The 59,893-nt window shown below is 39.0% G+C and overlaps 1 protein-coding gene across 1 annotated transcript; it reads right to left on the bottom strand.

The window, feature by feature from the left end:
* Nucleotides 1–11,082: 11,082 nt before the first annotated feature.
* On the bottom strand, nucleotides 11,083–42,661 carry LOC121319099 (cytosolic carboxypeptidase 3-like). Its single transcript, XM_041256291.1, has 12 exons — nucleotides 42,646–42,661; nucleotides 42,037–42,189; nucleotides 37,972–38,157; nucleotides 35,323–35,433; nucleotides 34,447–34,597; nucleotides 33,421–34,203; nucleotides 23,945–24,098; nucleotides 21,127–21,253; nucleotides 13,035–13,135; nucleotides 12,005–12,120; nucleotides 11,435–11,501; nucleotides 11,083–11,103 (listed from the first exon to the last, which is right to left on the bottom strand). The coding sequence occupies exons 1-12, from the start codon at nucleotides 42,659–42,661 to the stop codon at nucleotides 11,083–11,085; spliced, it is 1,986 nt and encodes a 661-aa protein (XP_041112225.1).
* Between the last annotated feature and the right edge of the window lie 17,232 nt (nucleotides 42,662–59,893).

Raw genomic sequence — 59,893 nt, 5'->3', positions numbered from 1 at the left:
GCAAACATACTGTGGCTTCAAGTTTATTCAATGTGTAAAAGTATACTATTGCAAAATCATGTCTCATGTCTCATATTTTCTACATGAAAAACACACACATTATGGTAGAGAAGAATTACATTTTTTAATTTTAATTTGAAGCTGTTGATGAAGAATATTTACTGAATATTCTTCATTAACAGTGCTTCAATGCTACTGGTCAATTTTGTAAGGTTGCCTGAAGGAATTGAGTCGACATTGAATATTTTTTTTTTGTCTGGATAAACATATATTTAGAAACTCTGCTCAGGAAGAGTCAGTGTTAAAAAAAACAAAACATTCTGAATTGTTTTGCCTACAAGGACTTAAACTGTTGGATGTCTTCCTTCCGCAGGAAAAACTACATGGAAAGGAGTGGAACAGACATTCGCAGCTTTATCATTTACAAATGCAGTGAAAATACCATTAAAAACCAAATAAATATTTTATATAATCTTTCATATAAGACAATGTGAGATCTATAAAGTCACGGTAACACAAACTGGATAAGATTTACTGGAATTATTTGTTAGCTAATTGTATTTTAAGTACTTAGGAGGCTGTGTGTTCCAGTGGTTAAATAAAAAGCCTTGTAACCAGGAGGTCCCCAGTTCAAATCCCAGCTCAGTCACTAACTCACTGTGTGACCCTGTGCAAGTCACTTAACCTCCTTGTGCTCTGTCTTTCGGGCGAGACGTTGTTGTAAGTGACTCTGCAGCTGATGCATAGTTAACACACCCTAGTCTCTGTAAGTCACCTTGGATAAAAGTAATAATAATAATAATAATAATAATAATAATCCATAAATATAAGCACTACTATTGGCTTTTTGTATGAATTTGGTGGGTCATTAGCACCACTAAAAAAATAAAAACTTATTAACTTAAATGGGTGTTAAGAAAGTGAAAACACATCACAGGGTACAAAAATATGGTCCAATATCTGCATGCTTGGGGTGTTTGACATGAGACGAATCCAAGTTTTGGACCACATTCGAACCGCCTGGAGTATGTTATTACACTTATAAAATAAGCACCCTCCAGCTTCCCTCACCCCTCCCAACGTAAATTTGTTGTCAAGAAATCAGGCAGAATGATCCTAAAAGTTCCAAGCTCTGCTCTGAGTATGTGGGCAGTAAAAATTTTTTAAAAAAATAGAAAAACCACAAAGCAAGTGATTTCTATTTCTTCTATATAAAACAAAAAGTAAAGATTCAACTTTACAATAAAACAAGCAAATTATTTTAAATTTGTCTCTCTAACCAATCACACTCCAGCTCTCGCCCCCTCGTTGGCATGACAACAAACATCAACAGGTACTGTATTTCATTAATACAGATCTCGGTCTAATGAAAATGAGTGATTTAAAACGGTAGATATTGACGAAATGAAAAGTGTCCTTGAAGATAATGGAAACAATCAGAGCTGCAGTAAAGAAAACAAGAAAACTTTCAAGGATTTTTAACACAAAATGAGACCCAACGTTTAAAAAACCCCTCCAAAAAAAAAAAAAAAACAGGCTAGAAATATGAGTAGCAGGACTTTGTCTCTTCTCAGTCTTGCATGGTGTGTTACTTTGCGGAAAGACAGAAAATGTTTATGTTGTTTAAATATTAAAATAAAATTCACAAGTCTAATTATCTTTGTCTAAATTCGTCTAACTTTAAATTAATGTTTATGAATACTCGTATTTGTTCAACGTCATTATTTTCAGTTTTAATCTGCCTTTATTTTGCACCGTCTGCCGAGGCTGCTTCTCTTCAGCAATGCTTAAAACATATGCTCAGTAATTATTTTTTTTTTTTGTTAATTTATCGACCACTACTACCTGTTTGGGGTAATCGGTTATTAAATATACTATACAGTAAATTTGTATTATTTTAATATTATTTATATCATATTTTATATTATTATTTTTTAAATCTTGTTGATAGCCACGTCAGGCTTTTTTGTCTAGGCGTTTTTAAATTGCAATTTTTTTTTTTTTACTGTTTGTTTCTAGCTGATTAGTCTTTTATTAGGTCTACATATCTTCTGGTTCCTGAAAATAAAATAAAAAAATCTACTTCATTGTTAATTAGTGGGTTTTTTTCGGCCTTGTGACTTCCATTTAAGGTCTTTTTTTTTTTTTTTTTTTACTATTCTTGGGCTTTGATTTAGATTCAGGGACAACTTAAATTTAGATAAATGCACATTTAAAATTTCCAAGTACATTCGGTGTGTTTAATATATATTTGTCTTATTTCAACATCTCACTTTTTATATTTTTTTTTAATGTATTTACATGATGGCTGACATTTCTGACTTTAATAATAAAGTAATCGAAAAATTTGCCACGATAAGCGATCACAGAGCAAACTTTTTGTATCCGCTTCCAACAAGAAAAACAGATCCACTGGACAGTGCTTCTACCCTGAGGTTTTGGCCACCAGCTGCCACAGGTTGCATATACACCTGCCTTTTAATCCTCATATATCCTGGACTGTCTGAGAACGTACAAGAACATTGTAACATTGGAACTTGAGTCGCTATTGAAAATTAAACAAACTTTTGCTGGAAACAAGAGTTTAAAATGGTCTGTGTTGGCTGCAAAAAAAAAGGAACAAGCAGACAAAATAGATTTTTTAAAAACAAACCTTCAATGACTTTAGCAACGTTTTCAAGTTTTGTAAACCTTTAAAACATATGTTGACACATTAATTACAATGACTGTAATCCCATCGACTATTTTGCTGAAATACAAAACTTGTTCTTGTTTACAAAAACAAAGCTTTTGTGTTTCTTTACAAAAACAGAATTTATTTTTTATGAAGTTAAAACCACAGATACCGTCAAATTAGTAATAAATTATATAAAGGCATATATGCAACTGGAGCCTATCAACCTAAAATAATTAAAAAAGCATTGTATATGACTAAGCATAGACGTAAACAGCTAGTGTTTCTCCCTCTGTTACACTGTCTATTACAAAGGCAGACACACAATTGAAATCAATGCCACAAGCGTTTTAATGATATCCTGACCTACTACTGTTGTGTGGTTAGAGTCAAGATGCAGTGTATCTACTAAGTAAACAGTAAGTTCCTCAGAATCAGTAGTTGTAAATCTGATGAAAATAATACACAAAACACAGTTGCCTTGATCAGTGTCCTCATTGTGTACAACTCAAATTTTCCCATTCAAATATTCTTCGTGTGCTGCATACTCCTTAGGAGAGATACACTAGTCTGAGTGTGTCACTGTTAGGCACGGCCCTACAATCTGGTATTTTTTTCATAAAAAAAAAAAAAAAAAGCTTTTTAATATTTCATTGACCAGCCATTGTATCATTATGTTCGCTTCAAATTCCACTAATTTCTCCACTTTCTGTGCTCTTTTTAAACAGTCCTGTGATTGTGACCTGCTTGTTCTGTAATTGTTTAGCCTGAACTGCAAGGTTGATTTTCTTGTTTTTGTGTACTGCGCTTTCAAGATGCTTGTCAATAGTTCTTTGATAATTCCAAAACACATTACAAGCTGAGCAAAACAGAATCCCACCATCTGCATGCAACGTGTCTTTTCTTAGCTCTGAACGCGATCTGTTGAAATTTAGCTTTTTTTTATTTGTCAGCTGTCTGCTTCTATTTGATAAAACTATTAAATGAACAGGGGAGGTGAAGACTAATGTAAAATACTGTAAGGAAAATAAAATGCATATTTTTCACGGTAGGCAATCAAATACACAAATTCTGTGAAATGCATGATATCAAATTTTCCGGGGCCATACATATAAGGCTAGTATGATCTGTGCTCAATCTGTATCTAGTTATTACCTTGTCCTAGTAACATCTGCCTGGTCCCAAACACCCTCTCCCTGACTCTTCTTCTCACTCTCATGTGCAGCTCTTCTGCTGGTTCTGTGACACCGCCTGGTTTCAATAAGCGGTACCTCTCTTGCTGTATTTTGTGATGCAATTTGCATATATTTCCAGCCATTAACATTATTCATTACATTTAAATGACTCTAACACGGTACTTTTTCCACACGCTGTTTTCTACACCCTAGGTTGCCTGCCACTGGTTAATGAATACAGCAGGTGTACAAAGCATGCAGTAAAGGAGATAACTGCATGCTAAACACGTCGTTACTGCTGTTTAGTGAATAAGGCCCCTTGTGTCTTAAAGTCTGTTTGGAGAACTTTGTTGCTGCTAATTTGAGGTTTCAAATTTAACAACAAGAAAGCACTTCTGATGTATTTAAACTTAGCATATTTTTATACAAGAGTTGTAAACCACATTTTGTGAACTTCAATTATAAGCCGTGTGCTTATTTGCTGTATTTCACTGTCATTCTTCAAAAGGCAGAATTGGTAGTCTCCCCCGGTGTGATTTTCACTACTAGTACAACGAAATAAGACAGGGAAAATATTCTTACCTTTTTTGTTTCCTCTGCATCATTGGATATTTTCTGGGTTCCCAACCGGTAAAGGCATGAATTATTTCTTTCCTTCTTTGACTTGAGATGTCTTTTACTGGGCTTTAATTTCATTATAATTAAAAGAAAGGAGAAAAATACTTATGGCTCATTACACAGAATGGGGCAACATTGGTTAGATAATGGTAACTTGTATTGACATATAATTGTAAAACATACTTATGCTATATGCCTATATGTAAATGCCCCAGCTATGGCAAAATGAGGCACTGTTTCTCTTGCTACAAAAAGTTGGAAATTGTTTGTGCTCTTGAACAAAACCTGAATCAAAGACGCAAGTCGCCAAACTATTTGGTGTTTCCCATTCTGGTGAATTGCTTCACCATTCTGTTAAATACGGTGCATGTCTTGTATACTGCTGCTGCACTTTATAATGTGTGTAGTGGTGCTGTGTTAATTTAGTTTGATAGTTTATTAACATTAGTTTATTAACATACACTTGCCTATTGCTTTTCTATTACTTCAGGTCATTTCACATGTTCATGCACGTGCGTCATCACAAGAAATACATATTTATTTATTTATTTATTGACTGATTGATTCATATTGGGTGTCTGATGGCTAACTCTGTCTTAGAGAACACTTTGGCTATAAGAACTCTTTGCTTGCTTCCCGAGTGGTGTTCTCTTAGCCGGACTACTGTACTGCATTACTATGCAATGACATTTAAAGCTTCAACGGATTTTATTGTAGTTCATTACTACGTTTTCAAAAACTGGACAGGATCTGTTTTTGGAAAATGATCTACCCAATATTTTCAATTCCATGGACAGAACCCTTTGTACGGCTTATGTCCATAGAGAAACTGACATGCAACTTCTCAAATCTATGCTTCCTGAAGACACAGGGACAGCCAGGATTTAAACCCAGAATCTCCTATTAGATTAAAGGGGAAGGGAAACAGTGGGACTTTGTGCGTTAATTATTCATCAAGAGATAACATCCCATCCCACTCATAAACCCTTGTATTTATAATATAACACAATAAAAAATACTTTTAAAACTATGGAAACTGGCACATAGATTGTGATGTGTTCCGCCATATTGACGGTTTTCCTGCGACGTCACTGGCAAATGCCTAAGGAGCACTGGAACTAAGTGACTTTGAAGAGCTAGAATCTATTGGTAAAAACTTTGCAGTGCCGTATGAATTAGAGCCAATAATAGAGCACTAAATAGGCCCTATTGAAACAAAGAAAGGATTCAAATTCCTGGGAATCTGATCCAGATAGTGAGAGAGATCTGGATCCTGACAGAACAGCTCACACTTTCTGGTGCAGCTGCTGTAACTGCACAGTAATGCTGAACTGTGAGCAATGTGTTTGTTGTTTTGAAATTCCTTGCATACAGCACAAAATTCCTGAAAAATTGTGAGGCCAGGTTCCACCCTGCATCACGCAAAATGCCAGTTTTAAAAGTGTGTGCCTGGATAGAGAGGTCCTGGATACTGCATTGCTGCTGTTACAGACATCCAAGCTGACTCTGTAGGGCCTACCACCAGCAGGTCGGCTGAGTTTGTTTCATAATTCTCGCACGCATTACATTGTTATTACTATTGTCATAATAATAATAATCCCCGTTCATAGGTATTAAAAATACATAAGAGATTTAGTGTTTTCAATTAAAAGATAAGTTGTTAACGTATTATTATTATTATTATTATTATTATTATTATTATTATTAGGCTTTATTAGGCCAAAGGCTGAGAATTCTATTGTTATTGTTAATGTTTTTTGGGTTTTTTTTCCCCAAAACTTTAAACTGCTGCTGCTTCGAAGCTGTGTGACTGATCAGGTTCTAACTTGACAGGTAACAAGCTGGATACATTGGCTGTCAGATGCTGAAAAAGTTTTGCTGCTGTGTCCTTGCAATTGGCGCCATGACGCATTTTTCGATAAAACCTTTCAAAATCTTCTTCTTGGGAACCGGTGAAGTGATTGATCTGAAACTTGGCATATATCATCAGCATCCAAACTTGCATCAAGTTCGCGCCCCTAACAACAAACTGCTGCTGTTTGAAAACTGTTTGTCCAACAAACTCCAAACTTGGTAGTTATTGTCCCAGTAACAATGGGATACAAATATGTGAAAATGGTGATGTTTTATAAAACAAGATGGCCGCCACTTATATGTTTACATTTGAAATTTAAACCTGCGTCAGTTGACAAACGATTTACTTGACTAACTCCAAACTTCACAAGCATCTTCCCTGATACTGTATCAATAAAACTGACTTTTAAAAAATTGTATTGACCGTAAACAAAAATGGCTATTTGACGCATTTTTTTTTAGAAACCTATCAAAATCTTCTTCCTGGGAATCAGTGAAGCCATTGATCTGACACTTGGCATATATCACCAGCATACAAACCCACATCAAGTTTGCAAAGCAGAAGTTTCTGCGATAAATTTTAATGTCGAATTGGCTGCCACAACTTTAACAAAACGTGCCCTTAACAGCAAACTGCTGCTATTTGAACACCGTATGACCAACAAACTCCAAACTTGGTAGTTATTGTCCCAGTAACAATGGAAAACAAATATGTCAAAATGGTTATGTTTTATAAAACAAGATGGCCGCCAGGTGTATGTTTACGTCTGAAATTTAAAACTGCCTCAGTTGACAAACTGTTTACTTGACTAACTCGATGGAACTGTTGAAGTTGCTGATTTTAAACTTGGCACATTGAGAACTAAACACACTTAGATGGGTACTGATACTGGGGCTTGGGAGCCGTAAAACTGCCTGGCAGTTCTAGCTATTATAATTTTTAAAGTTTTATCATTATTTCCCTGTTGATATAGTTTCTTTCTCATGAAATGGCACTGCTAAAGCCACCTCTTGTCCACCTTTGAATTTTTACTGTCACTCTGTATGTGGAAGCCTAAAGCACTGTATATATGTATGCATACTCATTCTCTCTAGTTACCACAAGTGCTGTTCAAAGATCTGATAAAAAAAAATACACTTTGTACACAAACACCTTTTTATAATCTGGCTTAAAATCCAATCCTGTTTTTTGATCCCATTACAGTACAACTGGCCCCAGGTCACTGATGCCAAGTGCATTTACTTTACTACTACAGTACTATGGACATTTGGAAACTGGACAACTCACGTAAATGTACATCATATATAAATTACTTTGTTACAATGATATTGTTCAAAATCATCATCAGTAAGTCACAATTACAAATCTTTGGATCTCATGTTAAAATGTGACATTTTCCAAACAATTTGCATGAGAGAAATCACTTCACCACCTCTCTCCAACCAGTGACGTCACAGGAGTGATTTCCAGTAATGGCGGATTAGTTTGATAGACCACAGAATTTAAAACAGCTTGTTTGAAATATACCGATCAAAAACAAATCAAAACAAACCCGAGATTACAATGCTTTCCCCATCTACTTTATCATTTGCAAACAAAATGAAAAGTGTTTCTTATCCCCTTTAAAGAGTAAGTAGCGGGGTTCCAAAAAATATAGCATTACACATCCCCAGGTGTTGCTACAACTGTTTAAATAATGTACCTGTAATTTTTCTTTTCATTGTTAACATCCTGACGACATTTTACACTTATAACTTTAGTGTGTTTCAAAGCTGGCCGCTTGTGCACTGATAGTGTAAGGATTTTTGCCCACATTGTCAAACAGGTAACACAGCAATAACGATCCGTGATGTGGTATGGAACAGAGCTTGTTACTTTTTATATTTTTAAAAAAACAAACAAACAAAAAAATGCAAATTGCTATTCCTGCAGTGATTTAGAGGGCAGATCTCAAACCCCAGTGCACTAAAGTTACAAGTGTAAAAAGTTGTCACGATATTAACAATGAAAAGAGAATGACAGGTATGTTATTTAAACAGTTGTAGCAACACGTGGGGACATGTAACATGCTATATTTTTTGGAACCCAGCTACTTATTCGTTAACCCTAGAAAACTGTCTTACCCTGCTAGCAAGGGCATGTAGGTGGGCAGGGAGCCCATTTGAGTCTGAGCTGTCTGATCCACTGGAGCTGAAACAGACAGGATGCATTTACGAATTCAGCCTTTCTAGATAATCATTTAGCAATAATTCGAACTTGAACACAAAAGAATAGAGCTTAAACAGTGATACCAGTTCTTGTTTTAGTGAGTTTCAGGCAGTACAGACAACAACTGTTAATTGCATGGCTATGGTCATCTCGATTAATATTCTGTTGTACAATAGAATAGAACAAAAGCAGGTTACTGGCTAAGAGCATATCAGTCAATAGGGGAAGCAGCTGAATGGTTTTTGGCAGGAGAGAAATCAGTGAAGGAGTGGGGACAATTTCCCCCTCCAGGTGAGATTACCCACAAGTGCAAGACAATCCAAGATTTAGTTAACCTAAAGTGGTAATCTAAACACAGTAATCTGGTGTGATACAAATCACATTTACACAAATATACATATTGTAGGTTTCAACCCCTAGAGACAGATAAATAGACAGACAGGTGGCTAGTAGAGTATTGCAGTAGAAAGTTAATCCTTTCCTACCTGGCCTCATGGTCACTGGGGGAAGCACCTGATCCTGCTTCACTTGCCACTGCCTTGTCCATCAAGGAGACATCCTGCTTGGTCATTATCTCAAGCTCGTTCAGGCAAAACATGTACTGCAAGAGGAGATAGAGTCAACATCTCTTACCCGATACATAACCACCCTCATCACAATAGTCAAACAATACCTTTTTATGATGTTGACAAGGCACATTTTTTCCCCAAAACTTTAAACTGCTGCTGCTTCGAAGCTGTGTGACTGATCAGGTTCTAACTTGACAGGTAACAAGCTGGATACATTGGCTGTCAGATGCTGAAAAAGTTTTGCTGCTGTGTCCTTGCAATTGGCGCCATGACGCATTTTTCGATAAAACCTTTCAAAATCTTCTTCTTGGGAACCGGTGAAGTGATTGATCTGAAACTTGGCATATATCATCAGCATCCAAACTTGCATCAAGTTCGCGCCCCTAACAACAAACTGCTGCTGTTTGAAAACTGTTTGTCCAACAAACACCAAACTTGGTAGTTATTGTCCCAGTAACAATGGGATACAAATATGTGAAAATGGTGATGTTTTATAAAATAAGATGGCCGCCACTTGTATGTTTACATTTGAAATTTAAACCTGCGTCAGTTGGCAAACGATTTACTTTACTAACTCCAAAACTCAAATGCATGTTCCCAGAAACTGTATCAATAAAACTGACTTTTAAAAAATTGTATTGACCGTAAACAAAAATGGCTATTTGACGCATTTTTTTTTAGAAACCTATCAAAATCTTCTTCCTGGGAATCAGTGAAGCCATTGATCTGACACTTGGCATATATCACCAGCATACAAACCCACATCAAGTTTGCAAAGCAGAAGTTTCTGCGATAAATTTTAATGTCGAATTGGCTGCCACAACTTTAACAAAACGTGCCCTTAACAGCAAACTGCTGCTATTTGAACACCGTATGACCAACAAACTCCAAACTTGGTAGTTATTGTCCCAGTAACAATGGAAAACAAATATGTCAAAATGGTTATGTTTTATAAAACAAGATGGCCGCCAGGTGTATGTTTACGTCTGAAATTTAAAACTGCCTCAGTTGACAAACTGTTTACTTGACTAACTCGATGGAACTGTTGAAGTTGCTGATTTTAAACTTGGCACATTGAGAACTAAAAACACATAGATGGGTACTGATACTGGGGCTTGAGAGCCGTAAAACTGCCTGGCAGTTCTAGCTATTATAATTTTTAAAGTTTTATCATTATTTCCCTGTTGATATAGTTTCTTTCTCATGAAATGGCACTGCTAAAGCCACCTCTTGTCCACCTTTGAATTTTTACTGTCACTCTGTATGTGGAAGCCTAAAGCACTGTATATATGTATGCATACTCATTCTCTCTAGTTACCACAAGTGCTGTTCAAAGATCTGATAAAAAAAAATACACTTTGTACACAAACACCTTTTTATAATCTGGCTTAAAATCCAATCCTGTTTTTTGATCCCATTACAGTACAACTGGCCCCAGGTCACTGATGCCAAGTGCATTTACTTTACTACTACAGTACTATGGACATTTGGAAACTGGACAACTCACGTAAATGTACATCATATATAAATTACTTTGTTACAATGATATTGTTCAAAATCATCATCAGTAAGTCACAATTACAAATCTTTGGATCTCATGTTAAAATGTGACATTTTCCAAACAATTTGCATGAGAGAAATCACTTCACCACCTCTCTCCAACCAGTGACGTCACAGGAGTGATTTCCAGTAATGGCGGATTAGTTTGATAGACCACAGAATTTAAAACAGCTTGTTTGAAATATACCGATCAAAAACAAATCAAAACAAACCCGAGATTACAATGCTTTCCCCATCTACTTTATCATTTGCAAACAAAATGAAAAGTGTTTCTTATCCCCTTTAAAGAGTAAGTAGCGGGGTTCCAAAAAATAGTATTTCACATTTCCAGGTGTTGCCACAACTGTTTAAATAATGTATCTTTAATTTTCTTTTCATTGTTAACATCCTGACGACATTTTACACTTATAACTTTAGTGTGTTTCAAAGCTGGCCGCTTGTGCACTGATAGTGTAAGGATTTTTGTCCACATTGTCAAACAGGTAACACAGCAATAACGATCCGTGATGTGGTATGGAACTGGAGCTTGTTATGTTTATTTTAAAAAAACAAACAAACAAAAAAATGCAAATTGCTATTCCTGCAGTGATTTAGAGGGCAGATCTCAAACCCCAGTGCACTAAAGTTACAAGTGTAAAAAGTTGTCACGATATTAACAATGAAAAGAGAATGACAGGGATGTTATTTAAACAGTTGTAGCAACACGTGGGGACGTATAATGCTAGATTTTTTGGAACCCAGCTACTTATTCGTTAACCCTAGAAAACTGTCTTACCCTGCTAGCAAGGGCATGTAGGTGGGCAGGGAGCCCATTTGAGTCTGAGCTGTCTGATCCACTGGAGCTGAAACAGACAGGATGCATTTACGAATTCAGCCTTTCTAGATAATCATTTAGCAATAATTCGAACTTGAACACAAAAGAATAGAGCTTAAACAGTGATACCAGTTCTTGTTTTAGTGAGTTTCAGGCAGTACAGACAACAACTGTTAATTGCATGGCTATGGTCATCTCGATTAATATTCTGTTGTACAATAGAATAGAACAAAAGCAGGTTACTGGCTAAGAGCATATCAGTCAATAGGGGAAGCAGCTGAATGGTTTTTGGCAGGAGAGAAATCAGTGAAGGAGTGGGGACAATTTCCCCCTCCAGGTGAGATTACCCACAAGTGCAAGACAATCCAAGATTTAGTTAACCTAAAGTGGTAATCTAAACACAGTAATCTGGTGTGATACAAATCACATTTACACAAATATACATATTGTAGGTTTCAACCCCTAGAGACAGATAAATAGACAGACAGGTGGCTAGTAGAGTATTGCAGTAGAAAGTTAATCCTTTCCTACCTGGCCTCATGGTCACTGGGGGAAGCACCTGATCCTGCTTCACTTGCCACTGCCTTGTCCATCAAGGAGACATCCTGCTTGGTCATTATCTCAAGCTCGTTCAGGCAAAACATGTACTGCAAGAGGAGATAGAGTCAACATCTCTTACCCGATACATAACCACCCTCATCACAATAGTCAAACAATACCTTTTTATGATGTTGACAAGGCACATTAATTCACTAAATAGGTCTCAAAAGTGCAGTTTTGGCAGAAACACATGTTTTAGAAAATATACTTTTCATTTGAAAGTATAATATCTGGTACTACACAAGATAAAAAAATAAAAATCTGTGTGCAAGCGTTGCACTTCATTGTCCATTTCACCTGGAGTGTGAAATGATCCTCACCTCTTCAGGAATGTTCACTGAGTAAGAGTGCCCTCTGGAAATTACTTACTTATTCCCAGCTTCAGCAAGTTCTTCCTCCATTCTTTCCTCCATTTTACTTTAGTAGAATACCCATACCACAATTCACTTGCATTATAGTTATCTTATCAAGTAGCTTTTGTCATCTAAAATAAATATTAATTAGGTGGGTGGAGACTTCTTGTGTGATACAGTAAGACAGTTGAAAGGTAACAAAAGCAACTTACTTAAAAATAATATTAATGTACTAGTTTTGAAAATAGACATGCAACTGCGTAACAGATTATTTTATGTATGGTAAGCCCCTTAAACAAGTGAATACCACAGTGAATGAAAGTGCATGACCAGTAAGATTTATAAAAATTATGTGACAATAAGCTGTGAAAGACTTGTTTCATGTGACAAAAATCAAACTTGTATGTAAACACTTGGTTAGATATATCCAATTGAATGGATAATACTTTTTAATTAAATCAATAAAAACATAAAATTGAATGCGGAAGATTGACAGTTACTATCTACCAGGTTGTTAAACAAAGATATAAGAGAACTCTTGTAAGTAGCTAACTCTTAGTAGAGGGTAACTCTAGCTACAGAGATACAAGTGTTTAGTATTAGTGTACCTTGCTCCTGTCAGGATCACAGTAATCTAGCAGAGTATCACAGAAATGAAATCCGACTGACTGCAGGTCACTTGTAGAGAAGTGGGTTCCCTTTCTTCGCCCTGGAATTTATACAAAACAACCCACCTGAAGTATACAGAGCTAACAGAATAATTACAGTAAATTGTAATTTGCATGCATTTCCACTATTTCATAGGTTTCACATTGTTCATATATAAAATATGCACAAATTATGGTAAACATGTATGAAAGAAAGAGATGAGGCTATTTGGCCCATCTAAGCTCCACTTCCTAGTGGCCAACAGATCTCAAAACGTGGATCTAAAGGATCTAAGTGATTCTGCCTCAACAACATGACTAGGTAGCCCATTCCATACCCTCACTTGTGGCGGCCCATGCATAGAGGGCATTGGGGCACCACCCCACCAAAGCACTAAGCACACATATACAGTTGCAGTCAAAAGACTACATACCCAAATGGAAATTTATAATTTCTAGAAACTTAAATTTTTTAGAAAATTGGAAAAATCTTTTGTAGCAAAAGTTTTGCTTTTGTGGATGAGGAAAAAAAAATTACAAGAAATATGTCTACAATTATTTATTTCAGCAATTTCAAAAGTATTCATACCCTTTGATGCTATGATAGTATTGTCTACAAGGTGCTAGACATTTCAATATGATAATGCAGAACCTAATTCTAGAAAATGCTGAATTGTAGATGAACATTCTTAGAGAGTACAAAAAGGTTAGGTATATGATGATTGCTGTCATTATTGGTAAGTCAATATGGCTGGAGCCTTAATAAGGTAATGGTTAATTAAGGCTCCAACAACAATATAAAAGACCCACTCCAAGCTCATTAGGGGAGAGGGTTCAGAGTGGAGAATGAGTGAAGAGGTGGGAGGTAAAACTAAAGTCGAGAGGTAAACAATTGCTAAACGTGTTGGTTAAAACCAGAACGATACTTGTTTAGTTACTATTATTGTTTATTTGTTTGGCCAACATGCTTTTTTGTTTTGTGTCTTTTATGTTTGCTTAAATATGTTTTATTATTTAATAACATATACTGCGCGTCCCACAGCTCAGTTTTCATCCACCATTATGGGTTTTGGTTTCTGTGTTCTTCCTGGTCTGACGTTATCACTAGTCATCCTGATCACAGTCCCTCATAGTTACTCTGTTTTAGAAGCTGTGTTAGCCCATTCATTCCATCATTTTTTACCACTTCTTACACTTACATGTAGCAGATTTCTGAGAACTGCCTGCTGTAGAGTGGTGTCTTTTTTTGCATATACGGTATATGGCTGGTCATTGTGATCACTTCAACTTCCTCTACTGATACATGCAAGATCAAAGAAGTGTTTTTTTAATAACATAATGAGGTTTAAAACACATTTGGAAGCAGACTTTCCCTTCATTGTGGACGCTGACATCTTCAGTGTCATAAATGATACGAAACCTGACGCAAAATATATGCAAATTAGCAAAACAGTAATAATTTGTCAGGCACACGTGACCTTTCCTTAGCCCTACCTTAAAGTATGAACACACAATGCATGCTTCGTACAGCAAAAGCTGCACAGATTTTATAGCTGTGTGTCTCTGACTTGTCAAATTCATCTATGACAGAAATATAAAACAAGCTTCAGAGTTTTCCATGATTCTAAAACAGCATGTTGTAAAGAAGACAAACATTAACTGTAATATGGTTTCTTCATAGGATGATGAACTCCCCACAGTAAACTCCTGGTCTCCATGTTGCTTGGTCAGGAGAAAACAAACTGATCTCATCCAGGGATCACTGATGTAATCATTTTCGGCACCAAAGCCCATGTCAATTCCTCAATAAAAGGTGGGGTGTGTAGAGTTCATCATCCTACAAAGATCTTACCTCATTTGATGAACCTCATATAGAGCGAGCAACACCAAAGCATTTAAGACAAGAGGACAGTTGGTAGAAGTTAGTAGAGGAAGAGATCAGAAAACAAGACATATTCAAGTTGTAATGCTAATAAAGGTCTCAGAGGAGGCCCAAGTAGCAGCATGGCAGAAGTCCTGTATTGGGCAAATTTTAGTTTTACCCCTATATTAACCATACCTTACCCTATGGGTTTTGATGGATCCTGAAGATGGTTTCCTTCCAAGGCTGTAACAGAACTTGATGCAGGATGAGATGTAGATTAAATTTGGTTTTGAGACAGATGTGCCCTGATTTTGTGATCCCTCTACTGAGATCATAGTCACTAGAAATGCAGCAGACATTTTTCTTACCTGTAGCCAGGGTTCAAACTGTGGTAACCTAAATTGTTGAATACAGGCTAAGGCTCCCCAGAGGGATGATGTGTTTCCTTGGGGGGTAGCCCCACCAAATACTCTAGCTACCCTAGGATAAATGTAGATGAAAAACTCCAAGTCATGCACCGATCTTGGATTGCACCCAAGGAGAACTTCTTTCCATTCATCTTTTTTTTTTTTTTTGACCAATTAAGGCTTGTACTTGTTCAGATGTTGTTCTGGACCGCAGATCGCTGCTCCACTGTAGGTGTAGGGCACCACTTCCACTATTTCCAGGAAATCCAAAACCTTCTGGCCCAGTGAGGAGCTAAGAACAAGACTGTCTCCCTCTCCATTTACTATCCAAATATTGCTGGACTATTTTCAGGGACAAGTATGCTTTCATATGCCAGCCGACAAAGAAATGGATTGGATTGTGTGCATTGGTTGCTCCCTGCTGAAAACAACTGAACAACTGGTGTTCTTCTGTTGCACGAAAACTAGGCTACTCTTGTAAACTAGTACAGTAGTCCGTTGCGGTGGGATACAAGTAAGGGTGGATATGTAAAAAGTGCGATAAATTAATCTTGTTTTAAATACCATTATACACAGCTGTAAAAATTACTATATTCATACAATTATTGTTTTGAGATTCAGCTTTTGTTAGGGAACTCCATTAAATCCCTTGCTTAGAAATATACAGGATATTAATGCTTGTCAATAATTTTCCACCATAGCCCCCCTCTCCAGTCCAGATTTTTATATAGAGGTAGGTAGTGGACAAAACAAATGGAAACACCTGGGTAAATGAGGGACACCAAGTATATTGAAAGCAAGGGCTTCCATAGAGGTGTGGCTCATGCGTTAATTAAGCAGATAACATCCCAGCATGCTTAGGGTCATGTATAAAAATGCTGGACAGGCCTGTAATTATGATTAGCATGGCTGCAAGAGGAAACCTCAGTGATTTTGAAAGAGAAACAATTGTTGGGGCACTGTGGCAAAGTGGTAATTATTACGATTGCCACAGCTGCTACCTTGTTTACCTTCTGGGTCAATATATTCCTGCAACAGAGTTTCATCTTCTTCCAGGCTGACCGACTTCCCAACCCAGGAAATGAACTGTCAAGCAAGCCCATCCAAAGACTTTCCCTTTCTCTATTTAGTGCCCTAACAGGTTTTGGGGGACATTTCCAACCAGAACTCATATTTCCGTCACAGGCGTTTGGCAGGAGCTTCAGTGACCAAGACAGCTCAACTTGCTGATGTTTCACGAGCAACGGGGTCCAAGGCGATGTCGGCATGGAACTCCATGGGAAAGGGCAACAGTGAGCAGAAGCGAATACTCCAGGATCGTGATATCCGTACATTAATTCAAAGTGCAAGGCAAAACAGGTGAGCAACTGCAGATCAATTGACTGCAAATTTCAACCTGGGGCATGAGCAGCCAGTTTCATCAAAAACGGTCCGCCGAGAACTCCACAGAGCTGGATACCATAGTCGGGTTGCAGTGCACAAACCGCTCGTCACACCTGGCAATGCACGTTTGCGAGTCCAGTGGTGCAAAGAACACAGGCAATGGACTACCAAGCAGTGGAGAAATGTGATATGGTCAGATGAATCATCCTTCATCATGTTCACGACAAATGAATGAGTGCACGTGTGGCGCCAACCTAAAGAACTCTGGGTGCACTCATTCCCTTAGAATGCAAGGTCAATCGTAATCGTTACTTAATGGTACTGAGTGATCATCTTCATCCCATATTGCAGCATTTCTTTCCTGCCAGGTGGGTGGGGACGGGGGGCGGGTGTCTTCCAGGATGACAATGCCCCCATCCACAGAGCACGTTTGGCCACCCAGTGGTTTGATGAGCATGACACTGATGTTATCCATATGTCATGGCCTTCTCAGTCACCAGATCTGAACCCAATCGAGCACTTATGGGATATTCTGGAATAATGCCTGAGACAGTGTTTTCCCCCTCCATCAACCAGGCGTGAGCTGATTGACTTTCTTGTGGAAGAATGGTGCTGCATCCCTCCTGAAGAATGACAGAGGCTGGTAGACTCTGCCAAGGTGCATACAGCCCATACTGGCCGCATGTGGTGGCCCAACGCCCTATAAAGTGACTTTACATTGTTTCCAATGTGTATGTGCGTGTATATATATATATATATATATATATATATATATATATATATATATATATATATATATATATATATATATATATATATAAAAAGTATTCTATTTTGAAGTGTGGTAGCCATCTGTCAGTATGAAATGTGACACCGGTAGACAGATGTGCGGGTTGAAGAAAAAGGACTCTTTATTAATGATTTGATTATGGGTTAATCACCACACTATTGTAAAAATAATAAAACAAACAAAACACCTTCCCTCTAATCTCACTTCTTCAACCCTCTCTATTCTCTTGCCCGAGCTGACCTAGTGGCAAGTACAGTATATATTTCTTTAAGCAATGTCACGTGCAGTTTGCGGTTCCTCCAGCAACTGCTGACAAAGTGTAGAGCTGGCGTTGGCTCTACATAATCCACCAGGGGGCCATTTCACCAGATAACACTGGAACTTGAGGTTTCAAGATCATTTTCACGATTGCCCGCAGCTGAGTTCGATGTTTCCCATAACACCTTGTGAAACTGCCTCTTAAAAATTACCTTAAAGTGCATCGTAGAAGTTGCAGTCACAGCAATGATGGGGAGTCAATCACAACAATCGATTTTAATAAGAATAGGTCTACATAAACTCGTTTGGAGTGGAATCGTGACTTCATGCACTCCACTCACTTTATTTTTTCATTGCAGATTCACAATCATGATCCACTATCTCCACACTCATCCCACATGACGCAAGCCAATGATTGCCATTTATTTGTTACCGAGGTCTTTATTTTTTATGTTTGACAAAAATTATTTGATTGACACAAGTTAAAAATTGTACCTTTTTATTTGTTATATACAGGAATTAAATAAGTACATTAAGTACTGATTAGAGGAGAAACAAATTATTTTAGCCTGTCTGCATATGACATGCCTTTTAAACCCAGAATAATTCTGGATGCTACTTTACCTGGATGATCTGTGAGTGGAATCTCGATAGGGAAACTGCTATTTGATTAAAGCACAGAACGTTATCTTGCTATAAAGTAAAAAAAAAGTGAGTCTCTTTTTAATAAAACAAATCTTCTTTCACAAACACAAATGAGTCTCGGTCTTCACTAAAATCCTCCAGACTGCTTTAATACTTCATGGTCACACAGACCGAAAAATAAAAAATATTGTGTTTTTGTAATCCCATTTGTGCAACCAGCCTGAATTAAACTAAAACACAGTCAATTAAATTAGGAGGTTGCATAAAACAAACCACAAGAAAAAAAAAAAAAACAGTCCATTCAGAACAGGCATTTATGCTTTCAGTGTGTGCACACACTACACGTTGATATAAACCTGCCTGTTTAGCCAGTTTGGCATATTATTAATAACGCTGTACCACACCGGGAACGCTGCACACTGCAGCTAAATAACCAATGACACAACACAGTCACGGTATTATTTTGGCTTTTTAGTATTTTAAAACAGGTATAACACAGGCTGGTGTCTTCCTTTCACAACCAAGCCCAATAGCAAACGTTGTTAGTATAAGGTCTGGGTTACTCGCGGTCGGGATCTTTTAGCTCGAGTGCACCAGCTCAACTTCGTTCCAGACTGTATACGGAAGACCAAATAAAATCCCTACTCGCCTTGTATTTGTTTCTGTTTTTCCACACAGGTAACGTTGGTTCTGGAACGCTGAAGTTTGTTCTTGTTACTAATACTCTCCAACTCGATCCCTTGACCCCGTATTTCTCTCCTCAGAAACATAGCTCCGTTTAACTGGGTTCCGTTGTCCAATATGCCACTTATTTATTTGAACATCGAAAACACCACTCAATAGTTCAAACTTGCTGTTTCGTTACCAAGAATTTACACAGCCGGACTCACCACCGTCTAACTACAAACTCTTCTCTCTCCCTATTCACTTGTACTGTCCAATGTACAATTCCCGCAGACAGATCACCTGACTCCACCTCATGATTATGGGGATTGGAGTTTCTCGCTCCTCCCGTTTTACAGTATATGCTGTTGTTCTCCAGAAACAAACGTCTTTCTAGTTTAGAGGACAGGGGCTAGATATCAAAATCACCCAACTCCGTATACCTTCTCTGTGTGCTCAAACAGACTTCTAAGGGTAAAATAAGTTACAATAAATGTCAGCAAAAACTAAAGAAAAAAAACAAATATGTTGATTGCATAAGTACTCATACCCGTCAACTCAATATTTGGTGGAAGCACCTTCAGCAGCAATTACAGCCGCAAGTATTTTTGAGTAAATCTCAACAAACTTTGCACAACGGCTTGGTGCAATTTGTGCCCATTATTCTTGGCAGATTTGCTCAAGCTCTCTCGTTGCTTGCTCGGTTATGGACAGCAGTTTTCAAGTCTTTCCACAGATTCTCAACAGGATTCAAGTCAGGACTTTCACTGGGCCACTCAAGGACATTCATGTTCTTATTCTTAAGCCACTCCAGTGTAGCTTTGGTCATGGGCTTTGGATCATTGTCCTGCTGAAAGGTGAATTTTCGCCCCAGTTATAAGTCTTTAGCAGACTGAAACAGGTTTTCCTCTAGTATTTGTCTGTACTTTGCTCCATCCATTTTTCATTCAATCCTAACATGCTTGGCAGTCCCTCCCCATAGCATGATGCTGCCACCACCACGCTTGAATGTAGGGATGGTGTTGACAGAGATATGCTGTGTTGGGTCTTCGCCAAACGTAACACTTGGCATTTAGACCAAGAAGTTCCAATTTGGACTTGTCTGACCACAACACCTTTTGCCACATTTTTGCAGGATCACTCAGGTGCTTTGTTACAAACTCCATGTGGGCTTTGAGATGGCTTATTTTTGGTAACGGCTTCCTTCTTGCCACCCTGCCATACAAACTACTTTAGTGAAGTGTTCTGGATCTTGTTGACTGATGCACATTTTCTCCCATCTTAGCCATTGAACTCTGTAGCTCTTTCAAAGCTGTTGTTGGCCTCGCAGTGGCATCCCTTACCGTTTCCTCCTTGCCCGGCTGCTCAGTTTGGAGAGACGGCCTGATCTAGGCAGTGTCTGGGTGGTACAATACACCTTCCATTTCTTGATGATTGAGTAGACTGTGCTCACAGGGATATTCAGAGACTTTGATATTTTTTGTACCCTTGCTTTGAAAGCTCCTTGGTCTTCATGGTTGAGTCTTTGCTTGAAATTCAATACATGACCAAGGAACCTCTGAGGCAGGTGTTTTTATTCTGAAATCATGAGATCCACTAATATTGCACACAGAGGCAATTCAACTTATTGCGTGGCTCGATAAGGTCATTTTGTGCACCTGAATTAATTTAGGTTTGCCACAACAAAGGGTTTGAATACTTATGCAATTATGACTTTTCCTTTTTTATTTCATATTAATTATCTATTCTTTCTTTTTGTTTTGAATGAGTGGAATAGGTTGTGTATATAACACATTAATTCCTACTTCAAAGTGTCATGACTGCAAGATTTAAAGAAACAAAATGTGAAAACTGTGAGAGGGTCTGAATACTTTTGCAAGGCACTGTTTATAAAAAAAAATAAGATATGGTTCCAATCAGCTTGTTTCTCATTTATTAGAGTTGCAGTTCTTTTCGAATGAATAATCACAAGCTTGTTTGTTTTGTATTGGCACTGGTGTGTGTGTGAATTCTAATACACCTTAATTTTGCCCTGTCCCTTACCTAGATCTGACCCACAGAATGAGGTCTCCAAGGTGAAGCTGTTTGTAACGCCCATCCTCCACAGAGCCACGCGGCCTGTCCCCTCCTTACTGCGCTGTACCTTGAACTTGCAACTCTGAAATGAGAACTAGAGAAGAAACAGAGGAGGTCAAAAACCACCTAAGCACAATGCTAAACCGTACTGTATTTGTGATTGACTGGAACCTTGTACACAAATACACATAAACAAGATATATCTTGAAGTAATTGTTCTTATAAATGGTAGAACGGATTAAATGGTCACTGTGACAGGGGAAGACCTGCCCCTGGCTTCTTGGCGCTTACGTGCCAGTGCAGGATATGCTCAGCAGCTCTACAGAAGACGCGTTCACAGGCAACCGATTGTTAGGAAGCTGCTGTTAGAGACCGGGGGTGTGGGGGGGGGGGGCGTCTCCTGAAGAGTGTCTGACCATAAAAGGACGCTACAATTCAAAAACACTTCTGCATTTGGCCTGCTGTTGCTGGACAGATGTAGACAAACCAAGAATGCAGCATGGACACTTCATGTCTGGGTAGAGCAGCTCAACAAAACAAAGTAAACCTATTTCACCCTGATAGGTTCGGAGTTTACAAACGGCCTTGTATTGCACACACACAAATAAAAAGGGTTCCATACTACCTTTATAAAACCACACAGGTTTTCGTCACTATGACAACCTCTCTCCTTACACAGACTGGAGACTGCCCTGATCAAACATTTGCCCTATTTAAATATCTGTTAAATTGCAGGCAGGTGACACTAATTAAAACTACAACAAATGAACAGTTAGTCAATTAAATAAACTAATTACACACACATTTTTGCGTTTCCTTCTCCAATGTTTTAAAAACATTTAAACAAAACATTCTCAATGTTTGCATTTACTCTCTTTAAAAGAAACAAACTCCCAGAAGTACCAATATTGTGTGAGTGTAAATCATACTGGCTTATTTTTAACAGTTAGATGAGTATTCTAAGGAATTATGTTGTCTGCAAATTAATCCAGGTAACTCACTCAGTCTGCACAACACGGGGAGACTGACTAGTTTTTCCAGCAATTAATCATGGCAATTTACTCTGAGCCTAGCTCAAAGAGGAGACAGTCACGTTCACGTCATGCAGGCTTGAGAGTCTGTGCAGGCTCTATGTCAAATGACACGGGTCTGCGCGCATACCCTGTCCAAGTTCAGCAAACTGCGTGACCTCAGCCAGATCTGACAACAGAGGTCATGCATCAAATAAGGGAAAAGTCTGTGCATCCGGCAAAGACCCTAAAAGGGACTGCACTGGAGCAGACCTCTCTTCAAAACAACAGAAGAGTGCTACCAAGTGCAAGAGGAGTGTAGAGAATGACATGCAGCTATTAGGGAATGTGTACTGCCACCAATGATGGGGGTGTGAATAACACAGAAAAGGAGCTTGTATAAGTTACAACTATTGTATTGTAAATGACAAAGACATATATTAAACAGTCTTGAAGTTACTGAACTAACTCTGCATAATTTATTTTCCATTCTAATGATTATGGAGTTGTATGGTATTAGAGAATAAAACTAGATATTTATTTCCAAAACAACTAGCAGGTGTAAGCAGGGTACATTGCTATAGAGACATTTTTTATATTACATATATATATATTTTTTGTGGTAAGCTATGCAGGATTCTCCATTGTAATTGCATGCAACTTACAGTTTTTAAGCTAAGCGACTATAAGAGAATCTCTTACAGTGAAATCTATATAAGTTGCTTTGACCAATTACTCTAATGTTATTATTGTTATTTCATTGATATATTGTTGTTTAATGTCTTGTTTGTCGTATCATTGTGTGGCAGGGCAAATCCTTGCCTGAAATAAACGTGTTGGTGGTTGGCAGGTATAGGGTTAATTTCTGTCCCTGACAGTTACATGTGGGTGTGTGGCTGTGTTTGCACAGCCACAGGAGTAATTATTGTAGTTAATTTAATTGATGTCAAGAGCCTGTAATTATCAGGCAGGTATATAACAGGAACCAAAGTTTTGTACATGGCAGTCTGTGTGAAAGCAAGAAGCTGTCAGGGTATGAAAATCGGTGTAGAAGCAAATGCTGTGTGTAACGCCTGGAAAAAAAAGGTACTGTGTGTGATGCCTGGGGAAAAAGTGTGTGACGCCTGGGGAAAAAGTACTGTGTGCGACGCCTGGGGAAAAAGTACTGTATGCGATGCCTGAGGGGGGAAAAAAAAAAAAAAAAAAAGTACTGTGTGTGACGCCTGGGGACTGTGTGAAACCTTTTTGTATGTGTAACAGAAGTGTTTTTTTGGTTTTTTTAAATTGGTAAATGGCTTAGCTGTCCGATCTAGTTAGAATATATATATATATAAGTATAAGTTTAGTAGTTTAGTGGGAGTTAGTTTTTGTTTTGATGTATCTTTTATTTTTCTTAAATAACAAAGAAGCACAATAATGCTTTAAAATTTCAATTTCTGTTTCTGCGTCTGCTTAAAGGGGGAAAACAAACCTGAGAATAAGTGACATTCTTCAGTTTTTTAATGTAACATAAACTGTGCAGTTGTTTTAATATATTGCTTGCTTAATTGTTGATGTTGACATTCGGCATTGGATTAGACTTAATGCATGCTTAATAAATTCCCTTGTTTTTAAATAGAGAAAAAAAAAAAAAAGAATAAAATTAAAGGCTGACCCAGCACAGTAAAAACACATTCCCAATCTCCCTCTTCTGCCGATAAATGTCACACACTTTTGTGCACCACTACAGTGATGGTTTCATCTGAGTCAATTCCAGTAGCTGCAATAAGAATTACCAAGTCTGGGCAATTCTTGCTCAGCATCAGTGGGAAGACTCTCTTGCAGAGTTCTGATTGGTCATCACTCTCACACCCGTATATGAAAACGTTGGCCTTGCGGCTGTGACCATGTAGATCGCAGTACAGCAGCAGCTCCCGTTCTTCACACAACCTAGCAAAGCACAGAGTGGGGAGAGAAGGGGTGAGCCACACACTCCACAATGAAGCACACAGACACCAGAGCACAATGGTATAACTCCTCCAGCCATCTGACTGACAAAACAAAAGAAGCACAATATGGTACTTTTTTTAAAGCTGCTTTTTTTTTCATTGATGATCTTTGTATAACTCTAAAGTGTGTCTTGCATTGGGTGCAAACTGCTAAAGCACCCACCGCCAAATCCTAAAACATACAATGTATCACTCTCCAAAGCTAAAATGTAAATCCTATACCTTATAGCAATGAATCAATATAAATTAGACATAAATTCAAAATTGTTATTACCTTCCACTATATGGAAGCGTAGTTTGTAAAATACAACATAAAAACAAGAGATGTCTTTAAAGGCAGACTTCTTAATGAGATCAAATAGTAACCAGCTTTTTCAGAGATCCTCAGAGCATGGACCATGCAACTTATAAGATCAAGTTGAGTAACATTTGACTGGGGTTTTACCTCGGCATTTATAGTTTTTTTCTCCATTTACTACATCAGAAGACCCAATTAAATATAATTATTTACTCTGTTTTGACAGCTCTCGTCTTTGTGTGAATAATATATTTCAAAAAGAACCAGTGACCCCCTTTTCAAAATTAATTAAATGTGAGCTCATGGTTCACTAACTTCCACCCCTCCTTTCCCTAAAAATTAGGTAAACTGGGTCACAGGATCCTTGCTACCAAGTATATTACAGGTATACGATATATATATGTTTTTAATATGTAATACCAGCGCTATTTGATTATATTAACCTGGGTCAAAAATATATGTCCCTCTTAGCAGCATATTATGTTACCTTTTCAGTGTGTTGTCAATGGGCCAGTTTAACGTCATATTCAAATGTGTGTTAACAAAATATTGGACAAAGACTGTAGGGGTTTATCATAAGCCTTTGATAAAACCACTAAGCATACAGTAGCCAGTCCAGTTATTTTCATTTAAATTCAAGCTATAATGAACATGTTATAAAACAATTGTTTGTTCAAATATTCTGTTTCTATTTAATTCAAACATATTTCTCTTCAGAGAGTTTATTTCATTCTGTTCCTTATTAGATCAAAATACTTTAAAACGTCTGTGCTTAGTTGCAATAAAATCAAATAGGTATAACTTTTTTTTTTAGTTTTAAATATTGTTCTGTCTATAAGCGGTTCCTTTTTTCTTTTAATTATAATCTTCAAGTTAATTAAATGAGATGCCTGCTTCTGCCAAGGTTGACACAGGCTTCCGCGTGCAACAGTGCTTATTAACTTAAAGATAGGGGAAGACCCTATTTAAGTCTGACCAACTTCCAAGAGTGTATGAGACATGTATTTTTTATATCATTAACATCTGTTCAGTTTTCTAATTTAAATTGCTATACTGCTCATAATTTACTACAATAGTTTCTACTGGTTGTATATTCTTTAAAACCCAGTACAATTATTACAATATTCTGACTGTAACACACATCTGGCACGTCCCTTTTGTGCTATAATTCATTAGATTCTTTTGCATGGAAGGCCTCGGTTGCAAGTGTTGCAGTTCTTTCATGGACCCAGATTCAGTTAAAATGTGTTTGCCCACTGACGATGGGAATGAGAATGTTGAGATGGGAGCTCAGCTAACAAGAATTTAAGTTTTTGTAGGTATCAGGCTTTTAAGTACTGTCATCCACACCTGTGAGCAGAAACTGACTCACTGAGAGCAAAAACTGACCCATGACTGTCACAGCTACTGGAAGCAGGCTGATCTTTGGGATATAAATTGAATATTTGTGAAACTGCAACAAATATTGTAATGACTGTAATGTTTTAGAACATATTTTTAGCAGATCTGCACAGGCTTGTCATGGTGTTCGCAGAACCAGTCCATGCTGAGCCTGGCACAGAGTTCAAATCCTGTTGGGAACGTGTTATTAGACATGAACTGGATGATTTAAACTAACCTCTATAGATTGAAATCTATAGAGATTATAATAATATTATAATAATGTTTTATGGAAAGTACCCAGTTTCTTTCGTTACTTTCATTACTTTCGGATAACAGAAAATGAATTATTAGAAAATGCTTAAGGTAGTGTCTCATACTAATCCACACCAAAAAAACCGGCAAAAGGCTAGGATGTCTTAAAACCTGCTTCAACTAGATTTTGTATGAACAGAGAAAGGGGAAAAAATATTACCATTTCTAGGAGCAACTGTTATATTGAAGCAACTGAATTAGAAATACGTGTTATAAATCATTTAAAGTGAAACTGTTACACACATAACATTGTGACAGAGATCGAATGACGCTTGATGTTAGATCTCCCTCCCGATCTGAGAGAGTGCTACATAAAGGGAACAGAATACCCTGGACTAAAAGGCATGGCACTATATTTCCGTGGGTAGGTGGAAGTCGGCCGGATAGAAAAGAGACTGAGCTACGGTACCCAAACTCAATGACCCATACTGGAAACAGCGTGGCATCTACGGAGGAGTGGATGCACTCCTCATTAACCAAGGCGTCATGAACAAGGGTATAAAATAGGGGCGTAGCAAAGTAATCTGTTCCTTTTAAATGGCTGGATTTGACCTTGAAGGAATACCGTGCTGTACTAGATACAAGGAGTGTTTGTTTTGTGTTAAGTGTCGGCTGTAGCAGTTTGTCTTTGTAGACTACTAGTAACACGATCAGGAGCTGTAGCGCAAGCCAGCATTAACCCAGACATCACTTTTCACCCCAGCATTTCACTGTGTACTGTAATCACACCAATAGCACCTAATTTCACTCACTGTCTTGTTTGTGTTTTGTGTTTAGTGTTGGAGTGTGTAAAACCTGGACTTTTGGTTGCAGGTCAAACCCAGGGATTAGAAATACGAGTGATAAATGCCACTGCATCATTCCAACATGTATTATTTAATAGTGTTTGCCTTCATGCGCTGTACATTGTCATTTATCAATAAAACACCCTTGCACCTGAAAGCAATTGTCTGTGTGATTATTCCACACTGCACTCACCTGTATCCACTCACCACTTTGTCACACATTATTATTGTTGAAAGAATATATTACAGTTAAAAAACGAAAGAAGTTACTTTTTCTGGTTTAGGACAGAATACCAAACAGTTATTCTTAACTTTTAATTAACCAGACTGTAATTTCAGGGGGCAAGAGGGGCAGAGGTATTTGTAACTAATGAAACACACATAAAATAGTTAATAGACTGCATTTTTGTAAGGCTCAATAAATGTAGTGGATTTTAACAAGGTAACTGGTTTCTGATTAGGACAGGCTGTACATGTGCGTTCCATTAAGCATCTAGCCTGGTGTAGTTCATGCACTAGGTATTCACTGTCAGCATATGGCCGGACTGCATCAACTTGGAGAAAGACCCTACTCCCGGGATCTAATGCTTATATGCCAGTCATAATGGCAGTTTTCTTTTGAAAACCTATGTCTATGTCTGTGATGATTGCATCAAGGATGGTGTAATCGACATGAATGTCTATTAGGTTTCCTGTAGTTTTGGTGCACTGTTACGCCATTTGTGACCACAGAAGTCTCACATGCAAGATCTTTTTTTCAATTGGGTCTTGTTTCGTCAGACCTATTGCATTTCGCCAGATGACTGCATAGATATATTGCAGCGTGTGGCAAGAACAGTATCTTTTTACCACATCTGGCTGAATTCGTTATTGTCATCACTTATGGACTGCATTATTTGTAGCTCATCCTTCAAATTTTGAATGATTTCCGATGTTTATTTTAAGTGTAAGTTTAATAAATCACAACAACAAACAGGGGACATGATGCAGGTGTTTTTGCTAGTTATGCCACTGATCAAAATATAGTATTTGGGAATCTTTTTGAAAACACACATTCGCTTTCTGTTATTATAAATAACCCCAAATAGCTTGCACTTTAAATGTTTATTACATTACCATTTACTTCCCACCTCAGCAGAATTGTATACCATTTAAAATGCTGCAATTATTTTGTGTTTCCTTGTTCATGTTTTCTTTTGAAAGTGAGAAATGTATCAATTTTTGACAAAAAAAAACAATACCCAAGATAATCAAACAATTCAAACAGCAGTTATGGCTATTATTAAAATGCAGTTGCACCTGATCAGCGTGGAAACCCGCTCAACTGAAATCATGCATGCATACAGACTTGCGCACTAACCTTTGAGCTGATAAACAAAAATGTAATATTTATGCACAGTGGTTTAGAGATAATATACAATGCTGTTAAAAAAAAAAAAATATTCAAGATCATTATTTTCTTTTAGTTTCATTTTTATGTTCTATCACCCTTAGAAGTACCCCCTGGTTAAAGGTATCTCTCAACACTACTCAGAACAGACTGTATTGTGCCAAGTTCATACTCACTACTGTCTTTTTTCATTATGCAGAAAATGTAATTTGGCAGGTTTGTCTCTAGCTCGGGCACAGGCATTTCTTCTGGAGTTCTGTGCTCTCAGATCTCTTTTAAATATTTACCAGAGCCAAGTTTAGTTTTCTTGGATGTGTTTACATTTTCTTTTTGACTAATAAATGTTTTTCAAGCATCGGTGTTGGCTGGGTATTGAAAACAGGACAACATGTTGCGTTTGCGCGACAAGTTTTTTGCTCAAGCTAATCTAGATTGGCAGAGCTGTTGAAGTCACAAAGGTACAATACAAATTATTTTTAGCATGGGCCCTGGTGTAAATATAGCAGCTACTTTATTAAAAAATATTACGATTATTTTCAGGTATTATCATTCAGTCAGGGCAGCACGGTGGTGTGGTGATTAGTCCTGGGTTCGATTCTGGCCTAGGGGTCTGTCGGTGTGGAGTTTACATGATCTCCCCGTGCCTGCGTGGGTTTCCTCCCACAGTCCAAAGACATGCTGTTCAGGTTGATTGGTCATTCTAAATTTCCCTCTGTGTGTGTGGTGCCCTGCGATGGACAGGCGTCCCGTTCAGGGTGTAGTTCTGCCTTGTGCCCTGTGTCTGCCGAGTTAGGCTCTGGCTCACCGCTACTCTGTAAAGGATTAAGCAGTTAAATGATGGATGGATCATTCAGTCAATTTTCTGTCTTATTACCATATTGTAAGGCAATATATAGTTTATAACAGCCTTCTATAGGGAGGGAAAAATGAGAATGAAAAAGCATTTAATATGTCCTCGGACCAGATTTTTGAAACCCTAAAAGGTGGGTTCCATCAATAACTAACAAAGTGGGATGCTAGTAAATGAGCATTAGTGTTGTACCCATAGGCATTACCGGTGCTTGTTAAAGTATATTGCTTTTATTGGGATATCGTAAAAATATGTACCCAGGTGCTTGTCAGACATATTGTGGTTTCATGTATAGAGGCTGTATGGAGTTTATGGAGTTTGGAGTTTATTTTATATATTAAAAAGTCAGTAAAAATATGTTTTTAATTAAACCATCGGTAAAACTTGGGGGAAACAAATCTCAGTATATAAACTTTACATGTGGAATATGAAGTGTAGCAGTTCTGGTTTCTGATAAAACTTAATGTCCCTGGGATGTATGTTGAAGCAGAATCTGTGCAAATCAAGGACATTTTTCCCAAGTTAGCTGATACTTTGCTAACAATTGGGCAATCTGCAAAAGGTATGAACCTGACATCAGCATAAAACAAGCCAGGTTTATTAATCTCGAAATCATAAAACAAATAATAAAAAAAAAACACTGACAGAACTGGACGGTCCAAGGCATCGGGAGATGTATCACTAATCACACTGGACATTTCCATCAATACTTTATATAAGTTTACCAAGTACCAACTAAAGCATCATCATTTTCTGTCAAATATTTACAATTAAGATTGTCGGCATTAGGCAGTGTTTAGCTGATGGACAATACTGTCTCACAAAGCATACCCCTCTGCAATAAACAGTGGCTGTCCAGCAAAGCACATAGCTCTGACAAACTCATTAACACAGTCATTCTGCACTCTCTTCTCTTTTATTTTTATTAAAGTGTGTGTAAAAGCCACAGAAATGGATTGCTTGTTTCTCAATTCACTTTCTTGTTTTAGTTTAATGTGTTGCTTACTTTCAGTATGTTATTTTATTCTGTCAGCATGAACATGTACCTCAATGAAGATTTGCAGCACTGTGCATCCTCTGCCTCATCTTGCCCACTTCTGCTATTTGGATTTTTGTATACCTCGTTTTCTTTTGAATATTTATAAACTGATTTTTCTCCCCATTCTCCTCATCGACACAAAATATTATATTTTCATGTAAGTATTTCAGTTTAGTTTTGATCAAGCTAGTTATTACAGCCAGTAAATCGAACTTGATTGGCCATTGGCCAACAAAATCAGGTGATATGTTTGTGAAGCAACACAGAACCAATCACGTGCTATATTTGAACGCTATTTGATCCCTGGTCTAAACCTATGTGCTGTAGTCTAGAATACAGTGTAGAGCTTCTTATTACAATGTCAGAGTCAAAATAAAACAACATTTTGATCAATATTGTGTATTTCCAAAACAATAGTACAAGAAAAATACTCACTAGTAGACAAAGAAAATCGGGTGTAAATCAGTAAAAACCGAGGTCCAGTTAAAAAAAGAAAACCTGAAATTTTTTGGTAAAATTTGATATAAACCAGAAATGGAGAACACTATGTATATTATTAACACTGAATACTATGGGAGCAACAATTAAATCGATGCATCGATTAATGATCATCGGTCACAGGGGACGAACATTCTGTCCCCATGGCCCTGTCAAGCCTTTTGCGAAGCACCCAGGGCTGAAAATGTCACAGAAAGTCTTGTCCCCTAGGGCTGAAGTGGCGTGCTGGACACCCAAGCACCGCGCAAACAATGTTATTGTTATTTTTTAGTACAAATAAGTTTAAATTGCAGCGTGCTCATTCTGCTATTTTCGATAAAATACACTTTGTCAGACAATACAAACAGATCACTACTAGTCTAGTACATGCTTAAACTATCCAAAATCACAACAGAATGCACCATTTTAATCACTTTTTTCCCCAAAGTGGGGGAGGGGGCACTCTTCCCCCATCGGCCCTATGCACCACGATGAGATTGCTACCCCTACTACCTTGTAAGTACCACATATCTTACAACTAATTGAAAACCCTGTGTATTTCCTCACCACCATCCACGATGAAGCTACTCCAGGACACACACACAAACAAGGCCAAGTGTGTCCTGGAGTACAATTAATATATGGGAGGCGTGGATAGGTCAGACCAATGCTGGAGCTGTACAATGCTGCAAGGAAGACCGTGGCATGGTATGAGAAGCTTGGCATGTACATGGTCCAAATTTATTTGTACAAAGCCTACGTAGTGCACCTAAGTACGACACCAGAGAATCGGCTCACATTTCTGGACTTTCAGACCTTCGTGATCTACAGCCTTGTGTTTGATACACCAGAAATACCAGAGACTGACACTGAAAACAGTGGTAAGGCTTAGTGAACATAATTTTATTTGAATGCTGCCACAGTGTAGGAGAAAAGCCAAGCCACAAAAAAAGTGCTGTGTATGTTCCCGCAAGTGTATGCGGAGACCACTACCACATACACGGTACCACTGTCCACGCTGTCCCTCTCAGCCAGGCCTTTGTTTGGAGGAGTATTTTGAAAGGTACTACACTGTAAAAGAGTACTGGAAGGACTAAATAAACCCCAGAACAAACCACAATCATGGGGTTTCCATGTGGGTCAATTTACACGTGAAACGGCAATGCACGTGCACGTTTGGTAGAATTATTTCTGTAAATCAGGTTTGTGGCTGAAAAAAACGTCCAAAAGAGAGGGATAGGGAAATCTCATTTACTCATGTAAATGATAAAACACACGGGAAAATTCATGCCCAGTTTTGCATGGAAACCCGTATTTCACGTGTAAAGGTTAATGAGCGTGTTTATCCTTAACTAATGCGGGCGGCTTTTTTTATTATAGCTTTTTGCTGTGTCTGAACTGTCATGTTGTATATCTCTTGTGGGTTTACAGTTCTGTATGAAACCACTTACCACGAACTGCGTTATTCCTTTGTTATAGTATTAAAGCAGCTGTTTGAGAATACCCTTGCTGTAAAAACTACGCTAAAGCTAAACATGAAGAGCAAGTGAGCTGTTTAAAATGTCTAACTGAATTCCTGTTTTTTTTTTATTCCAGCTATGTCCAAAGACAACATATGTCTGCCCTCCACGTTAATAAATATAGCTGAACTGGATGTCATAAGCCAGCTCGAAAGCCCAAAACAGCACAACAACATCCAAGTTGTTGATGTCCTCTCAGAACTGACCAAATAAAATTGCAAATGAACATATTGATTGTGTTTATTTGTTTGCATCATTAATATTTAACACAACAGCAAATCTAACACAACTTACAAGAAATTAGAGACTCTCTAACAGCATGACCCTCAGATCGCTGTTGTCCAATTGAAGCTGGCAGCTGAGGTAACCTTCCCAGTTGTCAAGTACGCTTATAATAAGTGGGATTGGACTTGTTTTTAAGAGTCACAGGTTGGATTTTGCATAAGCACCCCTACTCTAACATGGGTTGCGCTTGTTTTGGGCTCGTTTAGAAAGGCAGAGTGGCTTTTTTTTCCCTCGCGAGACTTGGCAACACTGGTAACCTTTCACGTGTGTCTCACTGGCAGCCTGATTCCTGAACATCTCATTTTGTTGTTGACAAAAGTTTGTGCAGGATACAGCAGGCAGTGGCAATTTTGTTTCTGCTGGTTTTCAGCCATGGTGATCTGCAATACCTGTTGGTCAGTTCATTTTTAATTAATAATTAATAAACTGAGTGAACGGACTAGCGAAAAGCATTTTACACAAGATATTTTTCTTGTATAAATGTCTCGAGTTAAACAAAACTGGAAACCCCATGAACGACACATGCTGTACCAGTACCTGACGTGACGTAACCAAAGGTAGTAAGTTCACTTGTTTTTATGTCATGCGCACAACATTACCTGAGAATGCAAAATGATTATGGGTAACAAACTATTGAAGGTCGATGTTATTTTGCCCATTTCTAAAATCTTTATTTTGTGCCGCTTCAGAAACCAGCCGACTCCCAAAATCACAAAATTCCTGTAGCACAGTGTCACAAGGGCCTCAGCAACCTTCCAGCGTAAAACATTTTGAAAGATATTATGCAGCTAATCTGAACACCTATAAATAATATATTGATTTAGAATCGGCAGAAAAATAAAGTCTGGTGTCAAGCATCAAACCAGTTTACATCCCAGGACCCAACCACTAAACCCAGCTCAGGCCTTCCAACTGACCACTTACCGCCGAATGAAGCCCCGAGTGGCCCACACTGTGGGGAAGGACTCTCTTAGAATTGATTTGTAATTGCGGTTCAGGTCTCGGCCGGTCAGGGAGCACCGGTAGTTTCCAACTATGACTCCATCAGGATTCAGCATTGGCACCAGTTTGAAGATAAAGGAATCCCTCAGGAGTGCAGCATCAGCAGAGGGCCCCAGCAGGAAATCCAGGATCCCCTTCATCACCCAGGAGCTGTTGGTCTCTCCAGGATGAATGCGGGCAGTGAACACCACGGCCGGTTTCCTTTCTCCCTTCTGATTCCCAAGAGAAGGACTGGTCACGGTCAGAATGGGCACCAGATTCCCAGCTAGAGACAGGCACAGTGTCCTGATCTTACAGAAGCTGGAGCAGACAGGATCCTGGGAAATCCTTGACAGGTATTCCCTCAGGTTGGAGTAAGTGTATGGGTAGCAGTGCGCAAAGTAACAGGTATCCTTGTCATGGGGGAAGGTGCAGGTCCAAGTCAGTGAGTAGCAAGACTGGCCAGACTGCTGCCTCCCATTGCGGTAATAGCGCACTTCTTCCCCCACACGGTGCCAGCCCACCCCCTGACTCTCTGCCTCTTTCTGGGAGTACAGAAGGGGGCGCTGCCCCTCTGCATACAAACTGGTCATCTTCAGCAGGTTGGTGATGGTGAAGCGGTAACGCATGTTGGCTCGTGTGTTTATGACACGGAAATAGTACCACTGTGTGTGTCTGTCCGTGTAGAGATCAGTCCGCAAGGTCAGTTCATAATTGTATTCACCCCTGGAATTGAGAATAAAAATATTTAATAGGAAAAATCTTACAGAAAACATCTGTGCAGAAGACAGTGATAAAATACTGTTGAATATGTTAATGTTGGATTGTCAAACTTGATATGTTTTTCTATATATTTTAATTTTGAAGGGGCCAATAAAGCAATTTCTGTTGTTATTCTATTGGGGTACTACCATAATTACAAAAAAGTATAGTAAAACATTGACTGTCCAAAACGGAGTGCTAACTTACACTTTGAGTGCTGTGTGCAGGTTCCCACTCTCAAATCTGGCCTCAAACTGGAGAGTGGAGTCTCCAGGACCTACGATCGGGACTGCTGCTGGCTTCAGGGGTCCCCGGCTTCCCCCAGCACGTGAGCAGATGAAAAAAGGCTCCATATCAGCTGAGGAGAGTGTGAGGCATAGAAATTTAATCTGAGACACATAGGGTATTACTAGAAAATACGGATAGTTTTTTGGCAGCAATGAGCCAAAGGCTTCATAATAAATAGCAATAAGTTATTGCTATTATGCCAATAGCAAGGATCAGTAAAAATAGCAAGTTCTTTCTTAAAAAATAAAAAATAAAAAAATACATAGGAAAAGTTGATCCCAGAACAATGTCCAGATTATTAAAGGACACCAATGAAATCAGCAGAAACATGGCTTGGCAATCCATTCTGTAAACCCACTGCTCACTGTGTGAAATGGTCGCTGGGGTTGACTTTGTTCATCCATTTAGGATTTTAATCTCCCTTAATCCTTCCATTTTCGCTGCTAAATAAATTCAGTTGCCTCAAACTGTCTTTATATCACGTACATTTTAGACCCAAGATTAGTCTAGTTTCTCTTCTCTGAACTCTTGGAGCTGTAGATATAATCTCCCTTGATTTATACTGCACTTTTTACTATACCTGTATAACCAAGTATATTTATTTGCCTTCCAACATTGCCTAAAAGGTGTTTTTCCCGGTTGACCTTTTCTAGTTTAGTAGAATAAACTGGATTCTGTTCAACTGGATGTTTAGTTCAGTTTAGTTTTTTTCCTGAGAATTCTATGGTACATTTACTGTGGAATGATTAAAGAGCATAAAGAAAAAGGGACAAGTATATTTAAAAAGGTCCTTACCTCCATCTGCCATGTACACCAGAGTGGCCTCCCTTGGCACGGTCTCTTGCAGGGGCACTTTCTTCAGACTGCAGGGGTAATATATGGGCTCTGGGCTGCATGGTGCCCACTCTAAGAGTTAGATAATATTTGGTGTATATATGTTACAGTAAAAGTCTGAACATTGGCAAATCTCAAGATTTACTGGTAAATGTTGACATTTACCAAGTTAAGCTGTAAATGTCCAAAACAAACATGATGACACTTTACTTCAGACATTTACCTGTAAATGTCAAGAATAACCAAGTGCCTTTCCCAATAAGCTTTCGGTAAATGTCCGAAAAGCAATGTATTTCTTCATAATTCAAACATTTACCACCTTACTTGACAGTTACCAGTAAAACTTAAAACAATTTAACAGATTCTGACTTTCTGTAACATATATACTATATTATTTCATTTTAAAAGTAAAGTAGCGTCAAATTATATTTTCAAAGTTTTTTTTTTTTTTATTTTCATTTTACCTTTCATAATTTTTCATCTCATTATGAATGGCTGAACTGCAATTTTTAATAATAACATGCTTAATATCAGAATAAACTATTCTGTTCTAGATCAGCTTGTCTCTTTATAGAAGTGCCAGTGCCACATATACTGTATGTACACTACATATTTAGAATATTGGTGCTGTAGGATGCAAGTTGATATCCACTCCAAGAACGGTCAGAGTGTCTTTGACACAGTGGTCTTATATGCCTCTCCGAGTGTAAATCAGCTTGTATAATGCACAGCACCCTTTACAATACAATACAACTTGCATTCATATAGCGCTCTTCATCCAAAGCATTCCAGGGGGCCTTACGAAATACCCCAAAAAATTAAATAAAACCAATGGCCAAGCAATCCAGCTCAAAAACAAGCTAACTCAAACATTTAAAATTGATTCAAAAGTGTCAACTGTTCCAGCATTTCTGATATGATTTGGGATAGAGTTGCAAAGCCAGGAAGCATAATTACTAAAGGCCCTTGCCCCGCCTGAGTTCAGCTGACTTCTAGGAGCAACCAGAAGGTCAGCATTTGCTGATCTCAGGGTACGGCTAGGGGCATACAGTATCAGCAGTTACTGCAAATATGAAGGCCCTAAGCCATGAAGGGCCTTATAAGTAGTAAGAAGAATTTTAAATTCAAATCAATCCTGAACTTAACAGGGAGCCAAGGCAGTGATTTAAGAATAAGAGTGATATGTTGTGAATGGTGAGAAGCGAGTTAACACTCTGGCTGCAGCATTTTGAACCAGTTGGAGCTGAAACAGTTTAGAATTAGGAAAGAAGGAATCATTACAATAATCTAGCCAAAAAAAAAACAAAAGGCAAGAACCAACATCTCAGCATCTTTATCGGATAGAATGCATCTCAATTTGGCAATTTTCCTTAAATATAACTGAGTTAATGTGTCCGAACACAGTTCTGGATTCATTAGTGATTCCAAAATTATTCACAGTATTAGATGAAGTCAAAAGATTCCCATCAAAGGATATTTCAGAACGAGGTGATTAGCTAAATTGTGCCTAGCACCTCTGTCTTATTATGATTTATTTTTAGACAATTTTCAGCACAGAAACCACCATCTCCAATTTAGAAGGAAAATAACAATTTGAGTATCATCTGTATAACAATGAAATCCAAGGTGTATTTGTTAATACATAGAGACACTGAAGAGCAGGGGACCAAGCATTGAGCCCTATGGAGCTCCACACTTCACGTCACCGGTCTCAGAAGAGTACTGACCCAGAGAGACAAACTGGCGTTGATGTAATACATAGGAGCGAAACCACTCCAAAGCAATACCTGTTTTTCCAATATAAATCTATCCAATAAGATCACATGATCCACAGTGTCAAAAGCAACAGAAAGATCAAGCAATACTAGAACAGAGGAGGTCATTACAGATCTTCAATAAGGCTGTTTCAGTGCTTTGTCCTGAGCAAAAACAAGACTGAAACTTTTCCAATAGCCCATTTCTACAAAAATGATCTTGAAGTGGAGTAGCCACAACTTTAAGCACCTTAGCTAGACTTAGAAATAGGCCTGTTATTTCCAAGATCATGTGGGGAAAAGTTATGTTTGTTCAGAAGTGGGTTTACCTCTGCCAGTGTTAAAGTAAGGGGGACCCCTTCCAGATATCAGAGAGGAATTAACAATATGAGTTACAATAGGACCCAAAACAGAGAGACATTCTTTCATAAGCCAGGTAGGCCACAAATTTAAACTACAGGTCTTAAGTTTAATTATCACAGCCTTAACCTCTGCCTCAGTTATTACTCAATTCCTTGAAACTAGCAGTAGTATTATGGAAACAATCTGGAGATGGATGAACGGCAGCAATAGCAGCAGAGGGCAATTGGGCTCTAAACACTTCAATTCGTAAATATCACAAATAACTGTCTGATAATTAAACACTATAGCTAATTTTAACATAATGTTCATCAGACACCTGCCCTCTGAATCACAAACTATCTGATACAAAGATATTTCATTTTGGCGTATCACATCAATATCAGGGTTCATAACATAAATAGATATCTGACCTACTGAAATGTATTCTGTTTCCCAAAGATTTACACAGGATCATCCCTCCCCCTCTTATGTTTTCCTTATAAAATAAACTCACCAATGTGATGGATTTTATCTGGGATGACCTCACACTCGTGGGGCCAGCGTGGTATGTTTTGAGGTCCCCATCCTGTCATTCCATAAAGATTCCGGGGTTCCCTTAGTCGAGGGACTGCCTTTCCTGACTGGATATCAAACACCACCTGTGTAGTTCTGGGCAGCGATGATAGGGCAATGTGCCAATCTGTGAGACATAGGACAGCAGTGATACAATAGAAGGTATTATTTACTTAATTTACTGATTCAACAGATTTGTCTTTGTGCTTTTAAACCAGAAATAAAAACCAAAAGAATGTTAGTTCTGGTTGCGTTTTGTGATGTTTTCATTTCTAAGTAGTTTTACGACTTTGATTGCTAGGTTGTTATTTATTTTTAGTTTTTTTAACAGAAGCATCTCCAAGAGCATAATGTAAATGGAGTGAAGTAAATTGAAATGTGACAAAGATCATTAATAGCGCAAGAAGTTAAATCAATGTAGCAGAAAGTCACATGACCTCAGTCATTTTGACGGTTTGAGGCTTTCAAATTGAAATTACTGTGCATGTCTGAAAGTTATGCAGTTGTCCTTTTATGACTTTTTCTAAATAGATGTATTAAATACTCTTGACAGCGTTTGAAAGGCAGGATCATGAAAATAAGGAAGTGTAACAGAAAGCAAAAGGATCTGAGCTGCAAATCTCCATCTCGACCCAAGAGGTACTAGCACGTCTGTACCGAGACGGGCCGGCTTGGAGAGAGGGGCAGCCACGTTAGTGTAGGGCGGAATGACCAGAATGACGTTTCGTCCTGTCAACATAACATGCCAAGGTCTGCTCTGGGCAGAGTGTAAGGAGTTGCAGTTCCCTGACAGACTAGAACAGAGGTGAAAGGAAGCATCCAATTCTACAGATTGGTTGACATGGAATGCCGAGATTTGTATTCGGCAAAAGGCAGAATTGGTATGGAGCATAACTATTCTCCAGGCCTCTGTAAATATTAAGCAGGCTTTCTCTATGAAGAATGCTTGCATCTTGCTCACCCGCTTGCGGAGATGACAGCAAGCAAACAGTCGCTTGAGTGATAAATATTTCAGCTTAGCTGAATGCATGGGCTCAAATGGAGGCTTCAAGAGTGCATTTGGCACCACGTCTAACTCCAGAGAGGAACCGTCCTTCGTAAGCGGCCGAAGCCACGGAACCCCTTTCAAAAATTTCCCCGCCAGGAACCTGAGTTCCTGTAGAGTCAATTTTGACATGGCAAGCTGAATGGCTGTCAGATAGACCTTTAATGTAGAGGGGGATTTCCTCTCATCAAACAGGCCTTTCAAAAACTGTAGTATTATTGCCATGGGACCATGTCCGAAAGAAAATCCACTTATACCTATACTTGGAACGTGTGGACGCTGCTCTAGCATTATGTAAGTTGTCAATTACCCAATTGGACAGACCCAGATGGCTCAAATGCAGTCGTTCAGGGGCCAGACCCACAGCTACAGGCTCGATGAGTCGGAATGCCATTAAGGTCCCCCGTGCCTGACTAAGCAAGTCACAGCAATTGGGTACTGCATCAGGGTTTAAAACCAGACCCTACCAGGCCAGTAAGGGACTACTAGGAGCAGCTTGCTTTCCAGTGTCCTGTCAGCAAAATTAGCAAAAGACACTCAACAGCTGCGGTCTTTAACTGCTCCCTGTGTATGCGTTGTGGACGTTTGCAAAACTGCACTGGCCCTCTGGATCAGTGGCATAAACTCTGCCAAGAGAGCGCTTAACCACAGGGGATGTTCTGTCTAACTGACTGACAGGAATGCCAGCTCCTGTTCATCCACCTCCTCAGGCAGCGAGGGAGAGCTTGTCATCCTGCAGCCAACCTGCACTGCACTGCGCTAAATGCTCAAGCAGTAATTCTGCGAGCACCGTTCCTTGGGAAGCTGCAGCCCAGAGCCTCTCCATTCGCTCTGAGTCCGCCGATCACTTGGAAGACTGTGAAGATGTGGGCTGTTTTCCAGGTTTCGTCGTTCGCTCTCCCTTGGCACACAGCCATGGGGTTAGGATGCAGTCACCTCTAAGAGAAGGTTATGGGGAAGAGCGCTGTGCAGGATTTAGGGACGCAGAGTGCTCTGTAGAGCTGTGGGAGAGATGTTTCTACAGCGTGTGCTTGGAAAATGCGCATAAAACTCTCAAAAAACTGTGGTTCACCTTTGCGTGCTCTGGCCACAGGCAGGAAAAGCATCTGCCATGCTTGTCTTTTAATAGGCAGACTGGCCTTGCAGGTCTTGCAGGGATAAAACCCAGGAATTATGCAGGTAGCAATGCAGTGTATAGTAATACTGTACAAGTGCTTCCTCAGCTGCTTAAAGTACAGTAACGTGCCATTCAAGACCTGAAAAAGACCGGCTTGGTACCTGGGGATGTAAGCTATTGTCAGTAGCAGGTCGGAACCGGGACGGTACCTGGTCGGTTCGGTACTGTAGTCTGTATGGTACAGTATGGTACAGTACCGGTGAGGTGGAGTACGGTACCGGTGCGATAACCTCAGTCCCGGTTTGGTACTGGGAACAGAGCAGGTCAGTAACTACTACACCACATTTACTGCAGGTAGAACTGTACAGGGATGCCCAGCTGTACACACTACTGGCAAAGCCACTCAGACAGTGCTCACACAAGACTGACTGTTAGAATGAACTAACTTTATTAGAACCTGTTCCGTACGATACGATACAAGCAGTACAGAACAGTATCGACGGTATGATTTATTTGGCACTATACCGGTGAGGTAACCTTGGTCCAGGTTCGGTACGGATGGTACCAGGTTGGGAACAGAGTTGGTCAGTGATCTCGGTACTGGAAGGGTATGGGTCCACTCGGGTAGCAACGTACAAGGATGCTCACCTGTGCAAGCTACTGGCAAAACCACTCAGTCAGTACCCACAAGAGACTGAGGAAAGCCTGCATGTTAGTAAACTAACAGCCCTTGTAATAAACCCTTGCAGCTCTCACTACACATGTCACAGCATGCAATACAGACAACCCTGCGCAAAGTTTCTGTGAAAACAGAAAAATATAATGAGAAAAGAAAATATTTCTCACATTACAATAATACAATTACTTAATTATACAAAATGTCATATAATTTTGTCAGAAGTCAAAATGATAATAAAAATAACTCCAGCCGGAGAGCACAAAGTCAGTCGACTTATGTTGCTTGATCCCTGGGAAGGGGCAACTGAAGCCTCCAGCTTCACGCGGAGCACAACAGACTGTACTGCACAAATATGTGTAATTAGTAAAACTAATATAGCAATTATTTGTAATAGCACTTAATTGTGTAAAACACAATAATGTGAAAATGTATAACAGCAAAAGTAACGAGTACTTATTTGAATAGGTTCTCCTGTCAGGTCAGTTCTTGAAAGGAAAAATGACACCTGTGTGTGCAGTCCTTTATACACTCGGGGGCGGGTATGACTGCATCACAAAGGCTCGGCAGAGCAGCTTTGTTATATCTTATTTAGTTTCGGGGTCTTAACAGGTTAATACCAATACGGTAATGGTTACATTTCGTACTTGAAAGGGAACTAATTTGAACATTAAATACTTAGTATTAGTATTACCACATGTAACACCATTTACTGTTTTATAGTATAGAGTTTACACCCTGGATTGTATTTTACTCCCCTTTGAACTATTACAGATAATTAAGTCCCAAAGAAATAAACTTCTCAATTTTGTGAAACGGTAATAAATCAGTGAGATTGAAAATATGAACTGGGCACTTCAAATTGTGTTGACATATTTACATAAAAGGCGGAATGACTATATATAGGCTCCCCTTAAGCGTATGCTTAATTATAAATACCTAATTTATTAATTAATCACAAAAAAACTAAATTTATCCAATAAGAAACATATACAGATGAACATTTACAAATGAGAGGAAGCCATTTGGCCCATCTAGGTTTATCCGGTTCCTAGTAGTTGATTGATCTCAGAATGCCCACATGATTCTGCCTCAACAACATGACAAGGTAATCCATTCCATACCCTCACCACTCCCTGTGTGAAGAAGCGTTTTAATACGCCCCCACCTTCACTCCCCCTTCTGTGACATGGTGCAATCAACTCATCTTCAAAGTCCTCATCTCCAATGTCTTCTTCCTCTTCTTCTGATATGGCCTCATCCTCGGAGGAGAAAGAGTAGAGAGAAAAACCCTTCCTGGCCAGCGGTTCCTTATCAGGGCCTGCAGAGAGAAAAAAACAAACAGAAAAGCTGCGGTTACACAAGAAAATTTACTGGTATTGTAATCTTAAGAATACAAAGTGCATCCATTTACAAATGTGAAGAGAATCTCTAAATGCTATTCACAAATTGCTTGTTATATAAAGCAGTCAGGTAATAGCTTTCTATTTAGAACGTAAAAGTTACAAACATGAAGAGGTTATTCAGCCCCTCAACACTTGTCAAGTTTTAAGCTTCTGATTGATCCAAGAACTTTGTCTAGTTAACTCTTAACCCTTTAGGGACTGTGACTGTGTAAACACGATCATACTGAAGTGTCATTCTGGGCCCATCACTGGGTAAACATGATAAAAAACGCACTTAATTTCTTTAACCACCATACATTGTACTACAGCTTATTACAGGGAGGGAAAACATTTTTAAAAGTCAAAGCACAGTATCTGCGGACATGTTTCACCCTGTTTGGGGCTCATGAGGGGCTCTATATTAAAAAAAAAATATATATATATATACACACACACACACCTCATTATATCACCCCTCGCTATACTGAGGATTCGTTTATATCATGGTCCTGGAGTTGGCTCCCCATTTTTACTGTCTAACTGCATATGCCTTAGCTGCAATATACACAGGCACTTAGAATTACTGTTCGTTTTATTTCGTACTGCACATCACAAACAACAATATACAAAACAATTAAAAATAAAGCATTAATATCGTACTGTTATCATATGCACACGTATTGCACAATAACAAAAAACTAATTAAATATCTACTTGCTGAAACGGTTTTTAATTTAGCCAACAAGGTGGTGTTCACGTGTGGCAGCAATGCACCAGCAAAAGTCACAAGGCAGTGACGTCAGCTCCCTAGCAATAAGCCCCCTATGTTGTTGTGGCAATGGGTTCTTTCAATGCAGCGGGTTTGTGCATTTGAGAAAAGAGAGGAAGACTCGTGAAATTAATTGAAGACTGAAGTTGATGAGAAGCAATTACCCTCTGCAGTACAAATTAAAACAGTGTGCTGCTTTTTATACAAAAAATGAGAAAAAGCAGGTTGCGCAGAGGATTTATACTGGACCCTGACACACCCGATAAAATGACAGAGTGGTTGTACAGTATTTATTTGTTAGCCTATTTGTTTTTCTGTGGATCTCTATGTATATCACGGCCCTCGATATTTATAGCGGATTTATACTGGACCCCGACACCCGCTATATATCAAGTAGGTGGTGTATATAAAAAAAATATATAACACATAGATGAAGCTGTGTCATTCTTGAGACCATTACTTTCAATTCAAACACAAAATGTCTCGTTTTCAGTCACTCAACAACGCCCAGAGTACAGAAATGTTCATTCATAAGCAACAAAATGAGGATATGTTAAAAAAACAAAATGATGTAAAGCTGGTACATTCGTAACTCAGAGCATCACAAGGGTATCCATGTACTATAAAAAAATAATAGATGGGCCTCTTTAGTGAGTTACTGTAAAACAATTCCATTCGTGTTTCTGTGGCAGTTTATATTACACGACCTTAGGTCTCGTCATTTATGATGACACAGAAACCCTAGATGAAATTATTTTCCTGTAACTCACTGAAGCCCATCTGTTATATATTACTATATTAATATATATATATATATATATATATATATATATATATATATATATATATATATATATATATATATATATATATATATATATATATATAATATATATATATATATATATATATACATAATATATGATATATATATATATATAAGCTCAGGTGCAACCATTTCCCTTCAGAATTCACACAATAAGTTAAATGGAGTCCATCTGTGTGCAATATAAGTGGTTCATATCATGTATTTCAGATTAAATACATCTGTCTCTCTAAAGTCCCACAGTTGGGTAGTGAATTCAAAGCAAAGATACTACCATGAAGACCAAGGCGCTTTCAAAACAACTCTGGGATAAAGTTGTGTAAAGGCACAGATCAGGAGAGGGGTATAAAAAGATTTCAAAGGCATTGAATATCCGTTGCAGCACAGTGAAGTCGATCATTAAGAAGTGGAAGGTATACAGCACCACCCAGAATCTGCTCAGAGCAGGCCGTCCTCCCAAACTGAGCAGCCAGGTAAGAATGGCATTGGTCAGAGAAGCCACCAAGAGGCCAATGACAACTCTGAAAGATCTACAGTGTTCCGTGGCAGAGATGGGAGAAACTGTCCATGTGTATAAATGAAGTACTCCACAAATATGGCCTGTATGGAAGAGTTGCAAGAAGGAAGTCATTTCTGAAAAAAAGTCCATGTAAAATCCTGCTTGGAATTTGCAAAAAGGCATGCGGGAGACCCCGAAAAGATGTGGCAAAAGATTCTGTGGGCCGATGAAACAAAAATTGAACTATTTGGCCTAAATGCAAAGTGTTATGCCTGGCGCAAACCCAACATAGCACCTCACCCAGGTAACACCATCCCTACTGTGAAGCCTGGTGGTGGCAGCATCATGTTATGGGGATGCTTTTCATCAGCAGGGACTTGGAAACTTGTCAGGGTAGAGGGCAAAATGGATGGAGGAGAATACAGGCAAATCCTTGAGGAAAACCTGCTTCAGTCTGCAAGACCTAAGACTGGAACGGAGATTCATCTTTCAGCAAGACAATGACCCCAAGCACACAGCCAAAACGACACTGGAGTGGCTTAAAAACAAGAAAGTGAATGTCCTAGAGTGGCCCAGTCAAAGCCCGGGAATCTGATTGAGAATCTGTGGCAAGACTTGAAGATCCCCATCCAACTTGACAGAGCCTGAACAATTTTGCCAAGAAGAATGGATGAATATTGCACTATCCAGATTTGTAAACCTGGTAGACATTTGTGGGAACTTCTGCAACAGTGTTGGGAAGAACTTTCCGAACAATATTTGATTTTCATTGTAGAAAGAATGCCACGAGTGTGTTCGGCTGTTATATCTGCAAAAGGTGGCTGCTTTGAGTCAAAAATTTAGATTACATTTTGTTAAACAAAACAATTCCATGATTTCTTTTTTATCTCCAATTGTTTATTTGTTCTATGCTTTAATTTCAGAGTACATTGAGACATTAAACTGTGTAAATTTCAATAAAAAAACTGGAAAAATGGAGGTGTCTTAAAACTTTTGACCGGTAGTGTGTGTGTGTGTGTGTGTGTGTGTGTGTGTGTGGTATATATATATGTGTATATGTATATATATATATATATATATATATATATATATATATACACACATATATATATATATACACACACACACACACACATTGTGTTGGCTATATATACAAGATAGGACAACAACTCATAGACATATATTTGTCGAAACTATATATATAACACAAGGACAACAACTCAGGTAAGACAACCATTAAATGAATTTATCGAAATGCTAGAAGTATCAGAAACTAAATTTTAGAACTTGAAGCTACTGCTCCCTCCCCCAAATGAGAAGCAGAGGCCTCCTTTTATGTCAGGTGGCTGGGCGCTGATTGATCGTTAATTAACCTAATCTACTAATCAACCCCAGCCTCCTGAACATAATAAACCCAGGCAGGTAGGGGAAATTAACCCCATCCCTGCCAATTTAAAAAGGGCAAAGCTTTGCTCTGCCACACATCTCCCCCCATGTACAACGTACACCGGCCGCAATCGGCCAACTCCCCCCTCCCCCCAAGAGTCCAATTATGTCCCTTGGGTGGGCTGTTATGATGGGTGGTGGTGGGCGGGGCTGATGTCGGAGCCCCCAAGCCTTCTTTGGTTGAGGGGGCCCCAGATCTCCAAGGTAGTGCGGCGACGGCGGCCCGGCGGACCCTCGGCAACCCTAGAAAACAAAAAGGAGACATTAGCAGTCCCAAGCAATGCGGCGCAGCAGGCAACCCCAGGCGATGCGAAGCAGCAGGCAACCCCAGGCGATGCGAATGTGTCATCCCTGAGCGGAGCAGGCGTGGCATCCCTGGGAGGTGCAAGGCAGGCATCCTTGGGCGGTGCAAGGCAGGCATCCTTGGGCCATAGCTCCCCCCCTCTGGGCTCAGAGCGGCGGCTCCTCCCCTCTCTGGCTCTGGGAGCGACAGCAGCTCCTCCCCCCTCTCTGGCTCTGGGAGCGACGGCAGCTCCTCCCCCCTCTCTGGCTCTGGGAGCGACGGCAGCTCCTCCCCCCTCTCTGGCTCCCGGGAAGGCGGCTCACCCCTCTCTGGCTCTGGGGACGGCAGCTCCTCCTCCCTCTCTGGCTCCCGGGAAGGCGGCTCACCCCTCCCTGGCTCCCGGGAAGGCAGCTCACCCCTCTTTATTGGAGTGACCAGGGCATCTCCCATGTCTACCGCCAGGTAATTAACCACCATGAGGGCAAACTCTGGGAAGGACGCTGGGTGCTGTTCGTCCCACTGTTCTCCCCATCTTGACGCCACAGCGTGTTGATAACTATGGGGAGATCGTGGACGAGGTCTGCCTCAGGGTGCATCAACCAGTCCCAGATCTCCTGGGACGGTGGTGAAGGTGGTGGTGCTGGAGGTAGTGGGGTGGCCCCTGATGCCCAGGGTGAATACTGCACCTCTTCCTGGGCCTGGTTGTAGGGGCATCCTGCCCAGTTGTGCGTGCACCAGGAACACCAAGGGAAGAGGTTGGCCGGGTCCTCCAGCGCTGGCTGCAGCAGCTTACATTTCTTCAGCTGCTGCTTGTCCTGCCTTTGCCGCTGTCTGCTCTTCTTTCCCATTTAAAAAAAAAAATAATCCCAAAAATTAAAAAAAAAAAAAATAATAATAATACTGCTCCGAGCCTGGCACCAAATGTGGCAGGCTGGCAAGTGGATAGAGGCCCAGAGACAGACTGCAGTTCAAAAAAATATATACTTTTATTATAAATAGATACAAAAATAAAAGGGAACAAGGGCCAAAACAAAGGAATTGAAAAAAAGAAAGACAAAAAGCAAAATGTACAAAATAAAAGGTTTCCAGGCTGGGCAATGCCTTCACTGGATTTAGAAAATTGAAAAATCACACCCAAACAAAACCAACCTGCTTCCTCAGTTCCCTCCCCCAAATGAGAAGCAGAGGCCTCCTTTTATGTCAGATGGCTGGGTGCTGATTGATCGTTAATTAACCTAATCAACTAATCAACCCCGGCCACCTGAACATAATAAACCCAGGCAGGTAGGGGAAATTAACCCCATCCCTGCCAATTTAAAAAGGGCAGAGCTTTGCTCTGCCACAGGCATAATAACAGGAGCATGCTATAGACCACCAGATTCAGGCAGTGAGCAAAATAATCTGTTACATAATGACATTAGAAATGTGTGTAGCAAAGGAGAAGCCATACTAATGGGGGATTTCAACTTCCCCCATATAAAATGGGAAAACCCGGTGGGTAGCACGATGGATGAAATTGAAATGGTGGAAATGACAAATGACTGCTTCCTAACACAATTTGTCAAGGCACCGACTAGAGGGGAGGCATGCCTTGATTTAGTCTTTTCAAATAACGAAGACAGAATAACTAAAACAGAGGTCAGAGAACCACTAGCAAACTCAGACCACAACATGGTTGCATTTGAAGTGTTTTTTAAAACCCCAAAAGTAATGACTAAAGCTAAGGTTTACAATTTTAGAAAAGCAAACTATGTACAGTGGCTTGCGAAAGTATTGAACCCCCTTGGCATTTTTCCTATTTTGTTGCCTTACAATCTGGAATTAAAATGGATTTTTTAGGGGTTTGTATCATTTGATTTACACAACATGCCTACCACTTTGAAGATGCAAAATATTTTTTATTGTGAAACAAACAAGAAATAAGGCAAAAAAACAGAAAACTTGAGCGTGCATAAGTATTCACCCCCCAGACATAGCGTTTTCCTTGATGGCCAAAAAGCTCAATTTTAGTCTCATCTGACCAGAGTACCTTCTTCCGTATGTTTGGGGAGTCTCCCACATGCCTTTTGGTGAACACCAAACGTGTTTGCTTATTTTTTTCTTTAAGCAATGGCTTTTTTCTGGCCACTCTTCCGTAAAGCCCAGCTCTGTGGAGTGTACGGCTTAAAGTGGTCCTATGGACAGATACTCCAATCTCCGCTGTGGAGCTTTGCAGCTCCTTCAGGGTTATCTTTGGTCTCTTTGTTGCCTCTCTGATTAATGCCCTCCTTGCCTGGTTCGTGAGTTTTGGTGGGCAGCCCTCTCTTGCCAGGTTTGTTGTGGTGCCATATTCTTTCCATTTTTTAATAATGGCTTTAATGGTGCTCCGTGGGATGTTCAAAGTTTCGGATATTTTTTTATAACCCAACCTTGATCTGTACTTCTCTACAACTTTGTCCCTGACCTGTTTGGACAGCTCCTTGCTCTTCATTGTGCCACTTGTTTGGTGGTGCCCCTTGCTTACTGGTGTTGCAGACTCTGGGGCCTTTCAGAACAGGTGTATATATACTGAGATCATGTGACAGATCATGTGACACTTAGACACACAGGTGGACTTTACTTAACTTATTATGTGACTTCTGAAGGTAATTGGTTGCACCAGATCTTATTTAGAGGCTTAATAGCAAAGGGGGTGAATACATATGCACGCACCACTTTTCCGTTATTTATTTTTCAGAATTTTTTTAAACAAGTTATTTTTTTCATTTCACTTCACCAATTTGGACTATTTTGTGTATGTCCATTACATGAAATCCAAATAAAAATCAATTTTAATTCCAGGTTGTAAGGCAACAAAATAGGAAAAATGCCAAGGGTGGGGGGGGGGGGGGGGTCAATACTTTTGCAAGCCAGAGCCTAACAGAAGTAGATTGGAGTAAAATAGAGAAAACACCCACAGAAAAAGGAAGGTTGTTCTTCAAAAATGTAGTACTTGAGGCGCAAAACAATTACATCCCTAAAGTAGACAAATCTAAATGTAAAACTAAATTGCCAAAATGGTTTAATAGATCAATTAAAAAAAATATTCAGAGAAAAAAGGCACTTTAGAGCATTAAAAAGGGACCAAAAAGAAAGTACACAGAAAGAGTACACGGAACTGCAAACGCAAGTCAAAAAGGAAGTTAGAAAGGCCAAGAGAGAAACAGAAATGAACATTGCTAAGGGGGCTAAAACCAATTCCAAAATGTTTTTCCAATATTACAACAGCAAGAGAACATTCAAAGAGGAGGTTACATGTCTAAGAGATACAAATGGCAAAATCATAGATGAAGAAAAAAAAATAGCAAATATATTAAATGATTACTTTTCACAAGTTTTTACAAAGGAAGATACTGACAACATGCCCCACACGTCATCCAGTTCCTATCCAGTTTTAAATAACTTTAGCATAACCGAGGCAGAAGTGTTAAAGGGACTAGGAGCTCTTAAAATGAACAAATCCCCTGGGCCGGATGAGATCCTCCCAGTAGTACTCAAAGAAATGAAAGAAGTAATTTACAAACCGCTAACCAAGATCACGCAGCAGTCTCTTGACACAGGAGTGGTACCGACAGACTGGAAAATTGCAAACGTAATACCGATCCACAAAAAGGGAAACAAAACTGAACCAGGTAACTACAGACCAGTAAGCCTGACTTCTATTATATGCAAACTTATGGAAACTATAATAAGATCCAAAATGGAAAATTACCTATATGGTAACAGGGTCCTGGGAGACAGTCAACATGGTTTTAGGAAAGGGAGATCATGTCTAACTAACTTGCTTGATTTTTTTGAGGATGCAACATCGATAATGGATAATTGCAAAGTATATGACATGGTTTATTTAGATTTCCAGAAAGCTTCTGACAAAGTCCCGCACAAAAGATTAATTCTCAAACTGAACGCTGTAGGGATTCAAGGAAACACATGTACATGGATTAGGGAGTGGTTAACATGTAGAAAATAGAAAGTATTGATTAGAGGAAAAACCTCAGAATGGAGTGTGGTAACCAGTGGTGTACCACAGGGATCAGTATTAGGTCCTCTGCTATTCCTAATCTACATTAATGATTTAGATTCTGGTATAGTAAGCAAACTTGTTAAATTTGCAGACGACACAAAAATAGGAGGAGTGGCAAACACTGTTGCAGCAGCAAAGGTCATTCAAAATGATCTAGACAAGATTCAGAACTGGGCAGACACATGGCAAATGACATTTAATAGAGAAAAGTGTAAGGTACTGAACGCAGGAAATAAAAATGTACATTATAAATATCATCCTTCAACCCCACTGCTTTTGAATTCAAAGCAATCTCAACAGAGGCACTATGACGGAGTACACATTACCTCTATGTGTATTATGTGTTTGTGTTGTATTGTTATTATTTTAATGTACTGCTTTGTGTTTAAACATTGTTTTATTGTTTCACAGATTCAGTTAAAATGCCCCAGCCAGCTAAAATTGGGAGAATGCGTGGTCATCAGCTGGTGATTATTGACAAATTGGCTGTCAACCACGCATATGAGAAATCCCGTGCAGAATGTGGTCGAGGGATAAACTAGGTAATGGATAGCCAGTTAATCCCTCGACCAAAAACCAGCAGCTTTTGCTGATCGAGATTGTGTGTTCAGAGGTGGAATGTGAGTGAAAGAGAACTGAAAGACAAGAATAACAATTACCACTCGTGCTGGCATTAAACCAGCATGATACTTGTTTGTTTTGTCTTGTTGGGTTATTGTCTGTTTTGTTTTGGCCATCATTTCATTGATGTGCATCATGATGTATGTCTGCATTCGGTAACTCTGTGTTAACTATTTATGTATTTGGATTAAGTACATGTTTTCTTGCATATCTGTCTCTGACCTCTGAATTTGTTTTTCATACTCATGACTGATATAAAGGTGTTGTCAGAATGTGAGAGTGCTTAATTCTCCCAAAAAAACTGGTTAGTTGCCTTGATCACTTGCGTAGAAAGAAAATACATATAGCCATGCTATAGGAATCTCATCTTAACCCTTTGAGGTCCTATGTTGGACCAGATCCAACATTAAAATTTTTCCTTTCCGGTCTGATGTCATTTCGTGGGATTTCAGGGTCCTTTTTGGGGTGGAGTGGGAGGGGAAATGGGAAACATAGAGAATGTTCTTCTGTACTGAACTGTTTTATTGTTCTTTATGTTCCAATAAAAATTTGATCACAGGGTTCGACTGGAGCATACCCATCCTGAAATGATATGTGATTTAGGGCTGAGTGCAAAAAATAAAGTTATGCATTTATTTATAATCCGGAGTGGAAAAAAAAAAAGTGTCTCCTGGGGCATGTACGCAGGGTAGACAATGGACATCAAGGTATCTGTCCTTCACCCCATCTACTTCAATACATATTACACTGGCATCAATCTTATACTGTAACATTGTTGAATCGTGCATGATTTAACAGTGCAAACAGCAAGCACAGAAAGCAAAAAAAAACCAAAAAGCAAGCAACCAAAAACCAAAACACGTCTTCTAAGAAATGCTCAAGTACGTGGGTGTGACACGGGGTGTGGGCGCAAACGCTAAAAGATGGGAAGGCATGGAATTTGTAGTCGCTGTGCCGCTCATGATTCATCTGGCAGTAGGAGCAGAAAGCCATACAACAGGCATTCAAAAAGAAAGCATAATGCAAAACACTGTAAAAACAAAGCTAACAAATAAAAGGGTGCTTTGGCATTCCGCTGAGACACATACACCTACCTGCTGGTTAGGGATCTGCAGCTGGCCAATCTCTGCTGCTTTTCCCCGCAACCAAACAGAGCAAATAGCAAGTTCCAAATGGTGCATCTGACTCTCCTGCAAACTTGCGCATGCATCCGAGAAGCCAGTGACGAGTTCCAACCATTTTAAACATCTCAGTAACTAAATCCAAAGAATGGTTTCATGAACAACTGATCTACTGAATTCCTGTTGGCCGGTGGTAAAACAGAAACAACAGATTTGAAGTCTCCTCTATCTGAGAATCTCATAAGCCACTTTACTTGTCATTTGTTTTGTTAATGTAATGCATGTCACACACTTCAGTGCAGTGACCCCTGCTAGGTGAAACGTGTTGTGTAGCTAGGCAATATATTCTGCTTAGAGTCATCAGTCGATACAGGGGTTCAGACATGAATTGAGGAGAAGTGGGTGTAAAAATGGGCAATATAAAAAATAAAATTGTGCTAACTGCATTTTGGCAAAAAGTGTCAACACTGTATGTTTTGTTTAATATCCTCACTGTGACTATACCTTGCCAGTTTCTCAAGTGTCTAAAGTAGATATAAAAGCTGTTTTTGTTAAGAGCGTTCTTGTATTCAATAACTTACCTGTAAAATACGCATAGTGTCGGAAGTGTTCTCTTAAAAGCTGCTCCTTAAAACAGAACAAAAATAGCATTAAATATGTGGACTAAAGAATTATTCATGTTTTATAAAGAAGTGTTACGTACTATGTTACTATTCTTATTATTATGCTGTTGTATCAGGATGCAGCAATTTAATGTGCACTTCTTTAATTGTTTAGTTTTTCATTGCCAATTTGACTTTGAAGTCCATTAAACCTGCAAATACAATGTAGATGGATTCCCTATGCAACAGATATTAGGGTCCCACATGAAACTTGAAACTCCCTTTTCTACATAACATTCACACAGAGTAAATCTACAGTGTGGTGGCAGTATAAATGCACTTCACCCGATTCCAGAACTAAACTATAAAAAAAAAAATCTTTGCTAATTTAACAAAAGCAGAAGGTAGGCTATGTGTTACTTGTAGCTAACCGTACTCTGCAGTTTTCTATGTAAATTAAAAATGTACGCATTTCTGTAAAGTGTAGGCAGTATATGTAAGGTACTGTATAGTATCATAACGTGTTACTGTGGCATCGGTACCTGTTTTGTGTATTAAGGCTACAGTAAAAGAACATGCGCAAAAACATTTTGTTTCGTGTTTTTATTTTTTTTAAGCATTGTACAGTATGTGCAATGCAGCAGCATGATTTGTTTTGTGTTACCAGTAGCCTTTAGGCCAAAGTAAAAAGACAGGGGGCTGGATTAGTCACCTGATTATACTAGTGATTTTAATTTGATTGATACTGTGCTGTACAGCAACAGCCAAAAGTTTTGCAACACCTAGAAATTTAGGATTGAGACATAATAATAATAATAATAAAAAACAATAGGAACATAATTCTGACTTTTATTTAACATCAGTAACCAAAGAAATTAAAAAGTGATTGCAAAATAGCAGTACAGGATTTCATGTTAGATTTCGAAATGTCACATTTTTTATTTGGTTAGGTTTTCGTTATTATATGGAAAACAACAAAGCGGTATGTAATTCAATAAGTTAAAGTAACATTATTCAGCAGGTTTCATTCGATTTATGAAGAAAAATTTTAATTCTATAGGGCAAAACTTTTGGCTATAGCTGTATGCCTAATTTGCGGATTTATATTTTTACATAATGTAATGTGTACGGAAAACACATTAATTTTATTTCAGTGCAACGTATAAATGTGTGTGCGTGTGTGACATCTTGATATTGCTATTAACCTGTCTCCAGACATGTCGCATAGCCATAACATGCCGGTGTCAACAGACAGTGTATGCCATTGACGTCTTAAGTAGGGGACACAGCTCATTTGCATACCTCTGACAATTGGATAGATACAATCTCTCAGTAACAATCGGTGATGGTAAATCACATCTAAACCCATTACTGGCCAGTAAAACAACCAGACAATAGTTTTATAAATCATGTGTTAAATACTGCCCAGTAATTTTTTTTTTGTTTTTGTTGGAAATTACCGCCATCTCTTATGGGTATGTATGTTTTACAGTATTTTAAGGCAGTACTTTATTAATATTCCATAAAAACAATATTGAAAAATTACTATTGTATCAATATTGTAAAAATTGTATCTGCCAAACACAACAGAGCTGTGCATGGTTTGGAGTTCTGCTCTGATGTCAATCGATTGTTCATGCTCGCTGACATGGACGTTGTTGTTATTGTACTAAATAGCAGACTGTATAAAAAGTTCTTAAAACTATTCACAAAATAAATTTAACACTGACCCTGTAATTATGCCTACGGCAGATGATCAACCTATAAGAACGTCTTAGACCTACACTACACTGAACTAATGTAATGAGGTTCCCACTCAAATCCACATATTGTATGTATTATTTAAATTTTTACTTTCAGTATGCCCCCCCCCCCCCCCATGCTAAGTTTTGTTTTAATATTGCTTACAGATTCTGATCCAAATCCACTTTTTCTGGAGGAGTCAGCTTGTCTTGTGTTCTTCTTCATAGCTTTTTATATTATCCTGCAGCAGTCCTTCTGAATCAAAAACACAAAAATCAACTACGGTATTTACTGTAGCATATATTAATGTAGTTATTCAAGTGTGCAGTGTATGTATGTTTTAAAGTAAGGTCTTATTTTTTTTTTACACTTTTGATAATGGCTGAATGCACCATAACAGAGATCATGCAGCAGTGGTGTATTTTTATTGATTCAACCCCAAGTCAGAGTGGTTAGTGCATAGCCCTACAAACTAACTGATGTATCTAACAGGTTATTAAGTTTACCATGGTAAATTTGCTTGGTAATTTGGTGGTTTTTCCATGCTTTTCCCATGGTTATACTATGCATTCTCCATAGTGTACCATGGTTAGCCATGTTTTTTAATATGCTTTACCATGCATCTCTGAGCTTTTCCATGCTTACCTACACTTTACCATGTTTTCGATTAATTACACGTTGCTTTTACTGTGGTAAACTTTTACACTGGTAGACGTCCTGTAAAACTGCACATTTGACTTTGTTTTCTGATCCCATCTTCTACCCATCCCCACACATTTATTTATCCAATCACCTCTCCTACAAATACAAGCTTTAATTGTCTCCACACACCAGATGCGATGCAATTTTTTAATTGGTGACCAGACACTTTCGCAGCGATATGACCACACACCAGAAATGACACAGAGGCTAAGCAACAGGTTTGAAAAAGTGAGGTTACTTACCGTAACCCTGGTTTCCTGAAAGAGAAGACGACCACCACTTACACTGGTATGGGATATTCCTGCCCTTCAGGTAGGTATTGCTGAGCTCTCTATACCAGAGCTGCCGAAAGGCCCCTTCCTGTGATGACACACCCGGTCCCACCTACCTAGGGAATATAACCGTCACTCACAAGAAGATCCTCCTTTTTTTCCATCGAACCCATGAGGGTGACCAAAGCAACCTTGTGGGTAGTGATTGTCTTCTATTTCAGGGAACCAGGGTTACGGTAAGTAACCTAACGTTCCCTTTCAATTCGAAGACGACCACCACTTACATTGGTATGGGATAACATATATCAAAGCCGTCACGAGGGAGAAGGAATGGCAGCACATGAGGAACGCACAACACTGCCTAATCCAGAGGTTAGTGGTGAGAACTTATACCCTGAAGGACCCTTATGCCTACAGAAGGCAAGGCAGGGTCTACCACATTAATACGATAAAACCTGGAGGAAATATGCAGCGCAGCCCAGCTAGCCGCAGTACAAATATCAGACATCTAGGCACCTTTTATAAAGGGTCCAAGATGTAGCCAACCCTTTAGTGGAGTGTGCGGCTATCCTACCAGGTAGGGGTAAGCCAGCATCATCATACACAGTCGAGACTGTGTCCACAATCCAGTGTGACAGACGTTGCTTAGAGAGGGTCTGTCCTAGGGTCCGTGTTCCGTGACATACAAAGAGCTGGTCAGATTGACGCAGAGCTCTTGTCCTATGCACGTAGCATCTCAATGCCCGTACCAGGCAGAGGAAATTGAATCTCTCATCTTCTGTAGAAGCAAATGGAGGGGGATGAAAAGACTCCAGTTCCACAGATTGGTTAATATGGAAGGCTGTAATCACCTTGGGGAGGAAAGCGGGATTGGTGCGCAGCGACACTCTACTGTCATCCTCCCAAATACGGATGCAGGAACTGTGTACAGGCAGCGCCTGCAGCTCACTGATCCACTTAGTGGAGGTGATAGCTAAGAGGAAGGCAGTCTTCATAGACAGATACTTCAGCTCTATGGAGTGTAAGGGCTCAAACAGGGCCTTTGTGAGAGTCTCAAGTACAATATTAAGGCTCCATTCGGGGAGAACAGTCCTCCTAGGAGGGCGTAACACACACACCTGGTCAGCAAGTACCATGTACCAAGGGAGGGGAACGCAGGGCCAAAGCCACGGTGGGCAAGTTTAAGCAGACAATAAACACAGTGAAATACAGTACACAGTTTGTTTGCAAGGCCCAACTCACCGAGGTGGCGGGCCTGTGCGGCCAGCAGGGTCTACTCGACTGCGGAGATACGGCAAGGCCTAGCCCCAAAGAGGACACATGTACTCTCAAGAAGAAAAGACAATCATTCGCGGATGACTGCATAGGCAGTCACTCACATATGACCGACAGATAAAGAGAGAGGCCTACCACGCAAGCACGAGGCCGCTGAAAGACAGAAAGGACTCTGGTCTTTTAAGTCGTTGATTCCAGGAAAGCGGTAAGCCAGCTTTCAGCATGAATACAAGGGAAACATAACAAGACTAAATTGAACTCGAGAAGCTCTTTCCTTATCCACACTCAGCTAAACACAGAGGTCTTACCTTACCGCCTTGAGAGGGAAAAAGAGAAGGATCTTCCCATGAATGATGATTTTATTCCTTCGGTAGGTGGGACCGGGTGCGTCATCACAGGAAGGTATACACAGCTCAGCAATACTTACCCAAAGGGCAGGAATATCACATTCCAATGTAAGTGGTGGTCGTCTTTGAATTGAAAGGGAACTGCCAGATCTATGCAAAAAAATTGCTATTGACAAAACTGTGATCAAGACTGGTACACATTTGTCAACATGATACTATAGTAATTATGAGTGTCTTCCGACGGTATTTCAACGCATCACAATAAATCATACATAACAGGCTTATCCAGTTCCTTCAAAATGGACTCCCATATATTGCCTTTCATAAGAACATAAGAACATAAGAACATAAGAAAGTTTACAAACGAGAGGAGGCCATTTGGCCCATCTTGCTCATTTGGTTGTTAGTAGCTTATTGATCACAGAATCTCATCAAGCAGCTTCTTGAAGGATCCCAGGGTGTCAGCTTCAACAACATTACTGGGGAGTTGATTCCAGACCCTCACAATTCTCTGTGTAAAAAAGTGCCTCCTATTTTCTGTTCTGAATGCCCCTTTGTCTAATCTCCATTTGTGACCCCTGGTCCTTGTTTCTTTTTTCAGGCTGAAAAAGTCCCTTGGGTCGACGCTGTCAATACCTTTTAGAATTCTGAATGCTTGAATTAGGTCGCCACGTAGTCTTCTTTGTTCAAGACTGAACAGATTCAATTCTTTTAGCCTGTCTGCATATGACATGCCTTTTAAGCCCGGAATAATTCTGGTCGCTCTTCTTTGCACTCTTTCTAGAGCAGCAATATCTTTTTTATAGCGAGGTGACCAGAACTGAACACAATATTCAAGATGAGGTCTTACTAGTGCATTGTACAGTTTTAACATTACTTCCCTTGATTTAAATTCAACACTTTTCACAATGTATCCGAGCATCTTGTTAGCCTTTTTTATAGCTTCCCCACATTGTCTAGATGAAGACATTTCTGAGTCAACAAAAACTCCTAGGTCTTTTTCATAGATTCCTTCCACAATTTCAGTATCTCCCATATGATATTTATAATGTACATTTTTATTTCCTGCATTCAGTACCTTACACTTTTCTCTATTAAATGTCATTTGCCATGTGTCTGCCCAGTTCTGAATCTTGTCTAGATCATTTTGAATGACCTTTGCTGCTGCAACAGTGTTTGCCACTCCTCCTATTTTTGTGTCGTCTGCAAATTTAACAAGTTTGCTTACTATACCAGAATCTAAATCATTAATGTAGATTAGGAATAGCAGAGGACCTAATACTGATCCCTGTGGTACACCACTGGTTACCACACTCCATTCTGAGGTTTTTCTGTTTTCTACATGTTAACCACTCCCTAATCCATGTACATGTGTTTCCTTGAATCCCTACAGCATTCAGTTTGAGAATTAATCTTTTGTGCGGGACTTTATCAAAAGCTTTCTGGAAATCTAAATAAACCATGTCATATACTTTGCAATTATCCATTATCGATGTTGCATCCTCAAAAAAATCAAGCAAGTTAGTTAGACACGATCTCCCTTTCCTAAAACCATGTTGACTGTCTCCCAGGACCCTGTTACCATATAGGTAATTTTCCATTTTGGATCTTATTATAGTTTCCATAAGTTTGCATATAATAGAAGTCAGGCTTACTGGTCTGTTGTTACCTGGTTCAGTTTTGTTTCCCTTTTTGTGGATCGGTATTACATTTGCAATTTTCCAGTCTGTCGGTACCACTCCTGTGTCAAGAGACTGCTGCATGATCTTGGTTAGTGGTTTGTAAATTACTTCTTTCATTTCTTTGAGTACTACTGGGAGGATCTCATCCGGCCCAGGGGATTTGTTTATTTTAAGAGCTCCTAGTCCCTTTAACACTTCTGCCTCAGTTATGCTAAAGTTATTTAAAACTGGATAGGAACTGGATGACATGTGGGGCATGTTGTCAGTATCTTCCTTTGTAAAAACTTGTGAAAAGTAATCATTTAATATATTTGCTATTTTTTTTTTCTTCATCTACGATTTTGCCATTTGTATCTCTTAAACATTTAATCTCCTCTTTGAATGTTCGCTTGTTGTTGTAATACTGGAAAAACATTTTGAAATTGGTTTTAGCTCCCTTAGCAATGTTCATTTCTATTTCTCTCTTGGCCTTTCTAACTTCCTTTTTGACTTGCATTTGCAGTTCCGTGTACTCTTTCTGCGTACTTTCTTTTTGGTCCTTTTTTAATGCTCTGTAAAGTGCCTTTTTTCGCTGAATATTTTTTTTAATTGATCTATTAAACCATTTTGGCAATTTAGTTTTACATTTAGATTTGTCTACTTTAGGGATGTATTGTTTTGCGCCTCTAGAACTACATTTTTGAAGAACAACCATCCTTCTTCTGTGGGTGTTTTCTCTATTTTACTCCAATCTACTTCTGTTAGTCTCTGTTTCATACCTTCATAGTTTGCTTTTCTAAAAATGTAAACCTTAGCTTTAGTCATTACTTTTGGGGTTTTAAAAAACACTTCAAATGATTCATGTTGTGGTCTGAGTTTGCCAGTGGTTCTCTGACCTCTGTTTTAGTTATTCTGTCTTCATTATTTGAAAAGACTAAATCAAGGCATGCCTCCCCTCTAGTCGGTGCCTTGACAAATTGTGTTAGGAAGCAGTCATTTGTCATTTCCACCATTTCTATTTCATCCTTCGTGCTACCCACCGGGTTTTCCCATTTTATTTGGGGGAAGTTGAAATCCCCCATTAGTATGGCTTCTCCTTTGCTACACGCATTTCTAATGTCATTGTATAACAGATTATTTTGCTCACCGTCTGAATCTGGCGGTCTATAGCATGCTCCTATTATTATGCCCTTTGAATTTTTGTCCGTTATTCTGACCCATATTGATTTTGTTTTATTTAGTTTTGTGTATAATCTGTATTATTATAATTGTGATGCCCTTTGTCATAAAGCTCTGGATATTTTTTCAACGACAAGTATTATTGTTTCCTCTGTCATTTTGGATACTGCTTCACCTTGCTGGACCACGTGCACTAAAGCTGTTCTCCAATTATCAATGCTCTAGTTGATGCTCGTCAACTTGCAAAAAAAT

This window comes from Polyodon spathula, chromosome 8, assembly GCF_017654505.1.
Source record: "Polyodon spathula isolate WHYD16114869_AA chromosome 8, ASM1765450v1, whole genome shotgun sequence".
Classification (NCBI taxonomy): Eukaryota; Metazoa; Chordata; class Actinopteri; order Acipenseriformes; family Polyodontidae; genus Polyodon; species Polyodon spathula.
This window is presented reverse-complemented; position numbering and strand designations above follow the sequence as displayed.

Excerpts from the sequence above, each read along its gene's own strand:
- LOC121319099 (XM_041256291.1), bottom strand. Across the intron at positions 35,434-37,971 it reads AGATAAAATCCATCACATTG|AGTGGGCACCATGCAGCCCA; the intron begins GTGAGTTTATTT and ends TCTAACTCTTAG. Across the intron at positions 11,502-12,004 it reads CCCAGTGACCATGAGGCCAG|CTCCAGTGGATCAGACAGCT; the intron begins GTAGGAAAGGAT and ends TGTCTGTTTCAG.